Source organism: Spinacia oleracea, chromosome 3 (assembly GCF_020520425.1).
Source record: "Spinacia oleracea cultivar Varoflay chromosome 3, BTI_SOV_V1, whole genome shotgun sequence".
Classification (NCBI taxonomy): Eukaryota; Viridiplantae; Streptophyta; class Magnoliopsida; order Caryophyllales; family Amaranthaceae; genus Spinacia; species Spinacia oleracea.
The window spans coordinates 85,894,090-85,966,178 of NC_079489.1; the positions used below are offsets into that span (position 1 = coordinate 85,894,090).

The 72,089-nt window shown below is 38.5% G+C and overlaps 3 protein-coding genes and 1 non-coding gene across 5 annotated transcripts; 1 reads left to right on the forward strand and 3 right to left on the reverse strand.

The window, feature by feature from the left end:
* Positions 1 to 17,393: 17,393 nt before the first annotated feature.
* Positions 17,394 to 17,496, reverse strand: LOC130471125 (small nucleolar RNA R71). The gene has a single exon (XR_008931794.1). It is a non-coding gene; the product is annotated as a small nucleolar RNA R71 (small nucleolar RNA).
* Positions 17,497 to 18,953: 1,457 nt separating this feature from the next.
* LOC110795595 (uncharacterized) lies at positions 18,954 to 19,998 on the forward strand. Its single transcript, XM_022000614.1, has 2 exons — positions 18,954 to 19,503; positions 19,604 to 19,998. Exons 1-2 carry the CDS (start codon positions 18,954 to 18,956, stop codon positions 19,996 to 19,998), a joined length of 945 nt encoding a protein of 314 aa, XP_021856306.1.
* A 12,075-nt stretch (positions 19,999 to 32,073) lies between these two features.
* On the reverse strand, positions 32,074 to 38,475 carry LOC130470420 (protein FAR-RED IMPAIRED RESPONSE 1-like). 2 transcript variants are annotated; one of them, XR_008930712.1, is made up of 2 exons: positions 38,091 to 38,475; positions 32,074 to 36,454 (listed from the first exon to the last, which is right to left on the reverse strand). XR_008930712.1 is itself a non-coding variant. In XM_056840542.1 (2 exons), the coding sequence occupies exons 1-2, from the start codon at positions 38,095 to 38,097 to the stop codon at positions 32,268 to 32,270; spliced, it is 414 nt and encodes a 137-aa protein (XP_056696520.1). In that variant the 5' UTR covers positions 38,098 to 38,475; the 3' UTR covers positions 32,074 to 32,267. The 2 variants fall into 2 exon arrangements, 1 of the variants encoding a protein (XP_056696520.1); XM_056840542.1 differs by having other exon boundaries at positions 32,074 to 32,674.
* A 9,669-nt stretch (positions 38,476 to 48,144) lies between these two features.
* On the reverse strand, positions 48,145 to 50,250 carry LOC110795591 (protein PIN-LIKES 2). Its single transcript, XM_022000610.2, has 2 exons — positions 50,092 to 50,250; positions 48,145 to 49,752 (listed from the first exon to the last, which is right to left on the reverse strand). Exon 2 carries the CDS (start codon positions 49,706 to 49,708, stop codon positions 48,356 to 48,358), a length of 1,353 nt encoding a protein of 450 aa, XP_021856302.1. The 5' UTR covers positions 49,709 to 49,752; positions 50,092 to 50,250; the 3' UTR covers positions 48,145 to 48,355.
* Between the last annotated feature and the right edge of the window lie 21,839 nt (positions 50,251 to 72,089).

A 72,089-nucleotide genomic window follows, 5' to 3' on the forward strand; every position in this document is an offset into this window, starting at 1 on the left:
TAAGCCGCATTTCCAGCACGATCCTGCGCCAATGTCGGGAAGTGCTCGTACATCCAAATCTTTCAAAAATAAGCAAAGCATCAGTCAAGTTCAAGATACAAGCATACAAGTACAAGATACAAAGTACAAGGAGTCCTATATACCTCCAGCACACTCCACAATGCAGCAATGCCCGGTTCGCCCTCGGGCGCAGTCCGAGAGGCCCACTTAATCTCATACAAGAGGTGGCTGTATGCCATATCACCCCAGTTGACGCTCGAAACAGCCCTCAAATCTTGCAAAGCTGTCAGGAAGCCGATGTGCACCCGGATGTTCCTGCTCGGGGCCATCACTCTGCTCACCAGAGCCAAGAGGAAAAGTCGAACCCTCTGCTCCGCAGATATGCCTACACTGCGGATAGCATCCATGATCACCGTCACAGAAGCATGAGTGTCATCATCCGCCAAATCAACAACAGGGTCGAGCAAGTCCCTGGCAGCACTCGAGAACCACTTCATCCTAGAATCAAAAATCACGGTCCTCTCGGAAAAAGGAAGGCCTGTAATCATGGCGAACTCGTAGGGAGTAATGGTAATCTCCCCACATGCCATATGAAAAGTGTTGGTGGTATCCCACCACCGCTCCAGCAAAGCCTGTAGTCGGGGTTTGATCCCCGTTCTCCTCGGAGTATCTCCCATGGCACGCCAGAAATCAACCAGGCCCGTCTGCAACCAAATTTCCATAGCCTCCTCGTCAGCAAGAATGGCTCGGAAATCCTTCTGAAGCTCCGCCAAGGACCAAAAGGTACGAAACGGCTCTCCATCGGCCTATGGATGAACGAATCAGTTCAAAACCTATACAAGTTCAAAATACAAATTCAAAGCACAGTACAAGACTCACCAAACCAGCGCGAGGCCGCTGAGACAAATGAAAGTCCGGTCGGAACACTAGATCGGAAGGACTCCAACCAGTGCCAACAAAAGCAGGTAGTCTCCGGGGAATCATGCCCCCCTCCGGCACATTTGTGGCAGCCGCTTCATCATCCGAAGCGTCCTCCATAGGCGCTCGAACCACTGAGCGTTTGGCAAGCTTTCCTCGAGTGTGGCGAGGCATAATAAGTCATGCAAAATACAAAACATCAAGATTCTAAACTGGGGGCTATCCTATACTAGCCCGTACAAAAGTCAAAATTCAAAAAATCCCAGCGGCGGTATAGACCCAACCAGGGACCTTTTCACCAACGCCTAGGCTATCCATGCCGAAGCAGGAATACAAGTTCTACACCAACGCCTAGGCTATCCATGCCAAAGTAGGAATACAAGCTCTACACCAACGCCTAGGCTATCCATGCCAAAGCAGATATACAGGTTCTACATCAACGCCTAGGCTACCCACGCCAAAGCAAATATAAGTTCAAGAAAAAGTTTCAAAAATTCAAAAATTCAAGACTACAAGTTCCAATAGTTCAAGTTCGAGTGGCTATCAAACAATTTTCTACAAGATTCAAGAAACCTACTATCATGCAATCATCATTTCAAACCAAAAATCAAAAAAAATCAAAGCTACATGCAATCCTAGAGTTTATTTCATAAGCAAAACATGAAATACTTACATGGACAAGGCAAGAACAAGATCAAGGGGAGACAATTCAACCTTTGAGAGAGAAAAGAAAGCAAGAGAGCAAGAGATGGCTCTTCAAATGGCACGGCAAGGGGCGCTTATATAGCGCAGCCCCGCGTCGCACGCCGAGCCCAGCGCCCAGTGCTGCCTGCTGCATGCGCAGGAATCTTCAGCGCGCGCGGTCTCCCGTGCTGATTGCACGTCCTTTACTGCTACGGTTTTCTACACCAGGCATCAAACATATACCTGTATGTCCAAGTACAAACAGATGAGCATTTCAAGAATACAAAGTCCAAAAAATGCAACAATTTAAGCGTTCGACTCCCAACGGACCCAAGCTCCAGGAAAGTCAGCCGAAATTTCAAAATCTCAAGGGCCAGTAAAAAGCTCTTGTCCCCAGTGAAGCACATCCACAACGGATTAACTCCCGGTATTCAAAAAAATTCAAAGTTCAAAATTCAAGTATTCGAAATTCAAAATTCAAAATTTTCGATGCCAAGCTCCGTCCTAACTCAAAGACGGAAGTGCAGTACAAGTACAAGCCAGAGTCGTCACAGCCGAACCGAGGTAGACTCTGTCCTTTTTTCTAACGCCTGTTTTGTGCAGGTACCGGCGTACAAAGAGTGGTCTTGATTTCAGAACATCTTGATCACTCTCCGTCCCAAGTCGAAAACTTTGACTTACGCTTTCCTAACCAAACGCTCAGTCAAAGTGCGGGCTTCTGTAGACACCTAATTTGTGTCTCCCCATTGGGATGATGACGATACCATTATCCTTGTTAGGTAGTTGGAGCAACTCTGTGCGGGAATTCCAATTGCTAAAAGCATGTCCAAAATCCAAAATCCAATCCCCGAGGCCGTTCCCCTTCCGGAACTCGGTACAAAATACAAATTCCAAGATCAATTTCAAAATCCAAGTACAATCTCACCCAATGGACTATCCCATTGGTTTTACAAGGCCTTTTCCACTCAAAATCATATAAGGCAAGTCAAATTCGGGCGCCGACCCAGAAAACCGAGCAAGCCGAGCCTCGTCCCGTAAAACCGAATTCAAAAACCCGAAACGGCTTGTTTTTATGCGAAAGCTAAGCCTTAATCCCCAAGAAATCACTACGTGCCAAGGTCGTACAAGTCGTACAATGGTACAGCACTACAATCCAAAAGCAAGGGCGGCATCTCTCCGTCCTTTTTGGCAGCATCCACGCCACGTCACCAGCGCTGGGCGCTGCCAGCTGCGCACGGCGATGGCAATGGCTGGCGTTTAGCAGCAAACTCCCCTATAAATACCCTTAATTCTGAGCAATTTAGAGAGACAAAATCGACATACAAAGTCGTAATACGAAAATTGCACCTCAAAATTCAATACAAAAATCAATACAAAATCCCTCAAAAACACCATATAATCTTCAAACTTTAAGCAATTGGGAGTTCTAATCGGAAAGCTTTCCTAAACCTAACTAGGTAATTCCGAATCCCAACCCTAATCTATTCAATGTTGCTTTGATTTTCTATTTCAAAATGATTAGTAAGTTGGCATTTTTACTCTTAAAAATGTCACTTGCAACAATCATACATTTCTTCAAAATCCAAACTTTTCAAAATACAAAAATGCAAACTTTCAAGATTCAAAGATGTTCAAAGTTGTTTGTAATCACTTCTTTGAACTAGAATCATTTTCTAACATGGAGTAATCAAAGATGATGCCTTTCTAACTTTTATAGGTTTATTCTTTGAGATTCAAGACTCCATTTTTCAATATACAAGTTCAAGTTTTCAAATTTCAAGATCCAACAATGTTTAGGGTTGCTCATGACTACTTCCCTAAACTAGGATTCTTTCAAAGTAAGAGCACATCAAAGATCTAACCTTTTCAACATTAAAAGGCCCGATCTTTGATATTCAAGTCTTTTAATTTCAATATTTCAAGTTCAAGTTCAAGATTTCAAGTTCAAGTTCAATATTTCAAGTTCAAGTTCAAGTATTTCAAGTTCAAGTTCTATATGCAAAATCTAGGATACTTTGGGGTGAACAAATTCTCCTAAGTTGAGATTTTTGGCTTTTAATTCGTGTCGAACGCACTTATTTTGAAGTAGTCGTTTGGCGTTTGGATTTCATGTGCCCAAGTTCAAATTTCAATATTGCAATTTCGATTATGCACCTTTCAATTCTGCACCTTTCAATTCCGCACTTTCAATAACGCATTTCAATTCCGCACTTTCAATTATGCAACTTTACTTGCCTAGTCCTTCTAGACAATGTGAGACCTACTCCCTAGTCCATTTCTAGGGGGTCTTGTATTTACTAATTCCGCACTTATTTATCATTGCGATGTTGCTTTATTTTCTTTATTGCTTTCATCCCCGCACATGCTAAATACAACAAAATGCAAGGTTACTTCACGCCTAACAAAGATAATATCTTGGACAAACCGATCTTAGGTTCCCTTAAATTAACTTTAAAGCAAAGTGACCACAATACAAAGTAGGAATTCAATTTGTCCTAAATTCAAACCCACATAATCTAAACTAGGGTATTTTTTCGAAAATGTTGTGCTACGTACTTGAATAATTTCTAAAGCTTGCGGAATAAGCATCTCGTTCCCCTGCCCGGATCTCACCCATCCGTTTCGAAGATTCAAAGCCTTATCCAAATCGAGTCACTCTTGGTCTTTCCAAACGGGAGCCTAAAATAATGTTTGGTGGCGACTCCTTCAAGATCCAAAAATTCAAAGGTTTCTAAAAACTGCCCCTTGTAGGGAAAAAAGCAATTCGAGCACAAAAAAACCCCCTACACAATGGAACTTGAATTGGGAGTTCCGAATATCCTAAATGCTCATGGTTTTACAATGATGATGAGCGACATTTATGATGAGCGACATTTATGTCGCTCTTCGCTTAGGATTTCATGTTAGTTTATTATGCTTTTTAATAGCTTTTATAGCTTTTCGTATGATTTTTATAAGTTTCTTTCCATCTTGTGCTTTATAGGTGATTATGGTGAAAAGTGATGGAAAACAAGTAGAATTGAGCCAAAACAGGGCTTGTGCGACCGAACATAAGTTCGTGCGCCCGAACAGAGGAGAGCTGATGGACACTAAGGAAGATGGAGCTTTGTGCGACCGAACAGCGCTTTTTGTTCGATCGCACAAAAGCCCCTTTGTGCGATGGGGTTCTGTTAAACGGTCGCACAAATTAGATTTTGGAGACGGAATGCCTCAAATTTGGTAAACGACCGCACAAGTTTTTGTTCGACCGCACAAGTTTTTGTTCGACCGCACAAGAATTTGTGCGCCCACACATGTTCAGCTTTTCGACCAAATTAAGAATTCAAAGAAGACATGGCCAAGAAAAGCTCATTCAACCGAACATGATTTTCTGTTCAGTAGCACATGACGAAGGAATTGTTCTTCGCTTCGTTTGCTCGCACAGGACTCAATGGTTGCTCGAATTGGTTTTCTGTGTTCGATAGCACAAAGGGTATGTGCGATCGAACAGTTGAGCGGGCTGCAGAATTTCGAATTTAAGCTTCTATATGGGGAAACTTATAAATAGATTTTTCTTTTTAATTTTAGGATATTCAGTTTTAGATTAACATTTTTAGAATTCCAAAATAGATTTTCAGCATTTCTAGAGAGTGAAACTCTTCTACTTTGAAGCTTCAAGTTGTAATTTCTTCAACTCTTCTTTTAATTTCTTGCAATTTAATTCAATTCCTTAGTTCCTTGTTCTTTCTATTTTGCTTTTGTTCTTTAATTGCTCTTAATTCTTGAATTCCTCTTGCTTTGGTTTTAGTTGAATTATTTCTTAATTCTTTAATTGATTTTGCAAATGAATGCTCTACTCTTTGATTCCTTCTTTCTACTCCTTCAATTTCATGATTGCTTGCTTAGAATCCATGAATTTCCTAGCTTCTAGCATATGTAGTGAGTAGTGAGTAGTCTTAGTTTCGGGAAAGGGGAGAATCTAGGGGTTTAATTAGAGGAAATTGATGATTGAATTGATGATTGATTGTTGTAACTAAATATGATTTGGTGATAGGATATCCATGCCTAATTGAGTGGTAGTTGCAAATGCTATTTGATTGGGATTTGATTGGATTGCATAGGCTAGGTTTGGCAAGACATTTGTAGACACCTACTTTTTTCCCATTCCCGAAAGGAAAGCTTCGATGATGAGAACATGAATCTCCACTTGGCAACGCATCTCCTATAAAATAACGAATCTCAATCACCTTTTCATTTCAGCCAAAGCTACTATTTATAGAAACCTGCTAAGAATAGTAACTGCCGTAAAAGGTAGTTGTTAAAAGTGGCAAAGTCATAAAAGATAGAAACCTGTCAGAATTAGGTGTTGCACTCCAACGTAAATCCTAAAAGAGATAGAATTTGCATTCCTGGTATAATTCGAAAACAAGAGTTACGTATTGATTAAATTCCTAACGAACCTAGAGTTCGTAGCGGGCCCAGACGCATTCCGTCATAAAGTTAATACACACTAAAAGACTCGGATAAGTCTCGAAAGCTCCGTGTTCTAAGAGTCCAAATCTGACAAAGAACTCGGCCCAGATCCCATTTTCAACGCCTAGTTTTGGGTGCCGAAATCTTCGGCGCCCAGCCCTGGGCGCTGAAAATGCCTGGGGCCGTTTTATCTCCGGATTCTTTTTGGATTCGTATCCTAAAATCTATCTTTCCACGCACTCTTTTCCTATAAATACAGCCTAAAATCGACGTGAAAAAGACACAATTCCATAATCAGAGTATTGACTCTAGCCTTAAGCCTAAGCCTCACGCTGCGAAATTGATCCGGCGTTCTGTCGCAATCGACCCAAAAGTCGAACAGAACGTATCCTGCCCCTTGTAGCTGATGAATTAAGCCTAAATACTGGAACACTTCTTAGGAACCCGAGATTCGTTAAATAAAAGGAGAAATAGCAAAGCCAAGTGGTTAGTTTTCTGAGAACCGTAACGCACCTCTCAAGGGTGTGTTGTAATGTGTCCCTCGTATGATTTAATCGCTTTCATCACCCTTTTATAAAATTGTCAAACTATTAACTTGATTGATCTATCACGCCTAATAAGATATAACCCTGGACAATTAAATTATCATGCTAGGTACCTTAAATCAATCTAAATAAGATAATCACAATCGATTTAGTGTTATGTGTTGCATATTGCTAAAATCAATCCAGAATAGTTTAATAGTTTAACGCATGTCCCTTCAATTATTTATGCTGAGCTAGTAAGGATAACCTGCCTCTGGAGTTATCCATGAGCACTCCTCTCGGTAGTTACAGTCCCCCGAACTCTCAATCTCTGCCCTGCGGGTGTACGTTGAGCGATCCCCACACCAGGGATCACAAGGGAACCTATGGCCGTCGTGGTCGAACATAATTGCACTCCCTTTATGTCACGATGACCGGGTTTTGTCAGTTTTTCTCATTGTCGTTAAAAACTGAATGGCGACTCCTATATTACTAGTCGATTGGGTGTAAACTCACAGGAAATCCAACTACACTTGATCTGACGACGTCACGCCCACGAGGGACGAGGTCACGCGTTAGCCTCGTGCTTTTTCGACCCCCTCACAGTGGCGACTCCACTGGGGAAGTTAATGAAATACTCGTGCTCGTAGGTAATCAAAATAGCCGAAGGGTGAAACGATCCTACCCCGCGTTTATTTCCCTATCAAGTTGGGACGACCTGAAAATCAGCATATTAATGTGAACGGACAGAACCGCATAACGAATCTTGGCTCCCTTGGCGTGTTTCATCTCGGGAGTTGGGAATAAGGATACCCATCGCCACTCGGGGGGTGCAAACGCTTCGAATGTTGTCCACTCGGCACTTTCGCTAGTAGTACACCTGTCCCAAACCCAATCGCTCACCCACTAGGTCCCTCTCATTGGTGCATGCCCCCTTGGCTTACATCGTGATTGGCCTCTTGGGACGAAATTCGTCTGTTGAATGCACTACCTCGACCGGGGCATGTGTTGGATCTACGATAGAAGCGGTACCAAGCCGGCGCAAATATTACCCATAGAAGCCTATCATAAACTACGTGACATATTATTTTTGCTTCATGTTGTAATGTTAATTATGTGTAGCAAATTATGTGATTATATTGTGATTGTGTGTGACAAATAATACCAGAAAACCAACGACCCTAAAAATTTCCCAAACATTCATAAACACCGATTGGCCGAAGAGTTATACCAAAATACGTGTTCCGCAGCCCCGGGCGATCGCCACAAAAATAAGCGACGCCTAGGACGGCCTGTAACGGATCCCACAACGCTGCACAACGCGTAAAGGACGCTATTAGGCAAGCACGCAAAATTAAGTCGTACGAAAAAAGGATAGATGAACAGATTATGAGTACCGGTCAGGGACGCATTTTCAACGCCCCTGGCTGGGCGCCAATCATTTCCAACGCCCAGAGCTGGGCGCTGAAGTTGCTGCCTGGCCTTTTGGTCAGGCACAGCAGCCTCGGTACCCACGCATAAAGTATACGTAGCAATAAAAAATTCGTAACAAATTTGCTATGAGGACGTATGAAAAAAGGCACTCGATTCTAAGAACGACTTATAAAATAAACAACTCCTTGTGTCGTCATTAGGCCCCCTATGACGACAATGTTCGGCACCAAAACCGAGCATGCTAATTAAATGACCTTGAATGTCACATGGGCAAAGTATTCAAAAAATGATGTTCAAATAAAGTTTTCAAAGAAAAATAATGTTCGAATAAAAAATAAATAAATCCGAGTCTAGACTAGGCTATGCCAAAGTACAATCTAAATCCTAAGTCTTAGTTGTCTTATACATAGAATCGGTCCTAATGATTGGTGTCGTTCTGCAAGTTAAAAGGTTAAACCATATTGAGTCTCCCTTCCTAACCTTTAAATCAATAAGCACCCATACGTAATTGTCATCCCTTGCTAAGAATCTACGGCCTCAGTACTCTCTCTCACCAATAAAAAGAATATATTATGTAATTCAAGCATTTGCAAAATGGAAACAGTCACATTCTGAAAATCATTCCTTCATAGTCGCACAACCCCCAAAGTGAGCCTAAGGTGTCAATACCATTGGCAAGAAAAAATTAATGGCCTCAAGGCTTATGATCACATTGGGTCACGACTATCATAGTCCGCTCGAGCCACTCGCTCCTTGAAGTACTCCTAAGTACGGACTAAAATATTTTCCATGAATGCAACATGACGAACCATGAAAATACCCAAATCGGCATGCCATAAGGCCACCATCGGGGTAAAGCAATACACACTAAGAGGGAAGCCGCACTAATGATTCTAGTCTTGCAAAAATGAAAATTCAATCTCCCCAACTAATTACCCTGCCAACATTAAGCAAAATGGCGCATAACAAATGAACACCCAAGGGTTAAAATCTAAAGTGTCAACCAACGAAAGTTATGGTCCAATTAGCCTAAGTCTAAAAGTCGCTTGGTCAAGTATTATAGGCTTACACCACGTCATTATTTTGAGTCTAGGCCACCTCCTTGTATTCATACACGGGTTATAATCAGAAAAATTAATGAAAGTTCGAATCTAAATCACAACTTCCAATTAAATCCCGGAAACTGGAATCTGAAAAGAAGCAAAAAAATTATTTTCGATGTAATTCTTTCGTTAAATTTCAATAAAGTAAAAACAACATTTTGAATCTACACTATTTGCACATTTTAAGAAACGACTAAATACGCTTGCAAAATAAGACAATTCAAAGGTCCACCCTAGGCCTACCAAAATTAAAGGTCCACTATAGGCCTACCAAACGAGGCTCACTCAGTCTCGCCTCGTGACTCAAAGACCACAACCATCTACCTTTTAGCCCAAATAAAAAGGGGGAGAAATCCCAAGCAAAAAATAAAAAAGAGAAAGAGAAAAGGGAGAGCGAAAAGAGAGAGCCATAAAATACTTAGCCCGTACCTCCCAAAGTGCGAAATTTACCCAAGTAAACGAAGGAAAAGAATTGAGCCAACCAATCCAAATCATACCACAAAAACTACATAAAGTTCTACGATCTTCTACCCTTTCCAATCCTCATGCTTGACTAATACCTATACAAATTATCCTATCTCATTCAACCCATCTTTCAAGCCATCTTGAGTCACGAATAAAAATAAAAAAAAGACAAATGAAAAGTACGCTCTACGCTTAACGTAAAAAAAATAATAATAAAAAAGAAACTTTGCAAAGCACCTTTAAAGTTCGTCTAAAAAGAAAAAGAAGCATTTAGCGCACAAAAAAAAGATTCGCGAATATTTGGCACAAAACGAAAAGGAGCAGCACAAAAAGGCAGCCCATAACACATTTTCAGCGCCCATACCTGGGCGCCAAAAATAATAACGCTCAGCCCTGGGCGCCGTTCTTGCTTATCACTTTTCAACTCCCAATTCCTAAAAGTGTTCGTATATCTTCCTATATACATGCGGAAGAATAACGAACACTTAGGAGTAGAAGATCATATAAAATACGCAAAATACGCGCGCTCCAAAATTTTCGTACACTTATTTCACCCTATTTCAAACATTACAATTCCACTCGAACGTACTTGTTTAAAATCGGCATTCTAAGAAACCATTTTCTGGCTAAGAACTACGCAAGACCTGATTCCAAATTAAATTTATTTAAGGCGGATACGTAGGCAATCCATGATTCGGTCCAACCAATTTGTAAAAATGTTAAAGCCTATAGAATAACAAGAATAAAAAATAAAGTCCCTTATTGAAATTTAATTACTTGCGATCCAAGTCGAAAGAAAATTTAAGTCAAAGGAAGAATCCAAGTCATCAAGATGCCAAAATGAGCACACATCGAAAAATAATAAGGGCACGTACCCTTGCCAGAAGGAGCATTCACACTCCTAGGGACTTAGCCAAGACTCAAAAGATCGCTTTGCCTCAATTGAATGGGGGCTAGCGCGAGCGTCCATGACCTCTAAAGTACTCGACCTAACCCTCCCTAAAGCAAAGTAACTCACTTAAAGACCTCCTTTCACCACTAGACACAGTCATAATCGCCAACAAGTAGTAAAGGCAGTAAGCTAGCAATAAAGAGGATTGTTCTAAGGCATCGCCCCATCGTTCCTTCGAACTCAGGGCACCAGTTCATGGTAATTCAAATGCTTGCGAATCCCCTTTGAAAAAATCAGACATTGTCAATAGGACTTGGCACTTAACCAAGGCTCACCCAACTCAGACATATGACACGGGCATCTAAAATCGAAATCTGAAAGCATCATTAATGAGAAGACATAATAGCAACTGGGGGCTAAAAATTGAAATGAAAGAGCTAGGGAAAGAACTAAGTATACCTTGACCTTTTGTGCAGACATACACCAAGTAAATCTAAGTCGATTTGAAAGCGGTTTATATTCCTGCCATTCTGAAAAAGATGGCCCTAAAAGCCTAAAGTATGTGCCACACGGGCACAAGTAATATCTTGACGCCTGCACCCTGGCTTCCAGCAAATCCTTAGACAGCATTCCAGTATTTTGATTCACTCATGTAATCCCGTACGAACCCTTCTATAAATCAACTTACTTAGGACACCTCGGATTGTACACAGTAGGACTCGGATTTCAAATAATTTTCAAAGACTTCTTCGAACATAATAAAGTGTCGTTTGTTTAAGCTAAGTATGCATTTATCTCGATGTTGCAAGTGAGTCAAAAAGATTTCTAAATATGATTATGGGTAAAGAAAGGCACCTAGCTTTTGGTCAAGGCACACTTCAACATGTGACTACCTTGACCATGGCAATGTCGCACAATACGACATTTACAAGAGAAGTAGCAAATCACTACTCGAACGTACCTCGCACTAAACGAGTCTGGTTCAAACTATTCATGATCCATGTCACCATGAATGCATAAAAGGGTATTCCAAGCATTATAGCACCAAGCCAATCCCGTAGCTACAGTTGGGGGCTTGAGAAAAACACTCTAAAAATGCTCGAAATGACGATTTTATCGCAAATTCTCGACGCTAATGTTATACACACGTCATAGGGGCACAATCCTAAGGTTTGATCGTGTAAAACGAACCTTAGAATGGCTACAACCCCTCCCAAATTCTAAGCGCTACTTAGAATATATAAAGTCACCCCACTAACAAGGGTAACTGAAAATCGCGAGTCACCAAAACTCCGATCAAACTACTGCACATAACGCTCGCCCTACAAGAGCCCGTTACACAGTCTACGTCGTTCCAAAGCAAAAGCGAAAGAAAAATCAAGGATAAAAAGAAAAAAAGAAAAAAAAAAGAAAGAAACATCTATGAATCCTCGCATCGAACGAAGTAATAAGCCGTGCACACCCACGCAGAAGGTGCTACACTTGTTCGAGCACCTGAACGAGGCGTGATGAAGTACTCCAATGCAAAAAATGATAATGATATCCCAACATCTGGAGGAATGTTCTAAGACACGCTGTTAGGCCACACAAGCCTACGTCGCACCATAAGTTCAACCATCCCACGGTACAAGTCTAAAAAAAAAAAAAGAGTAAGGCATATTGCACTAATGCGGACACGACCAAGAGCATGTGTAAAAGAGGCAAAGACTACTTATCGCCTAAATTCAAAATGCAAGCCACACGACTTCTACATTAAGGATTAAAGGTAGCAAAACATTACCTACCACGGAAGGGATAGCTCGCACCTACACTAGCGGGACCCCAAGGCATTTTTCTCGAAAGAACCTACAAAAATCGTACGCCAAAAGGAAGCATCCCAACATGCATACTTGGGGGCTCCAAGCTACGAAACGACCATAGCAAAATAAAAATAAAAGGTCTCAAAGCAAATGTTTGAACGATCAAAAGGGCACGATGCTTGAGCCCACTTCATGAATGGGCCTAAACCCTATCAAGCTTCTAAGCAAACTATTCAACACCAGTCATTGCTCAAAAAAAAATGATGATTCAAGCGAACTGATTAATGGACCGCACGCAACGGCCATTCTATGAACGCTCGTTCGCACATACGTATCATCCTAAGTATCGAACATTCACGAACGCGTTCAAAAGAAAAAAATATACGAACGATTAAAGTTTTACGCCTCAAGGTATGTTCCTCGGGCCATATAGACTCGCCCACCTTCAGCGGAATCGCCTCAAAGCGACAAACACCGTAGTCCACCAATCGGCTACGGCTTCTCGAGAAATCATCACGATCACTCAAACTCATTGTGATTTCTAATTCTACATTCCAAAAAATAAAGAAAAACAAAAGAGAAGAGAATACGTAGAATTTCCAAGTGAAATAAACGAACGAACAAGAGGTCAACTGTGTCATCAAAAGACCATCCCAAACAACATTTTCAACGCCCCACCTGGGCGTGAATTATTTCTAACGCCCAGGCCTGGGCGCCGAAAATGAGCCCAGGCCCAAAAGAGGCCCTGACTTCTATAGGGTCCTGCCGTATCCATTCGACTCGAAAATTGCCGATTTCTTTACTGAAAGTCGCACCTCACGGCTAAGAGTAGCACACCACTACAAAGATCGCTCGCACTTACGAGCACGATCCCAAACACGATCAAGGACATTAAAAAATGTGTATCCCCAAGGAACCTCTTTGACAAGAAATGATCGTCAAGCACGAGTGCTTGGGGGCTCGAAAGAAAATATATATTTCAAAAGAGAGTATGCAAAGTTAAAACAATATTCCCAGACTTTGCTGTACGAAATCCCGTGATTGGATAGTCTCAAAAGATAAAACCGAATTACGACCTCAAGACAAAGGTCACCGTTAATACTTATACATAGTCCCCTAATCAAGGACCCAGATAGTGGCAAAATTGAGCCGTAAAGACTGGCTCAAAACCATGAAAGATGATGACCACAAGACAATGGTCCGTCTAAAGCACGTTGTCAACCCACATTCAGGTTGCAACTAAATCCGAGCATCCCTCGAAATAATTCGCTCTTACAAGAATGAATAAAAAAGAAATTCTCAAAAGAAATCCCAAGAACAAATGAAATAGGGACTTGCCCACCTCAATCGGGCAAGATCGCGCCACGAACCGCGCGGGTCCCAAATCGAAAAGACGAAAACAGATTAGTCCACTTCTATCTGACGGGGCGTCCACCCTCAGCGGACAGGCTCGCCCACCTACAGCGGGCGGGGTCTGCGTCACTAACCGCGCAGGTCCTCAGTTTTCGAAAATGAAAAGAAAATAAATTCTTCAAAAACAAATAAAAATAGGCTCGCCATCTTCAGCCGGCGGGGTCTACGTCACAAACCGCGTAGGTCCTTATTTTCAATAACATCAAAACAGATTCGTCCACTTCTATCGGACGGGGCGTCCACCCTCAGCGGACAGGCTCGCCCACCTTCAGCGGGCGGGGTCTGCGTCACTAACCACGCAGGTCCTTAGTCGCTGCAGCGATAACTTTTCCTGATTTATCTTTTTCCAAAAATCAAAAGATGGTTTATCTTTTTCCAAAAATCAAAGGATGGTTTCCCTTTTCCAAAAATCAAAAGATGGTTTATCTTTTTCCAAAAATCAAAGGATGGTTTCCCTTTTCCAAAAATCAAAGGATGATTTCCCTTTTCCAAAAATCAAAGGATGGTTTATCTTTTTCCAAAAATCAAAAGATGGTTTCCCTTTTCCAAAAATCAAAGGATGGTTTATCTTTTTTCAAAAATCAAAAGATGGTTTCCCTTTTTCAAAAATCAAAGGATGGTTTCTCTTTTCCAAAAATCAAAGGATAGTTTCCCTTTTCCAAAAATCAAAAGGATTGGTTTTCCGTTTTTTCCAAAAAAAAAAGCGATGTGCTGGATTTTCCTTCGTTTTACGTCCTATAAAAACAAGGGCGTTTTCTCGTTTAGCTAACCCTGAAAATGAGAATCTTTAAAACATTTTACCTCGTGATTGGGCTTGGCCAGGCCTAGTTACACTTTATAGCTTTGATTTCGAAAACATCTTAGATACTTCCAATGACAAAGTGAGGGAGTTTCTATACTATCAGTTAAAAAATTCCAATGACACGTGAGGAATGTGTTAACACTTCAAGTGATGACCCTTAAGCCAAATGTTATCACTCGGGGGCTCGCGAGACCCTCGCAAAACAGGTCACATACACCATGGCTTGTATGACGCACTCCGTCTAGTACTTTGACCATCGTCTCATCTCGAGACTCAGTCAAAGTGGGGGATAACTATAGACACCTACTTTTGTCCCCATTCCCGAAAGAGAAGGTTCGATGATGAGAACATGAATCTCCACTTGGCAACGCATCTCCTATAAAATAATGAATCTCAATCACCCTTTCATTTCAGCCAAAACTACTATTTATAGAAACTTGCTAAGAATAGTAACTACCGTAAAAGGTAGTTGTTAAAAGTGGCAAAGTCATAAAAGATAGAAACCTGTCAGAATTAGGTGTTGCACTCCAACGTAAATCCTAAAAGAGATAGAATTTGCATTCCTGGTATAATTCGAAAATAAGAGTTATGTATTGATTAAAGTCCTAACGAACCTAGAGTTCGTAACGGGCCCAGACGCAGTCCGTCATAAAGTTAATACGCACTAAAAGACTCGGATAAGTCTCGAAAGCTCCGTGTTCTAAGAGTCCAAATCTGACAAAGAACTCGGCCCAGATCCCATTTTCAACGCCTGGTTCTGGAGCCGAAATCTTCGGCGCCCAGCCCTTGGCGCTGAAAATGCCTGGGGCCGTTTTATCTCCGGATTCTTTTTGGATTCGTATCCTAAAATCTATCTTTCCACGCACTCTTTTCATATAAATACAACTTAAAATCGACGTGAAAATGACACAATTCCATAATCTGAGTATTGACTCTAGCCTTAAGCCTAAGCCTCACGCTGCGAAATTGATCCGGCGTTCTGTTGCAATCGACCCAAAAGTCGAACAGAACGCATCCTGCCCCTTGTAGCTGATGAATTAAGCCTAAATACTGGAACACTGCTTAGGAACCCGAGATTCGTTAAATAAAAGGAGAAATAGCAAAGCCAAGTGGTTAGTTTTCTGAGAACCGTAACGCACCTCTCAAGGGTGCGTTGTAATGTGTCCCTCGTTTGATTTAATCGCTTTCATCACTCTTTTATAAAATTGTCAACCTATTAACTTGATTGATCTATCACGCCTAATAAGATAATACCCTGGACAATTGAATTATCATGCTAGGTACCTTAAATCAATCTAAATAAGATAATCACGATCGATTTAGTGTTATGTGTTGCATATTGCTAAAATCAATCCAGAATAGTTTAATAGTTTAACGCATGTCCCTTCAATTATTTATGCTGAGCTAGTAAGGATAACCTGCCTCTCGAGTTATCGATGAGCACTCCTCTCGGTAGTAACAGTCCCCTGAACTCTCAATCTCTGCCCTGCGGGTGTACGTTGAGCGATCCCCACACCAGGGATCACAAGGGAACCTATGGCCGTCGTGGTCGAACATAATTGCACTCCCTTTATGTCACGATAACCGGGTTTTGTCAGTTTTTCTCATTGTAGTGAAAAACTGAATGGCGACTCCTATATTACTAGTCGATTGGGTGTAAACTCACAGGAAATCCAACTACACTTGATCTGACGACGTCACGCCCACGAGGGACGAGGTCACGCATTAGCCTCGTGCTTTTTCGACCCCCTCACAACATTGTGAGCCTAACTTGTGTAAGTGAATAGTGGTGCCTATTTTATGCAGGTTTGTTTAGTCTAGGATTAGGCGAAAGCTCTTCCGTAGATTAGGCGCTTCGCGTTCCCCATCCGAGAGGTGGCAGGTTCGTCATTCGATTCTATTTTCCTATACACCAAGTCGTTGCATGATCATGATTGCTTAATTGTTTAGTTCGTTTCCCCCGATTTCCCTAGGCTATCCCCGACTCCCTAGCATTTCCCTTTATTGATTCAATTCGTATAATTGTTATCTTTAGCTTTCTAGAATACAATTCAAACAAACTCTTGTTCAAACTATCTTAATACCTAAACTCTGTGACCACCGTTTCTATGGGACGATCCCTATACTTGCCGCTATAGCAATATAGCCGGTTAGATAGTGGTTTATAAATTTTGTTTGGTCGGGTTGTTTTCTTTTCAATGACGGAAAATAGCCTTATCAAAATGGCGCCGTTGCCGGGGAACGGTCGTTGTTATTGAGTTTTGTCGAGACTAGTTTACCATTAGAAAATAAAAAAACATTGCATTCTTGTTTTGCTTTCTTATTTCCTTTGCAATACTCACGTGTTCTTTGAGTTTGTATGCTTGATAGGGGTCGTGCACGTCAAAGGTCTCTCCACCCTCTTGACCTTGAATTAGAGAGGACACTAAGGAGATTGAGGCGCGTTCAAACTCGCTCATCAAGCCACAACTGGTTTGAATCCTTAAGTGTAGGCGTGGAACAAGAAGAAAGTGAGCAAGCTTTTGAAACCATGGCTCTCCCGGTTAAGAATTTAGGTATACCAGGAGCATTTGAAGCAACATGTGGTATCCAAGCTCCCACAATTAATGCCAATAACTTTGAGATTAAGCCCGCCCTGATCAACTTGGTTCAAAGCCATCTCTTTTTGTGGGAAGAGCAACGAGTCACTACATGAGCACCTAAAGCAATTCGAACATTATTGTGATACAATCAAACACAATGGTGTGACTTCGGATTATGTTCGGTTGACTCTATTTCTTTTCTCTCTCCTTGGGCGAGCTAGTGATTGGCTTGACAAGGAGGTAAAGCCAAACTCACTTCGCACTTGGAACGAGGTGACTAGTGCGTTTTTTAGAAAGTTTTACTCACATAGGAAGACGGCGGAATATCGCCATAAAATCCAATCTTTTGAGAAAAAGCGAGACGAGTCACTTTTCGAAGCTTGGGATCGTTTTAAAGAGTACCAAAGGGAGTGCCCTCACCATGGGATCCCTAAGTGGTTGCTACTCCAAACCTTCTACTTGGGATTGAGCCCAAACTCAAAGACATGTATTGATGCGGGCGCGGGAGGTCCCATCATGAACAAGACCGAAGATCAAATTGAAGAGATAATTGAGGACGTGGTCCAAAATTTTCAAGCTTGGCACGTTGGTGCAAGGGACTATGATGGCAAGGGTAGGAATGATGATGGTAAAGGGTCGATATATGCTATGGAGCAAGCTAGGATCATTGAGAAGCTTAGCTAGAGATTGGAAAAGCTAGAGAGCACGCCAAGTCAACCACCATCACCATCAACAATTCCACCGCCTTCGTCTACTCTTCTCACTAAGGGGAAGAGCAAGGTGAGTTCCTATGACCCTATGCCTCCGGGCACTTCTTTTTGTGATAATTGTCAAGATTTTGGTCATTTCCCTAATGCTTGTCCTTTGGTGCATAATGTGTCTTATGTGGATTATGGCCCTTCTTGTGAAGGTGATTTTGATATGGAATATGCCCATTCCTTGAATGAGAGGTCTAGAAATGATAACCCCAATAATCAAAACTTTGCTAGGCAAGCACCTAGAGGGCCCCCTATGTATGGATCCTACCAAGGCTATGGCCAAGGAGGTGGGTATGATAGTCAAGGCCGAGGTGGCTATAGAGCGCAAGGCTATCAAGGCTAAGCACCCTATGGTCAATCTCATGGTCTTGGAAATCAAGCCCAATACAATCAAGGTAGTTATAATCCCAACCATCAAGGTGGAGGGGGTTACACCTACTCTTATGGGCAATTTAGGGGTGCCTCTAGTGGGGGTTATCCGTTGAACCCAGGAGGTCCATATGGTGTGTCTCAATAATCCACCTCCCGGATTCAATGGACTGAGGACCTATGGAAACCAATTCCAACAAAACCTTAGTGGTTATGGCAATGCACCTCCACCACTCCCGCCTCTCAAGTATAATCTTGAGGCTCTCATGGAGTCGTTTGTGGGGGCGCAAGCCAATAAGAATGTTGAGTTCGAGGATGGATTCAAGCAATCCAACACTCACTTGAAAATGATTGAAACCCAATTAGCTCAACTTGCTAATACCATAAAGGAACATCATGCGCATAGTAGTCTCCCACCCCAAAGTCAAGTCCCAAGGCAAATGAATGCCATAGTGACAAGGAGTGGGAGGATTTTAGATGATGTTCCTAGAGCTAATAAGGTTTCTAAGTCCAATGGGAAGGATCAAGAGGGAGTCGTTGAGTCTAGAGACAATGATCTGGTAGAAGAGGAGCCTCCTATCGATGATGTGGGTGACACTCCTATACCAAAATAGGCAACTCTTCTACCTCTCCCCACTCCTAAACTTCCCTATCCCCAAAGATTCATAAGGCACAAGTTAGATGTGCAATTCTCAAAATTCCTTGATGTTCTTCGAAAATTGCATATCACTATCCCCTTTACGGATGCGTTGAAACAAATGCCAACCTACTCAAGATTTCTTAAGGAAATCTTGAGTAGGAAGCGAGATTGCGACGTAAAGGAGACGGTGAACCTCACCGAAAATTGTAGTGCTATTATTCTTAACCAAATTCCACCCAAGCTCAAAGACCCGGGTAGTTTTTTTATCCCTTGTGCTATTAAGAAGCTTGAAATAAGCAATGCCTTGTGTGACTTGGGTGCTAGTGTTAGTCTAATGCCTTATTCGGTGTTTACCAAGCTTGAGATTGGTGATCTTGTCCCAACCAACATTACATTGCAACTTGCCGACCGTTCGGTCAAATACCCTACTGCCAAGATTGAGGATGTACCCTTGAGAGTTGGTGGATTTGTGATCCCCGTCAATTTTGTGGTCCTAGACATAGATGAGGACGTGCATGTCCCTATTATTCTTGTTCGCCCATTTTTGGCCACGGCGGGGGCCATTATTGATGTCAAGCAAGGGAAAATTACTTTGAAGGTTGGGAAGGATAGTTTGTTTTTTGACTTGAATAAGGCCATGAGTTATCCTAGTTCTACTAATGAGAAATGTTTCTTGGTCGACTCTCTTGATCCCTTAGTATATGACATGCATGAGCACTTTCTCACTACTAACGATACACTTGAGTTTTGCTCTTTTGAATAGAGAAGGCTTAGTTGACATAGGGGTTGAAGAGGCCAACTACAAGGAACTATTGGATTCTACCTCACCTTGCGCTCAATCGGAGCAATGCTTGATTGTGCTTGATCAAAATGAAGCTTCGAATAATCATGAATGGCGAATAGGTAAGGAAGATCCTAAGGTAGAGCTAAAATCTCTACCTTCGAGCTTAAGGTACGTCTTTCTCGGTCCAAATTCTTCTTACCCCGTTATTATCAACTCTTCTTTGGACGACGAGCAAGTGCTCAAGCTCACTAATGTTTTGAAACGTCATCAAAGAGCTTTGGGCTACACCATTGGTGATTTAAAAGGTGTTATCCCAACACTTTGCATGCGTCATATCGAGCTTGAGAACAATGCCGTCCCACATCGTGAAAGGCAATGAAAACTTAATCCACCTATGGGAGAGGTGGTTAAGAAGAAAATCATGAAACTTTTGGCGGCCGAGATTATCTATCCTATTTCAAATAGGTGATGGGTATCCCCGATCCATGTTGTCCCCAAGAAGGGTGGGATGACGGTAGTTAAGAATGCACATGGAGAGCTCATTTCCACCCGGACGGTAACCGGGTGGCGCATGTGTATCGACTACCGCCAACTCAATCTTTCTACTAAAAAAGACCACTTCCCTTTACCATTTATTGATCAAATGCTTGAACGGCTAACCAAACACAAGTATTTTAGCTTTCTTGATGGGTATTCCGGGTTTTTCCAAATTCCCATAAACCAGGAAGACCCAGAGAAAACTACATTTACTTGCCCTTATAGGACATTTATTTTTCCTATAGGAGGATGCCTTTCGGGCTTTGCAATGCCCCCGGGACGTTCCAAAGGTGCATGATGAGTATTTTTGGTGACATGCTCGAGGAAGAAATGGAAGTTTTCATGGACGGCTTCTCGGTGGGGGGTGCTTGTTATGATGAGTGCCTCATCAATCTCGAAAAGTGTCTTGAGAGGTGTGAAAAGGTTAACTTGGTTCTCAATTGGGAAAAATGCCACTTAATGGTGGAGGAAGGAATGTTCTCGGGCACAAGGTCTCTCACCGTGGTATTGAGGTAGATAGAGCGAAAATCGAGGTCATAGAGAAGCTACCTCCCCCGGTCAATGTTAAGGGGATTTGGTCCTTTCTTGGGCATGCCGGATTCTATAGGCGGTTCATTAAAGATTTTTCATTGATTGCTCGGCCTCTCACCAACCTCCTCCAAAAGGAATGTCACTTTCACTTTGATGCCGCGTGTCTCAAGGCCTTAAACACAATCAAGAGTGCCCTTATTTCTACTCCTATAGTTCAAGCTCCGGATTGGTCTCTTCCTTTCGAGTTGATGTGTGACGCAAGTGATTTCTCGGTTGGGAGATTCCTTGGTCAAGGAAAGGACAAAAAGCTTCATGTGATCTACTATATTTCTAAGACTCTTAATCAAGCACAAGCCAACTACACCACGACCGAGAAGGAATTTCTCGCCATTGTGCATGCCTTTGAAAAGTTTAGGACTTATTTGGTGGGGTCAAAGACTATTGTGTACACGGATCATGCGGTAATTCGATATCTTATGGAAAAGAAAGAGGCCAAACCTAGACTCATTCGTTGGGTGCTCCTCCTCCAAGAATTCGACATCGAAAATCGTGATAAAAAAGGAGCCAAAAATGTGGTGGCCGACCACCTATCTAGGCTAGAACTTGTGGGTGAGGCTACGGATGAGGTGCCAATCAAAGATGCTTTGCGAGATGATACCTTGTACATGATTGGGAGTTCATCTCTTCCTTGGTTTGTTGACATAGTGAACTATTTGGCTTGTGGGGCGGTCCCCGAAGATTTCACAACTCAAGAGCCCCGCAAGTTGAAGTATGATGCTAGGCGCTATATTTGGGATAAGCCCACCTTGTTGAGGCGGTGCCCGGATGGCCTTTTAAGGAGGTGTGTTCCGGATGAGGAGTTCACTAGTGTTCTTCGTATGTGCCACTCTTCCCCTTGTGGTGGGCATATGGGAGGTGATAGAACCGCTTCCAAGATCCTTCAAAGTATGTTGTGGTGGCCCACCCTTTTTCGGGATGCTTGGGCATTTTTCAAGTCTTATGATAGTTGTCAAAGAACGGGAAATATTTCCAAGAGACATGAGATGCCACAAAATCCTATCTTTGAGTCGGAGGTGTTCGATGTGTGGGGTATCGACTTCATGGGTCCTTTCCCCTCTTCTTATGGCAATCTCTATATTCTTGTGGCGGTTGATTATGTTTCAAAGTGGGCGGAAGCCATTGCCTCTCCCACCAATGATCACAAAGTGGTTATCAATCTCTTCAAGAAGATCATCTTTCCGCGTTTTGGGGTTCCTAGGGCCTTGATTAGTGATGGAGGATCCCACTTTGCCCATGGGAAGTTCAAGACCCTCTTGCGGAAGTATGGTGTTCATCACAAAGTGGGCGTAGGTTACCATCCTCAAACTAGCGGCCAAGTGGAAGTTACCAATCGGGAAATCAAGTCTATTCTTGAAAAGTCGGTTGCCAAGAACCGCAAGGATTGGTCCATCAAGCTTGATGACGCCTTATGGGCGTATAGAACGGCTTTCAAAATGCCGATAGGGATGACTCCTTACAAGCTTGTTTATGGCAAGAATTGCCACTAGCCGGTAGAGCTTGAGCACAAAGCCATGTGGGCCATCAAAACTCTGAATTTTGAACTAACTAGTGCGGGTGAGCGGCGCTTGCTTGACCTCCATGAGCTAGAGGAGCTCCGCATGAATGCTTATGACTCGGCGAGCATCTACAAAGCCCGGTCTAAACAATATCATGACGCTAGGATTGAAAAGAGAGAGTTCAAGGAGGGGGAGAAAGTCCTCATTTATTACTCCCGGTTGAAGTTGTTCCCGGGAAAACTTAAGTCCCGGTGGAGCGGCCCATTCGATGTTGTTCGGGTCTCCCCGCATGGTGCAATCGAGATTCGGAATGATGATTCTGGTTCCTTCAAAGTGAATGGTCATCGCCTAAAAAACTATTACATGGGTGATCCTATTGGCCCCTTTGCTTCCTTGAACCTCAAAGACCCCCCATGAATTTGGGGGGATTCGTCAAGCTAATGACGTTAAACGAACGCTACCGGGAGGCACCCCGCGGCCTTTATACATATTCTTGGTTTGGTTTCATTGCGGTGGGTTCATGCTTTCCACCAATGCCTTGTTCGTCGATTTTTCGGTGAGTTTGTTCGGTTTTTACCGGTTCTTTGAGGGACTTGCTCCCACGGAATATCCGGTAATATCCTTCTATCTCACATGCATTCTTTGGGACGGGCATATTGCATATGGGGCATTTGGTTGGATGGGTAGTTGTGCCCCTCCTATTTTGGTTTTAGGCCTTGAGGACATGGCCTAATTCAAGCTTGGGGGGAGTTTTGTTGTGTAGTTGCCTATTTGTGATGCTCATGTCTTGGAAATCATACCTTATGTGCACTTGTATATATTAGTTTCTTTGTTTTTAATTTGTTTTTAGTTTGATTTTAGTTTCTTTTAGTTTCTTTTTGTTTTCTTTTGTTTCTTTTTGTTTTCCTTTTGTGTGATTTATTCTTTTCTTCCTTTTTCTTTGTTTTCCTTTCCTTTTGTCAAGGCAAGTTTTTCTAGGTTTTCTTAGGCATTATTCTTGACTTGGGCAAATAAAATTGGAACTTGTAGGCTAGAATGCTTTTATTCCTAATTGGTAGATGTTTGCACGGTTTTCAATGTCTTGGGTCAAATCTCGGATTTAGGTGTCAAGAAAGTCGGTTAGAACTTTGGGTAGCATGAGTCTTGAACCCTTGGTTTGTGGTAAGACGGTGTCGATCTCTCTAGTGACTTGAAACCGGAGAGAGTGGTATTTGCTCCCATTGGTGAGGATCATGTTCATTCAGCCCAAACACATTGTTTACATATATTGAGTGGCATGGATCCTTGGCATTGACTTTCTTATCTCCAGAGTTTGACTATTTCCAACCTGAGACCGCGACCGAACTACTTTAGGGGACGATAGAGGCATTTCTTTCGGTGACTATTTTTCTTTTTAGTTTAGGACTTTATTTTCTATTTTTCATTGATATTTTTTTTTGCATTTGCCCCTTTGCTAGCCATTTGAGCCTTGCCCCTTCATTTCTTGTAAGCTCATTACAAGCCTAATAGCCTTTGTTTTATTTTCACCCTTAGAAGTGATAGTGAAGCTTTGAGTTATGATGCTTGATGGTTTTGAATGATTATGCAAAGTTGAGGAATGATTGAAATTGGTATGAATGGCAAAGTTTGGGAATTATGTTGTATATAGTGAATAAATTATGCATATGCAAAAAGAGAAAGGAAAGTTGTGAAAAAGCCAAAAATAGAGAAAAACAAGGCATTAAGAAAAGTTTCATTTAAAACACAAAAAAAGAGAAAATCAAATCAAGAAAAGTGCAAAAAGAGTTTTAGTTTAGAATTGTTGTTGAATAAGCTTGGGGGTACCCCAAATAAGTGGTATGAGTTTGTTTTGGTTCGATGTGCTTGAGTTGAGTTCTTTCATTGCGCTTCACTTTAGGTATGAGCACCAATTACCAAATTTGTTCCACACCTTACCCATAGCCTACGTTACACCCTAAAAAGTCCTCTTGACCCTTTTGAGTTGAGTCTATGTCGGTGGAGTGAGGATTTGGTCAAGTTTATGGAATGGGATTGTCATGCTAAGATGTCGGGTAACCTTCTCTTCTCCCTTGCAATTCTTGATTTTCGGCGCCTTCGCGGCGTCTTGAGAAACTATTCTTAAGGGTGGATTGGATCTAGAGATTTGACGTGGTATGCTTGGTTGAAGGGGAATTGATAAGTGCTTGCCCTTAGTTCTCTTTGCTTGGCATTTGAATCTTTCATTCGACTTAGGACATTGGTTAGCGTGCATTCATCTATTTAGTTAGTAATATTAGCATTCTTTTGTGCTCGTTCCATAATAAAGGCCCATTTCTTGAGTTTTGTAGTTTCATTTTTCGTTTTTCTTTCTTTTCCTTTCTTTTCTCTTTCTTTTCTTTTCTTTTCTTTTCTTTGTTTGTTTTTTTCATTTTAGGTCTTGCCTTGATTCAAATTTTTTGGAAGAGTTATGGGTGATTCTCTTTGGAATCCCTTGCGAGATCCCACTCGCCCTCATGAGCGATTGTGGGGTTTAAAGAGCTTGTTGCATGCGCTTAAATGCAACCGTGATTCCTACGAAAGTGAGTTAGGATGTATATTCTTGTAGTTCTTGTTTTTGTAGTTTTTAGAAGTTGAATAATTGCTCATTCTTCCATATTTGGTGCTTGGTTTGCTAGAGACTAGCAAACGCCTAGCTTGGGGGAGTTTGATGAGCGACATAGCTTAGGATTTCATGTTAGTTTATTATGCTTTTTCATAGTTTGTATAGCTTTTCGTATGATATTTATAAGTTTCTTTCCATCTTGTGCTTTATAGGTGATTATGGTGAAGGTGATGGAAAACAAATAGAATTGAGCCAAAACAGGGCTTGTGCGACCGAACATAAGTTCGTGCGCCCGAACAAAGGAGAGCTGATGAACACTAAGGAAGATGGAGCTTTGTGCGACCGAACAACGCTTTTTGTTCGATCGCACAAAAGCCCCTTTGTGCGATGGGGTTCTGTTAAACGGTCGCACAAATTAGATTTTGGAGACAGAATGCCTCGAATTTGGTAAACGACCGCACAAGTTTCTGTTCGACCGCACAAGAATTTGTGCGCCCACACATGTCCAGTTGTTCGACCAAATTAAGAATTCAAGGAAGACATGGCCAAGAAAAGCTCATTCGACCGAACATGATTTTCTGTTCGGTCGCACATGAAGAAGGAATTGGTCTTCGCTTCGTTTGCTCGCACAGGACTTAATGGTTGCTCGAATTGGTTTTCTGTGTTCGATCGCACAAAGGGTATGTGCGACCGAACAGTTGCGCGGGCTGCAGAATTTCGAATTTAAGCTTCTATTTGGGGAAACTTATAATTAGATTTTTCATTTTAATTTTAGGATATTCAGTTTTAGATTAACATTTTTAGAATTCCAAAATAGATTTTCAGCATTTCTAGAGAGAGAAACTCTTCTACTTTGAAGCTTCAAGTTGTAATTTCTTCAACTCTTCTTTTAATTTCTTGCAATTCAATTCAATTCCTTAGTTCCTTATTCTTTCTATTTTGCTTGTATTCTTTAATTTCTCTTAATTCTTGAATTCCTCTTGCTTTGGTTTTAGTTGAATTGTTTCTTAATTCTTTAATTGATTTTGCAATTGAATTCTCTACTCTTTGATTCCTTCTTTCTACTCCTTCAATTTCATGATTGCTTGATTAGAATCCATGAATTTCCTAGCTTCTAACATGCGTAGTGAGTAGTCTTAGGTTAGGGAAAGGGGAGAATCTAGGGGTTTAATTAGGGGAAATTGATGATTGAATTGATGATTGATTGTTGTAATTAAATATGATTTGGTGATAGGATATCCATGCCTAATTGAGTGGTAGTTGCAAATGCTATTTTATTGGGATTTGATTGGATTGCATAGGCTAGGTTTGGCAAGACATTGTGAGCCTAACTTGTGTAAGTGAATAGTGGTGCCTATTATATGCAAGTTTGTTTAGTCTAGGATTAGGCGAAAGCTCTTCCGTAGATTAGGCGCTTTGCGTTCCCCATCCGAGAGGTGGCGGGTTCGTCATTCGATTCTATTTGCCTATACACCAAGTCGTTGCATGATCATGATTGCTTAATTGTTTAGTTCGTTTCCCCCGATTTCCCTAGGCTATCCCCGACTCCCTAGCATTTCCCTTTATTGATTCAATTCGTATAATTGTTAGCTTTAGCTTTCTAGAATACAATTCAAACAAACTCTTGTTCAAACTAGCTTAATACCTAAACTCAATGACCAGCGTTTCTATGGGACGATCCCTATACTTGCCGCTATAGCAATATAGCCGGTTAGATAGTGGTTTATAAATTTTGTTTGGTCGGGTTGTTTTCTTTGCAACGATGGAAAATAGCCTTATCAAATGACTAATTAATGAATGCAATGACTAATTTGTGGCTTCGACGAGCCACGCTCAACCAATCCTAATCTAGCTCTCTCTACAATCAAGACTCGAGGAGGAAATTATGATGGAAAAATCAAGCCAAAGTAATGCAAGCAACGAATCACTCTCTCGCGCCAATCCGAAGCCAAACACTCCAATATTCTAGCAATTTAGGTTACCTAATCCTAAACTAACTAGAGATGGAATCAAACATCAATTAATCCATTTAATCACAAAATCAATCACAAAATTATCTCCAAAATCCCTAATTCTAATCCAAGGCTTCAACCAAAATCTCTAGACTATGAACTATTCAATGGGCATGATTATGGCTAAGATTAAACTAAAACTAATCCTAATCATGAAACTAATTGAATTAATGAAACTAATTGAATTCACAAAAATCAGAAAATTAAAATATCAAAATTGGGGGGAAAATCAATAAAATTCAAAATATGAAACTAATTCTAAGATTCAACAATGAAATCAAAGCTTGAACGAAATTAATGAAGCATGTAAAGAATGAAAGAACAAATTAAAGAGAAGAGTAAGAATTATACCTTGAATTGTTGAAATTGCACCAAAATTGTAGAACTAAGCTCAAATTAAAGAGAAGGAAATCTGAAATTTAGTGTTTGAATCAACTAAGAATTGAAAATCAAAGCTAAGAATCTTAGTTCTAACCTCTAATCTGAGCTCTAATCTACTTCTCTCTCTAAGCCTAAACTAATTTGGGAAGAACTAATTCTAATTATCAAAACTATGTTTCGAACAAATGCTGCGATTCCGGATTTAAACATCACTTCCGCGTAGCCGTGCGTACGCACAGTGGGTCTGTGCGTTCACACAAGAAAGCGGGGAGTTCCTGCAAGCTTTTAGCTGTTTTGTGTGGTCGAGCAACTCCATGTGGTCGCACAGCAAGGCCGTGCGAACGCACAGCAATCTGTGCGAACGCACAGCCCTGCAGACTGCAGTTTTGCGTGTTTGCTTGCTCTCACTTCTGCTTGGAGTTTAGCTGCTGTAATGGCGTGAAATACTTCAGTGTTGTGGTTGTGGTTGCTTGTTCTTGTGCAGCTGCTATCAAGGGATGCAAGGGTCAAGTTGGAGGGCTCACGAGGCTGCTACAAAGGCGTGTTTAGCTGTTGTTTATGCTCATGTACAGCAGGTATGGTTGTTGTTTGTGCTCGTGTACAGCAGCTACTGTGGCTGCACTTGCAAGGCTGATGTTGTTCGTGTGTGTTGCTGCAAGACTGATGTTGGTATGCACACACAAGGCTTTGTCGCTGCACATGCAAAGAATCGTATAGCAAGTTAGCAAATCGCAAAGCACGTTATTAAAAATCGAAAATCGTATTATTAATTCGTCTAACATTTTTACAAATCGTAAAACATATTAATATATCTTCGACAAGCATAATGAAACATTACTTAAAACTTTAATACTCAAAAAGAACCTTACGCAATGAGAATGCGCACAAAAGGCACGTTTAGAGCAAAAACGACTAAAATATACGCAAGACGAGAAAATGTTACGATAAATGTAAAAATGCGATAAACGAACTAAAAACGATAAAACTAAGAAAAAATAATAATAAAATGATAATAAAATGAACTAAAATCCTAAGCTAAGAGCAACATAAATGTCACTCATCAGAAATACCTAATGCAATGTTGTGAAAAATAAAATTGGAGAAATTTTAGGCGTACCCGAATGTATTTTGGGTATTACCATACTATATATTATTTGTTACCCTCCATGTTTTTAGGCGTTTCACTTTAACGTGCACATTTGCTAAAGTCACCTGACACCTTTTTTCTTTTTGTTAATCAAATTAATCCATTGATAAAAAGTCATACGACATCTACATAAAGATTTGAATTTAACAAATACATAACGTCGAATCAAATAAAATTTCCTTTCACCATAGCTACGATCATAGTATATCAAACATTTTGTATACCCTCTTTTATATCGCTGTGATTTATAGCCTTCTTCGGCGATAGGGTCTATAGATCTTTTGTAGCCGTGACAAATATAATTTTCGTCTGATTGTAGTCGAAAGATTGACCTCCTCTTCGATCCCGCATAAATCTTTACCAAAGAAACAACCTGAACTAAACTAAACACACAAAACATAACTCGAATCAAACCCATCATAGGGGTACTTACTACACTACAACTATATAGTTTTATTGAAATCTAACGCAAATATAGAAGAATTGAAGAGAACCGGTTGGAAACAACCAAATTTCCGAAGAAATTTGGCTATTTCCGCTCTACCAACCCTAATTTTTGAAAACCCTGAAAAGGAGGAGAGAGAGGGGGGGGGGGGAGATTTTACTCTTGTTTGTCTTAGTCACCTGACACCTTTTATTACCCCATACACTTATTTTGGAATACCTAATGTCCCAATATTATGAGAAATAAAGTTGGAGAAATTTTGGGCAACCTAAAATAGAATTTGGGCATTACCCAATGTTATAGGATATTCTGTTATTTCACTTTAGACTGCATGTTTTCCAAAGTCAATTAACACCGTTTGGTCTCCACTACACGTACTTTGGGAATATCCAATGCTATATAATGTTGTGAAAAATAAATTTGGAAAAAAAGTGGACATATCCAAATATCTTTTGGGGATTACCCAATGTTATAGGTTATGTGTTACTCCAAATTCTCCATGTTTTTAGGTGTTTCATTTTAACATGCACATATGTTAGAGTCAATTGACGCAATTTAATTCCCCTACACGTATTTTGGGAATACCTAACTAGTGTGTGGCCCGGGTGATGCTCCGATCGCTACATTAAATAGTTAAAATTTTAGATTTTTCTTGACCTTAATATTTGACCAAAATACATATATTCCATAAAGTGAAAACATCCATTAAGTTCGTCAACTACACAGACACACTATGTCATTTATCATGCGAAATAATTTTTCAATTAGGTCATCCTACAATTTGTATAATTTATTTTCTAGTGTAACTAAGTGTTTCAAATTAATAAATACCAAATTAGATATATATGCAGCTATGCATGGCGTTTATATAGTTAATGTTTATGAGACTTATGACATCGTATTTCTTCATGGTTGTTCTAATGCTTTGATTATTATTATTTTTCCAAAATAGTCCATAGAAAATAAAATGTCACATCAAATTTAGTTGTTTTAGATTTCATGTTAACATTTATTTATAAATTAATTTGAAGAGACAAATCACAATTGATGGTTGGTTAAGATGGTAATGAGAGCTATCATCCACACCTAAGGTCTGGTGTTCGAACCTCATTCTATTGACTTTTGGCTATCATCCAATACTCCCTCCGTCCCTAACTGCCCGTTTGGTAGCCGATAATAAAAGATGAATACATAATCAATACAGTGTTTGATTATTTTATTGATTGATTTGATAATTAATATTGGATGCCAAAATATATATATTTTTTATAGGAATATTACAAAAATAAATAGAATGTTTGATTATTCTATTGATTTGATAATTAATAGTTATTGAGTTTAACTTTTATTTTAGATTTATTCTTTAATTCTACAGTTTTTTTATTTTGGATTATATTTTATTTTAGATTCATTTTTTAATTATTATAGTGTTTGGTTTTGAACGGAAGACTCTTGTGCGTAGAGTTTTATTATTTTTTTAGATTTATTATTTAATTATTAGAGTTGCATTAGTAATTAAATTAATTAAACTATCTATGTGGCACCTAAATTATTTATCTATGTGGCACAATTAATTTTAAAATAAATTAGAAATTTTATTTCTCATTGGACAAAACCTAATGATTTCCTATGTGGCGCTATAATTATTTTTATGCTATAGTTTCAGATTCTATTAAATTGATAAGTTAAAATAAAACTCCTATTACAATGTTATATTTTATACTTCATCCGTTCCGGAAATATTGCACCATGGTTTACTTTTACTCATATAACTATTACTTTGACTCTTGATATCTCAAATCGTGTGCAAGTAAAAATTATTAAAAAAAAATTTACATAATATATATCGATACCGATCTAACATGACCTCACATGACTAAACTTTTCTTACGTACGAATCACAAAAAATGACCAAAGTCGTAGTGTGACTAGTTTAAATTGGATTACTGTTTGATTTTGGATAAAAAAATTTATTTTAGATTAGTGTTTGATTTTGGATTGAATTTTTTTTAGAATTTGTTTTGTAATTATTAGAGTACTTGATTTTGGATGGAGCTGTGTATATTATTAATTAATTAATTAATTAAAATATCTACATGACACCTAATTATTTATCTACGTCACACTCGGATTTTTTAATTCAAAAATAAAGTATATATATATATTAAAATATTTTTGTGTTTAATTTGTTTTTATTTTTCTAATTTTAGTAAAAGGTAAAATAGACAACCACTATTTATGTACGCCACCTCAGGTGTTCCCTTATATAATAGATATATAAAAGTCAAATCACTATTTATAGTACTCCTCAAATGTATCTTGGGCAGCATACTCAACTATATAAATATTAAATTGACGATTTTTATTAGTTCCCAAATACACTTTGGACATATTAAAAGAGTTTAATGAAAAAGAAAGACCAAGAACTTTAATTAAGAATTTAAGATGCATTATTCAACCGAAAATTGCATACTCAACCAGGGGCGGACCCAGGAATTAATTAATGGGGGTCCTAAATTTTTTTACAGCTTCATTGCACAAAAAATTTAAAAGTTACCAATACATTTGAAAAATCACGTTCATAAGATACAATCAAACTAATGAAAATATATTTTTTAAAAAGTTACAATTGTTCATGACGATTTTGCATTCCTTGAAATCGCTTCATAATATCATCACTAACATGGATAAAAATGTCGTGTTCTATAAAAGTCGAGTATTCTAGCAAATAAGATCAATACATACATCTTACACATCAAATTCGGGGAAAATAGTCATAAACAAGAAATCTTACACATAAACAAATTACAAAAATTCAACCACTCAAGTACTCAATACACAAACACTAAATTAAATTAAATTTCATATTTATATTAACTAATTAAGATAATCGAGACAATCTAAACACTAATCAAATATTCAATAACCCAATTCTATGATCAATCACCCAAATTTTTATTTACAAAAAACAACATTGAACAATTGATTTCATCATTAATTTTAATTTACTGAAAATGCATAGAGTAGGAGGAGATTGGCTCTGAGATTTAGGAAATGGGAGGTGAAAAGTCGTTTGTTTTGTAGTATTGGGAGAGATAAATTTGGGGTTTTGATAATTATATTCAATGTTTTTAATTTTCATTCAATAAAATTAATTGAAATTGTTGCCTTGTTGGGAATGAAAGTCAGCTCCTTCATGTGACATTTGAGAAGTGGGGTTGTTTTCCACTTTTCTACTTTCCAACAATCTACTTTGTTTGTCTTTATGTCTTATTCTTTATTGCTTTTAGTATGGGGACCACAAATATAATTTTTTAAAATTCAAATTACATAAACTTTTTGATTTTTTTCCAAAAATAATTGGGGTCCCTATGGACCCTATGGGGTCACTATAGGTCCGCCCATGTACTCAACTACACTTATGTCAATTGACAAAGTTTAGTACTTTCTAAATGTATTTAGGTATGCCCAACTATATAAAAAGGAAATAAAAAATTTCTATGCCTTCCTACGCGTATTTTAGGAATATCATTATCTGATAGGTTGTACCGCTTCATAACAGTTGCCCAATTCATTTCGAATTCATCACCATCGTCTTCCTTCAAATCTAGGTACTCTTCATTCTTTCTGAACTTTCTGCAAAACTTTTGAGTAATGTGCCATAGGCACCACCTATGACATGATTCACTCATGGTTGACTTTAAAGCCTTCTTCATTGTAGCATCCAGATCAATCAATATCCCTACAAGGGCTTTACCTCCCATACATTCCAACCAATTACTAAATATCCACTCAAAGGTGTCGGCATTCTCACGTGAAACCAACGCACATCCAAGTAATATGCTTTGACCATGATGATTTACACCTGCAAAATTCGCAAATGGCATTTTATATTGATTGGTCAAGTAGGTAGTGTCAAAACATACAACATTGCCAAAATCCTCATACGCCGCTCTACTACGAGCATCAACCCAAAGAACATCCAGCAAAAGACCATCTTCCCCTTGTCTAAACACGCGGAAAAATCAAAATTATCTGCTTTCATCTTCTCATAGTAGGAAAACATCGCCCTAGCACCGGATTTCGTCTTTTCCTTTCTGAATTTAGCAATATAATCATGAAGATCTTTCTGTGAAAACGACATTTTACCATTCCTTCGCATTGACATCAAATTATACACTTGATTAGTCTGCATACCAATTTCCTACAAACCACCAATTCCCTCCCTACATGAGGATTCTCTTCAATAAGCCGCTTCCGGAATGAAGCAATTTTTCTAGACTTACCGGGGTTAGGTGGTGATTTGCATGTCCCATGACTGATCTCCGTATAACCCACTTCCCTAACTCATTTACACTAGCAAATACATGTACGTACAGGACATTCATTTAGAAATGCGTACACCACTGTTGTAACACCCTAATAATTACTTGCTTTTTATAAAATATTTTCCAACTTAAAACAAAGGAATTACCAAGATATTACCGCCACCGTGATAACGGCTAAGGCTATTTACCAGAATTACGCAGCGAAATTTAACTAACTTTGAAATATAATAAATAGTTAATGGTCATCGTACAACTTGGAACCATTAAGGCCCAAACCAAAACATTAAATAGTTGAAAATCCATTAATTAAAGTTTAAGAAAATACTGAAGTCGTGACTTAGAAATTAAATATAGAGTTTATAAATACGGAAGAGAAAATAATCTCTCAACTCAATCCCATGATAACTTCACCCGCAAGTTATCTCTAAAAACCTTTTATTTAAAATCTACTCCCCAACAACGCAAATGCAATGATGTATCATCATAGGGTCATTAAGGAAAAAACCATGACCGAAAGACATGAAGCACAAGATCAGCTATTGCTAAGTACGAACAAGCTAGAATGAAATCCTAGTCTAACATGCTTCACTCGACAATATAATAATCCACATACAAAAGCCATTTAATAACAAGTAACCATGGAGACAAGACTCGACACTTGACACGGCTCTTGACTCAAAAATTAATAAGCATTAGTTTTGAACGGGTAAAAGAAAATATCCATAAAAGGAAAAAAAAATGTGTGGGAAGCCAACCACACACCAAAGTAATAAATATCGAACCATACCGACGGAATTCCCGCGCTTAAAAGAAAGAATGAAACAACGTATCATTTAAGGAGTACAAGTTTTCCGGCAAGACTCCCCCAATTGTTCATACTCAAGGTATATACGTTCCAAGAGTTTTAAAGCTCATTCGGGTTGCACTTTACATTAATTAATATTTTATGCACAAGGTGAACTCAAGACACAACAACAAGACATAAAATACAAGCAACCAAACATTGACACTTCATTTTAATCCTTTAGGACATGTGATCAAACATAGGACTCAAGTGATATTACTCTCATTGTTCCTTCTCAATATACTATTGAGATAACCCGACATTGCCAGTTAACAAGCGGGGTGTACACAAGGCACGAATAGTCCTTAGTTCTATTCACATAAACTTCCCAAACATATTCTACTCGGCGGTAGAATAAATATTGCATTGCGGCACAACTATTTGGCTTAAAGTATGCTAGACATCTCGTACAATAGCATAAACATAATCCTTGCATGTGAAACACTCATACATGCATATAAATTTGAACAACATGCTTGACATAATTCAGCGATTATAAATTATCACAACATGACTGTTCACATAGGCTTCATAATTCAACAATAAACCATAACATGCTTGTTCACCACATCAAACCTGAATTCAATAATACTTCAATCACATGATTCACAAATAATAATCGTCACATAATCCTCATTTAAACGGTGGTCACCCTAGGCAAATATGTACCTCGAGTATTTGAGTACGGGGGCCACTTTGCAAATCACAGTCAATGCTAGAAATCACTTCCTATAATTAAAATAATAAAACTTAGTTATTATCCATGCTTACTAAATTTCCAGCAACTTTTAAGAGTTTTAAAACCTTTGGTTTAATTAGAAATTAGTTGCTCATGATTAAAATAATAGTCTCAATTGAACGATTAAAGTCATAGTACGAAAATATTAATACTTTGCCTTTAAAACCATTAAATTCAACACTTTAAAACCTTGGATTAAATCTGAAAATTACATTTGATTTCCCTAATTTAAATCACCATTAAATTATGTAAATCAATCACTTATTAAATTGGGATTAAAACCCTAGTATAAAATAATCATAAAAATCACTTCAGAACATCAAAAATCCACACTTTATTAATTTATTAAATCTAAAAATAATAGTTCCTTTTATAAAAATCATCCTTATGAATTCAAACACGTAAACAAACACAATACGGTGTTCATAACCGTTCACAACAGTTTAATTAATCAAAAACAATAATAATAATAATAATAATATAATTTTAAAATACGGAATTGAAATAGAATAGGCAAGGAAGAAGATAATTATACCAGCCCAGCCTATAGGACGGTACAATCACGAATTGAATGTGATTGGGCGCAAAAAGGGCTAAAATACACGGAGTATACGGAACAACACACAACACATGAGTAGTGTGTATTGTGCGCGCACGGGCAGTGAAGGCAGCAAGCAGCAACATTAGGGGCGGGGGCTTCGGTGCTTGGCAGGCACGAGAGAAAGAGGGTGAGAGTGTGTGCGTGTGAGGGGCAACAACCACGACACACAACAACAAGCAGCAGCGCAGCAACGCACAACAGCGCACAAAGCGTGGATGTGTGTGAGGGGGAGAGGGAGCGAAGAGAGTGTGGGTTGTGGCCGGGCGACGTGCGTGTGCACGAGGGCACAAGGGAAGACGCACGAAGAGAGGCGAGCGCTTGCAGACGAGCAAAGGTGCTCATTGTGTGCGGGCTAGGAGACGAGCTAAGAGAGAGAGTCGGACGAAAGAGAGAGCAAAAGAGGATAGAGAAAATTTAATGAAATTGTGAGGGGATCATCAATGCAAAGGGCTATATTTATAGGTTTCTAATCCCTAGTGGGCTTAGGGTTAGGGTTTAGCATTGGGCTTTATAATTGGGTTTAAATTAGAATTAAAAGCTTTGAGGCTTTGTTGGGTTCACCAACTAAATAGAATTGGGCTCAGACATTTAAAACACGGCCAAATAAATTCCCGAATAAAATAAAATAATTAATTTATTTAAGAAATTCAGATTTAATAAATAAAATAAAATTATATTATTTAAAATAAAAATACATTTAAATTATTATTAAATGTAATTAAATTCGTGAAATTCATAAAAATACTTTATAAATACATTAAAATATATTTATAAATTCAGAAAAATACGAGGTATTACAACTGCCAACATGAACCTGCGAATCAGAAGCAACACTATCACCATTGCCCTTACGCTTCCTATCAGGCAGAGCATTGTCCACATAAACTTACGCTTCTGTTTAACTACTTTTCCGATTTCAAAACCATCCTGTGTCTGGCTATTACTAGTACATTTCTTGAATGAACCACAACGACGCACAATACAAAACCCCTTTTGCCTCCCGTAAGCCTTCAATTGAACATCAATTCCCTCATAATCAGGGAATACCATACCCACCTTCACTTTAGGAACTTCGTCTTCCTCCCCATACGCAGTCAATACCAATTTCTTGAAAGGGGTTTTGAAACCATCTCCTACATTTCCCACATCGTTAATTATTAACAATAAATATTATCGCTAACAATCTTTTATATTCAATAATACCTATTGCATATTATCTTTATTTTCCATTTTTTTTCAATCCCTATTCATAACCACATATCTAATCGTCTCTACCATACATCTATAAATTAATAAGGAGAATAATTAAATAAAATTGTATAATATAATGTCAACAACAATACAAGGAACACTTAATGTGGTCTAAATCATTCCACTACAACAATCAAAATAAACTAAAAAATCCTAACTACTACTCCCTTCGTTTCTTTTTATTTGTTACGTTTGAACTTTTGCACGTTTATTAACGTATAATAAAGATTTTTTTTTCTTTTTTATTTTAAATGCTTTATATCCCATCATTTATATTAAAAAAATAAATCCAAATAAAACCTCAATACACTAATCATTACAACAACCAATAAGATTGTTTTATTTCAAAATGAACCAATAATGGAAAAGCACACATATTGTTAACTTAACATACTTTGGAAATTGTAAAGAAATTTAATGAGTTGAAAAAATTAGACCAATTAAAATTAAAAGCTGGCACAAAAAATGAGAGTATAATAAGTTTATAAAAGGAAAGATTCTTCAACATAACAAACATTATGAAACACCCTAAAAGAAATACGTAACAAACAAAAAGAAACGGAGGGAGTAATAACTAACAATTATTCATTATTAATACATAAATGTCGGACCAATCACAAAGTAACAATTAATCATGAAATTTCGTTAAATAGACATTAATATTCAATAAAGATTCATAGATTCCATACAAATCATAAATTCTTATCCCAAAAATAATCATAACTAAATATTAAGGGAGTTGATACACTTACCCTGGGGGTAAATCCAGATAACTTACCCTGTTTCTTGAATGGTGCCAACACATCAGTAAATATTTCATTTTGGGGGGAAAGCTAAGGAAAGATGGGGGGAACTTTTTGGTGAAATGGCGCCATTTAGCTTGCAATAGCGGGATTTTTAGAGCCCAAATTAAGTGAAAAAAGCCCAGCGAATTTTTTTCATTTCCACGAAATATATTAATCACAAAATCAATAGTCCAATCTAATTTATCAGTACTTCTCATCTGCTCCCTATACGTTCCATATTCAACCTCTTTCTCTCTCATCTCCTCCATGACTGTTGCCACCCCTCTCTATATATTTTCACATATAACAAATCCCCACTCTTTCACCATCAAAAAAAAAAATATTCCAGAAAGATTGATTGATTTAATTGGGAAATTTAGAGGGTTTGGAATTTTTCTGGAAAAATGATTAATTGGGAAATTTAGAGGGCTTGATATTTTTCTGGAAAAATGAATTGAATTTGAAGGTGGGAAGAAATTTACAAAAGTCATTTAGGGGATTTTGATGGTGAAATTCTGGGAAGATAAAAAGGGTGTGTGATTACCACTGTTAATCGCGATCCAGAATTGTCAAAACGATCCGGATCGTGGTCGAAGTCGCAATTGGGTTAGGATCGTTGTAGGATCGCGATTCCAAACCCGATTCTAACGATTCAATATTTTACTCGTTCATGCCCAAGAATCAAAGTAAAAAACTAAAATTTAAAAAATATTTCTTGACATTAACATCTTACCGGGCATAAGAGTCCTAATTCGACTTGAATCCCCCAATTAATTGCATTGAATTACTTCAATTCAGACCCAAAATAAAAAGGCCCAAATTCGGAGAAAACCCTAAATTTTGAATGAGTTAAAATTGGAGGTCCATGATCACATGAGTAGTGACAGAGATTGCCGGTGAAGGATAAGTACTCTCTGTCACTGATCATATTATCATAATACCTTCGAATGCCGTCGCCGATCATCTTTTTAGGTCGCCAGTTCTCTTCTTCTTTATTGCTTCCTCTCTCGCCCTTTCTTAATTTTTGCTGGAGCAAAGAATTGTTGTTTTTGTTGTTGTAACTGGTAATGGCCTATCCATAAAGTTTCTAATACTAAGTTACTAAAAGCTGCCCACCATTTGGCTTTACTTAATTTGCCAAGTGTTCACTAATTGACTTAATCTTTTTTAAACTAAATACATAAATAAATAAATACTAGTGATAATGTTACATAATCTTGGTTTTTTTTTTTTTTTTTTGCTGCAACCAAGATAAAAATTTACTTGTTTTAGTTATTTTTGACGAGATTGTTAAGAATATTTCCAAATCTATGCATTTTAGTTTTCTTTTTACTTGAAAATAAGTGTAATTAGTCATGTTACATCAGTTTAGCTACTCCTTTTCTTAATTACATTGAATATATTTTCATAAAATACTAAACTAATTAAAAATAATTTTTTTTTTTTTGTTCAAATGAGCTGCAATCTATATAATATACTAAAAGAGAGGAAATCAATGTGGTGATGACAAATGTCACTCATTGATTGGCCTCATTTTAATATTAATTAATTAAACTTAAAAAGTTGAAACAAAATAATATCTTGACTTTATTACAAAGTTTACGAATTACATACTCATTAAAATTTAGCAAAAAAATATTGTAAGAATTATTTCCATATTGAAATATTCTACGTGTTCTAACACTAATATGTACGGAGTAACACAATACTATGCCTAATACAGTAATACTTAACGCATAATATCTCATGTCAATATTTCAAGCCTAACATCTTAGACTGTCTAACATAATTTCATCTTAGTATATCTTATTTATATGATATAGTGTCGTAATTTGTATTCAAACGAGAAGACAAAATATTTTATGTACAATTAATTTATTAAGTTTATAACATTTACTCTCTCAGTCTCTTTTTGTTCTTTACGTATTCCGTTTAGGGTGTCTCATTATGTTCTTTACACTGAGAATCTTCCCTTTTATATCATCACATAAATGTCTTAATATTCTGTCAAAAATTATGCCTAAGCGGCTAAGCCTAACCATCTTACACTGTCTAACATAATTTCATCTTAGTGTATTTTATTTATATGATATAGCGCCGGGATTTTTATATTAAACGAGAAGACAAAATATTTTATGTACTTAATTTATTAAATTTATAATCTATATAATATACTAAAAGAGAGGAAATCAATGTGGTGATGACAAATGTCATTCATTGATTGACCTCATTTTAATATTAATTAATTAAACTTAAAAAGTTGAAACAAAATAATATCTTGACTTTATTACAAAGTTTACGAATTACATACTCATTAAAATTTAGCAAAAAAATTTTGTAAGAATTATTTCCATATTGAAATATTCTACGTGTTCTAACACTAATATGTACGGAGTAACACAATACTATGCCTAATACAGTAATACTTAACGCATAATATCTCATGTCAATATTTCAAGCCTAATATCTTAGACTGTCTAACATAATTTCATCTTAGTATATCTTATTTATATGATATAATGTCGTAATTTGTATTCAAACGAGAAGACAAAATATTTTATGTACAATTAATTTATTAAATTTATAACATTTACTCTCTCAGTCTCTTTTTGTTCTTTACGTATTCCGTTTAGGGTGTCTCATTATGTTCTTTACACTGAGAATCTTCCCTTTTATATCATCACATAAATGTCTTAATATTCTGTCAAAAATTATGCCTAAGCGGCTAAGCCTAACCATCTTACACTGTCTAACATAATTTCATCTTAGTGTATTTTATTTATATGATATAGCGCCGGGATTTTTATATTAAACGAGAAGACAAAATATTTTATGTACTTAATTTATTAAATTTATAAGTGTTATACTAAAAGAGAGGAAATCAATATGGTGATGAGAAATGTCACTCATTGATTGGCCTCTCTTTTAATATTAATTAATTAAACTTAAAAATTGAAACAAAATAATATTTTTGACTTTATTACTAAGTTTACGAATTACATACTCATTAAAATTTAGCAAAAAAAATATTGTAAGAATTATTTCCATATTGAAATATTCTACGTGTTCTAACACTAATATGTACGGAGTAACACAATACTATGCCTAATACAGTAATACTTAACGCATAATATCTCATGTCCAATATTTCAAGCCTAATATCTTAGACTGCCTAACATAATTTCATCTTAGTATATCTTATTTATATGATATAATGTCGGAATTTGTATTGTAACGAGAAGACAAAATATTTTATGTACAATTAATTTATTAAATTTATAACAGTGTACTCTCTCCCTCTCTTTTTGTTCTTTACGTATTTCGTTTAGGGTGTCTCATTTTGTTCTTTACACTGAGAATCATCCCTTCATATTTTCTATTATTGATATACCGATTTGACTAAAATATTTCCAAAATAATTTTGAAAATAATATTTCGTTTAGGGGTGTCTCATTTTGTTCTCTACACTGAGAATCATCCCTTAATATTTTCTATTATTGATATACCGATTTGACTAAAATATTTCCAAAATAATTTAGAACAAATTATTATTATTTTGTGATATCTATTATTGTCCTATTATGTAATCCAATAGTTTCTCCCTTTAAAAACCATTTATTCAAAATGATAGAAAAATAAAATAAATAAATTATATATATTTTAGGGAAAAGGGTTTTTTTGCGGGGATGGGTGTTATACTAAAACAACTAAATTGTCGAAGACGCCAAAACATAGTTTTGCAACTTAAAACTCTTTTACAAACAAAAAGTTGAATCCAGGAGTGACTTTACAAAGGTGGGTGATGGAGCGTGGATAAATTTATTTTGTACACGACCTCTCGAGACGGGGATTGGAAGGGGTGGGTAGGCGTAAGTTGATCAAATAATGAGGTAAATAAGGCGAGTATTAAGTGGGTATGACTACCGAAAGAAAGGTGGATGAGATAACTTTGTCTGACAGGGGGGTGATGAATGGGGATGAAAAAATTTGTCCATGTACCATTATTGGTTTACTATTTTTAATAAATAAGATACGGAAATGGGCAATAACAAATTTATCCTTCATTGTTTTAATTAGGAGAATATCTGGTGAGTGAGAGAGCGAGGGTGTATTTTATTTTTTACCCCTCCAAACGGGGATAGAGGAGTGGGTACCATTTCTATCGTGAATTGTGAGGATGGGGATGAGAATATTTAGGCTGATACGGGAGTGGAGGTCCCACCCCGCCTCAAAGTCGTCTCTACCTAAATAAAGTAAATGAATGCGTAGATGTTAAGTGATCGGGTAATGAAGTAGATGGGTTACGTGAGTATGAAGTGAGTATGACTATCAAAGTGAAAGGGCGGATGGCGTACAACTACTTAATGCTTGACAGAGATGATAAAAGAAGATGGAAATAATTTTGATTATGTACCCTTATTTGTTTTTAAAATTTTAATAAATAAATACGAATGGAAAAATAACAAATTTATCAATTCAATTTTAATTAGGAGAATATTTATAAGTTCTATTTCGATGATAAATGCCTGCCATTATAGTTTAGATTTCATATGATTTTATTTAGATTATAAACCGTGCATCGCACGGGTATTATACTAGTATAAATTACTAATGGAAAAGGAAGAATTCGAACTTCTGATTTATCGTAAGAGGCCCTCAATCTTAACCAATTGGCCCAGATGTCATCATTAAAACAATATAAATTGGTTGGAGATCGATATACTGGATTAAATTTTTTAGGAAAGTTATGAACCTGAAACGCCTAATGCGGAGTACTCCGTATGTAGTTTTAAGTTATTTAATATGGACGAACACAAAGAATCTATTAAAAAACGTTTGTAAGAAAGTCTACCATGTCATGTGGCGCTCTCCTTCTTCAATTCAACCACATGACATTCTATGTTATCAACATATATTCCAAAATCTCAAAATTAGAAACATGTGTATAATTTAGTCGAACACCATAATTGAAGATATTAATATTTGAAGCCGTGCATTGGCAAACGTGCCTAAAAAATGTGTCATCTAAAAAAAGAACGGATGAAATATTATTGATGAATTTATTAATTCCTCTCATGCCTTTATATTTTGCTTGTTTTTCTTCAAATAGTATTGATGGATTTATTTATTCCTCCCTTGCATCTTTCACATACAATTTTATTCTTTTAAAGAAAGATAATACTAAAACATACTGACGAAACAATGATTTTCATACTAAAATAAATATTATACAATTACTAAACTAATTCAAAATAATTAGAAAATAAAAATGAGTTAAGTTGCTAAGTCTAAGGCTATATTCTGTTCACCTTATTTCCACTTATTTCAGGAAAAATAAGTTCAGTTAAGTTCAAATAAGATAAGTTCGGGAAAAATAAGAGTTGACCAAATATAATTTATAACTAAGTTAAGTTTTGATAAGTTCTAATAATTCAAATAAGATAGTTCAAGAAAAATAAGTAAAAATCAGGTGAATTGAACGCACCTTAAATGTGTTATTGAGATGGTTCAATACGATAAGGATAACTTTATACGTATTTTTCAAAATTTCCTAACATAATATTTCATATACAATTATATGGATTATTCATTAAGGGGTTTAATTAAGTTCTGTTTAGTTCACCTTATTCCAGGACATTACTCCCTCCGTCCCTTAATACTCGCACCGCTTTCCTTTTCGGGCCGTTTCTTAATACTTGCACCGCTTCTATAAATGGAAATTTTTATTAATATTATATTATTTCTCACACTTACGTACTACCCCTTTGCAAAAAAAAAATTTAAAATTCATATCCTCCACTCACCACTACCCACCTCTTACACATTTCCCACTAACAATATTTAAAAAATACTACACTATCAACTAACACTATTAAATTAATAAGTCAATTCAAATGTCTTAAACTCCGCACCAGTCAAACCGGTGCGAGTATTAAGGGACAGAGGGAGTATTACTTACTCCGTATTTCATATCAGATAAGATCATAACCTATTTGGGCATGGAGCCTACTTTCAATCTTGATGAACTTCTCGGGGGTATGGACACCAACCTAGACAACGCAACTTCGACTATATTGAGCCTACTTTTACTTTTGAGGAACTTCTGGGTGATACAAACTTCAACCTCGACACCACAAATTTGGCCAACGTTATGATAGACCCTACTTTCACGGTTGAAGAACTACTTGGTGGTGCAGATGTCACACTTGATAAATTTCTTGATTTTTGATGTTGGGAAACCAATATATATATATTTGTTGAACGGAAGTAGTTTAAACGGATTTTTCATGAAATACCCCCGAATTATGGCGTAATTCACCAAATGCCCCTCGACTTTCAGAAATTCACCAAATGCCCCTCACAAATGACTTAATACCCAAAATACCCTTACTAATGACGCGCCGTTAGTCCTCCGTTAGCCTAATTTTTAAATTCACCAAATACCCCTATTTTATTACTTATTTCATATAATACCCCTATTCTGAAACTTAATTCACCAAATACACATAACTTAAAATTACCCATTTTGATGCTCAGCGGCTAGTTTTTATGTTTGAAAATTAGCCGTTGCTTATTGTTTTCTTATAAAAACCCCTTTTCTGAATATTTATTGTAGTTTTTCTATTGTTTTGTTAATTTCATATCATTTTTGTCATGAGTTTTCTTTCAAAATCATCATCCACACCCATGAATCCACATATGTAAGAGTCCCAAACAATTTCTAATATTATGGGAGGAAATTTCCATCTGAGGCTCCGATACAACACTCAGTAAATTTCAATTATGATCCAATAAGTTCAGGCCTCATCCAGTAAAGACAATGCACTTTAGCTGAGCAAAAGGCCAAAAAACCCCATTTTCAAAGGGATCTTATGTAAGTGAAGCTGAAGTAATTCAATCTAAAGCTAACACCTTAATTTTCTTATTGTCCGAATGGTAAAGAAACTAAGAAATCAAGTTCAATAACACATATATTTTTATCACAACCTCGATTTCAACTTGGATTCATGATGTGAAAATCTTGAGTTTGGAGGCAAATCTTTGTGCCAAGATTCATGTTTTTTCACTGGTTCATGAGCTTTGGAACATACCTTAGTTTCATTTTTTTTTCTTGTTCCCTCAAATCCAAAAATAGACATTTGTCCATAAATCTGACCATGTCAATAGGACCTAGCTCAAAAGAAAAGTGGGAAAACCTTTATGCCTCGACTGTAAGGTTGAGAGAAAGTTAGGAGATTGAAGAAAGATGTTTGGAGGCAGTAGAGACAGGAGACAAAAGGGAGTTAACGTTAAATATGTGGCATGGAAGCAATAGAAGTCGAGGTAGCTGGAACATATGCGTTAGAATAAAATTAATAAGAGCTTTATTTTTAATCTGTTTGCATATGTTAAAGATGTTTCCCATATTGAAAAAGGAATACCTTCCGATTGCGTGGTAAATATAATTAATTGGTCACATAAAGAATAAGGTACAAAAGAAGTAGCTATTTTCTTGAAGAGTTGCGACGTTTTGAGGTGTTTTTAGGAGTGTTTTCTGTTTTAGTGTTGTACCGGAGCTTCAGATTGAGTGTTGTATCAGATATTCGGATGTCAAATTTTCTCCCATGATAACAAAATTTATTTGGGACTCTTACATATGTGGACTCATTGGGTGTGGATGATGATTTTGAAAGAAAACTCATGACAAAAATGATATGAAATTAACAAAATAATAGGAAAACTACAATAAACCGTTAGAAAAAGAGTATTTATAAGCAAACAATAAGCAACGGCTAATTTTCAAACACAAAAACTAGCCGTTGAGCATCAAAATGAGTAATTTTAAGTTATTGGTATTTGGTGAATTAAGTTTCTGAATAAGGGTATTTGGTGAAATAAGTATTAAAATAGGGGTATTTGGTGAATTTGAAAATTAGGTTAACGGAGGACTAACGGCGCATCATTAGTAAGGGTATTTTGGGTATTAAGTCATTTGTGAGGGGCATTTGGTGAATTTCTGAAAGTCGAGGGGCATTTGGTGAATTACGCCAAAATTCGGGGGTATTTCATGAAAAATCCGTAGTTTAAATGAAACTTTTGTATGCTATGTCTACTGGTACAAAATTAAATACTAATTGTACGCACCCTAATTGTATTTTGGAGTTACACCTTAGTACATAATAACCCGTAATGACAATATTTTCAAAGGGGATCAAATTTATTAAAATTCCGTATTAAAATAAATTATAATACAGTGTTATTTATATTTCTTTTATTGTTAGCTGTATGTGCAATTCTTAATAAATAAATGGAATTGTATTACGACATTAAACGACAGACTTTACGGGTCAAATACAATTCTTAAAACAAACTATCAATAGCCTCCGTCTCACGTCATACTGGGTACACTCTGAACATAGGCCGAGCATTGCAGTCACGCTGATCATGGGTTCGACTCTTGTAGTGAGCAAAATGTTACGAGCAAAACACATTAGCTAACCCAACCCCCTCTGTTCAAGAACACCATTGGACTTTTACATTTTCATCCAAAATAGTTCGTCATCACACAAAAATGTCTGATTTTTTTTTTTAAATAAAATGAATAGAATCATCGTTCTACATGGGGGTATCTTTTTGCAAAAAAAAATATAAAATAAACCTCTGTTGAAGAACACCATTGGGATTTTACATTTCCATCCAAAACAATTTGTCATCTTCAACACAAAAATGTCTGGTTTTTGATTTTTTTAACATGATAAAAATCATCGTTCTACATGAGGGGTACCTGTAAGCAAAAACAATGGATTACAATTTTTAACAAAAAATCTCGGTAACATCGAAAAACATCTGAGTTTGATTGAGCTTAGTAATCATCGAAACTGAGAAGAACTGGTATCATCTGCAGCATAAAAAATATGGAATCGCGCTTTAACTACGGAAATAAATATCAGGTACATCAACATTCAATCACAAATTACAGTGGAATGAAGTGAACAGATTTTGTCAAAAAATTGGTTTCATCGTTTTCATCGAAATTAATTACGAAAAATAAAAGGAAAAAAAACAGTGTTTTTTGAATTTCAAATTCAAAATTGCCATGAAAAATTTTCGTGCTGACTGGACATGACTAGGATCTGAGTTGGATTAAATAACCCAACTGAAGGCCAGGATACACTGACTCAGCTTACCCCCAGGGTAAGTGTGGGTTTTGCGAAATATTAAACACATAATTTGAAGACCCTAATTTCCATGTACAAGGAACAATAAACACAAATCTTCATTTACCTTGTTCAGATCTACAATTGGACCTTCATCATCAGAAGTTTGAGGTTCCCACCTCCATTCGAACGCCCCATCATCCTTTATTAATCGCCCACTATCCTGGTCTATTTCTCTTGAATTCGTGAAGGGAACTGCTTCTCTCGAATCCATTCTCGCGACAACATTAATCCATCTAGAAATACAAAGTTTTTTGTCTTCCATGTGATCGAGGTGGTGGTTGCTCGATTCATGGAAGAACCAGAGGAGTGGAGATGAGAGAACTAGGGAAGAAGATGACGAATTGGGGTCACGACATTGTCATTCCATGTGTATTCTACTGTTCATTCCCCCCCCCCCCCCCCCCAAAAAAATAAATTCATTTACGTTTTAGGTTTAATAATTGGAGTGATATGCATGGGGTTTTACATATCAGATATGTAAAAGTACTTCCACCACCACCACAACTTCTCACCCCAATACCACCTCACCACCCACCTTACAACCACCTCAATTCACCTTTATTAAGGTGGTTTGACTTTTATAGCCCCATAATCCAACCCAATCCAAGCATGTCTTAAAGAACACGTTGTAACCCTCCATATTTGGAGCTTTAATAGTAACTAGGATCGATCCGTTCTGAAAAAGTGCATCAGTAATCACCTTTGAAAGTAAAGTCCGCCCTTGAATATGCGGCAAATCTCCCCTTAAATCTCTCAACTCCCTAAGTTGTATTCTTGTAACTCTTTAAGTTGTATTCTTGTGATTCTGGTCAGATTTACAAGTTATAGAGTTACAGTTCTTTCAACTTGTACCGTATAGGAAGTATTTAAAAGGCAATCAGATCAGGGTGTTTTCAGCATTAACTTAATTCAGAAAAGCTCTCATGACCAACAAGCACATTTAAGATCCTAAAAGGAAAGGAGTAATGAACTGTAAGATGACAATGATCTGAAAATCCTTTCTCTATTACACTTTCACATTGCTATGCTGAAGCATCCATTCAACATTAGCTATGAATCTGTTGAAAACTGAGACGTACCAGGAGTTTGATCGTATTATCAACTTATGATAAACTTGCTGCAACTGAAATCCAGCCAAGCCACACACACCACAACTGATCTAGACTCCTCGAACGAGTCTAAATTGACAGGCGTCACCAATACTGATCTGACAATCCCAGTAGTTTCATCAACAGAAGTTCAAGTGAGACATGTAATCTGAGCCGCAACAACTGATTTTTACAGAAGCAATGTTACTGTATTACTTAGTAAGTTAGTATCAGTTTTGGTCTTTTACATTGTACCATCTTTCCAGTAACATATTGGAAAGCAGAGTATACATCAAGCAAAACAAGTTTTTGTGTGTTTCACCATGTCAGTATTCTGAGATTTCATCAAATGTAAACAACCAAATAAACGAAGAAACTAGCAGGTCATATCATATATAGGTAGATCAGAAAAATTAACCGTATACTAAGTATTGGACAAGCAAATACTAATTCTATGAGAGTTATCAACTACCCACCACTGTTTGTTCAACATTAAATAAGGCACGAAAATGAACATACAATTAGAAAAGAAAAGGTGGCATTGGTACAACATTCTCAACATACATTAAGATTATGAGCTATGAAGTATGAAGTCTGAACCAGGGGGAGTATCTTGTTTACCAACAGACATGTACCAGGAGCAATGGAAACACTTGCACGCAATTCTTAAAATCAACTCTTGAGGCAGGTAAAGGCACAAAATAGTAATCCTAAATGAATGACATCAGTTTAAAGTAAATTACAAGATAGAGAGAAAGGGATGCAAGAGCCAAAATGTGCTGCCAAAACAGAAGTGATGAAGCCTCTCTAACGCCATAGCCCCTCAAGCTAGCAATTGCCCCTAGTAGGATGGCGCTTGGAGTAGTATATTGCAAGAAAAGCACAAACATATACATTTGATCACCTGCAACTAATATGTTGAGTTTATCAGCCAATGATATTACACCAATTCCAACCAAAGGAAGAACCAATAACCGTGCCACTATGATACCAATTGTTGTACGAAGTCCAAGCATAGACTCATTTGGCCCTTCAGCAAGCATACCTCCAAGAATAAGCATCACAGCTGGGATAGTAGCACCCGCCACAATTTGTAGACTGTCAGTCACAAAAGACAGTGGGACATCATCTCCAAATATTAAGTCTTTCAGATGAGGTACTATTCCGATAAGTATAGCTAACAATGAAGCAATGGTGGGTGGTTGTAGTATGTGCTGGATCGGAGTCTGCTCAGCAACAACTCTGATTTTTCTAGCAACTTTATTAGGAGCAGCAAAACATGTGACAGACATAGGAGTATCACCTCTTGTGATTGCTCCATCTCTGGGATCAATATCAGGCAAACTCGATAGACTCGAGATGCTAGCAAAAACCCTTGCTATAAAAGGGGTCTTGGAATGTTCAGTTTCTTTGTCTTCAATCCCAGGCCACTCAGCTTCCACAAGAAGTGGTGCACTGACATCATCAGTTTCCTGTTCCTGAATCTCTGTACCTTCTTGGACAATCTCATAATACTCCATAGGAGGCTCCATCATATGATAAACAAGGGTGTACACTAAAATCACAGCAACCCATTGTGCAAAAGAGACATAAGCTACCCCTTTCCGATGACAATCCGGCCCAAACAGATTATCCGAACTATGACAAACTGAACTCACAATTGCAAGAGGAAGGTTGCCTGTATTCCCAAACCCAGTCATAATTATTGTAAATCTGTTAAATTCCGGTGGTGGACGACATACAAGTACCACCAAGTATCCTAAAAAACACCCAATAAGGGTACTAACCACCACATTCACCGGTATAAACCACCATTGGATGAAATTTTCAAGTGTAATCGATTCACCCAAATGTGTAAAAATCAAGCAGGGCAAGAACAGGGCAAATACAAGCTTGCTAAGTAGCTTAAATGTGGCTCTTGGAATCATTTCGAAGCGCGAAAGCACTAATCCTATCATTGTCAGACTTAATAGCTTCAACAAAGGAACAATTGCACTCAACACATCTTCACGTTGAGATTTCATACCACTTTCAAACAACAATCTAGCAAACTGGTGAGCCATTATTTCTCTTAGATTTTGGGTTTCACTCAAACCAGAAAATGTTTCTGCAACATCAATAAACAAATCTGAACATTAATTATATGAATTCTGAATTACTTTAATCAAACAGATCATGCATAATTCAAATACCCAGGAAAAAAAATCATTCAACAAACAAACACAAATTAAGTATGCATAAAGATGAATAATTGGATGATTCATTATGCAAAAGAAAGACCCCAGAAAGGGAATTTGATTAAATAATTAAAAGCAATGATTAAAAGGGTAGTACTGTTATTGCATTAGACAATCACAAACTAACTGATTTTTTAAAACAAACAATAATTTGCATAAGTTGAAAAGGACAGGAGTACGACTAGGAGGAGAGAGAAAGGGAGATTTACATGGAAGAGAGTAGAAGCGCGGAATCAGGACTTTGAAGAAAGCTTAGAGAAAACCAGATATGGTGCGCATTCGCGACGGTAACGGGAGATTCCACGGTGACGGGAGCGAAGATTCGCAGGAATCAGTACGTGTTTTTTTAAAATAAAAATAAATTATAAGGGAGTTTTTAGTTCTTAAATACGAAGTTATATCCCATAATTGGTTTAAGGGTACAATTCAAGCGACTACGTCATGGGCCATGGCCCATAGTCCATAGTCCACTTACCAAGTTTACCTAAAATATCTCCAGTAGTTTCTAGGTGCATTTGGTGTACGGGATAACTTTTATTCAATGTTATGTAACTTCACAAATTTTGATAACTTTTACAACAATATGAACTGTTTATAAATAAACCTTTTAAGGGTTTTTTTTTTTTTTATATAATCAATTAATTCATTGAAAAAAAAGTCATACGATATCTACATAAAGATTTAAATCTAACGAATACATAACAACGAATTAAATAAAAACTTTCTTTCACTATAGCTACGATCGTAGTATATCAAACATTTTGTATACCCTATTTTATATCGATGTGATTTACAGCATTCCTCGGCGAGGGGATCTATAGATATGTTGTAGTCGTGGAAAATATGATTTCCGTCAGATTCGTCTGATTGTACTCGAAAGATGACCTCCTCTGCGATCCCGGACAAATCTTTACCAAATAAACAACCTGAACAAAAATAAACACGCAAAACTTAACTAGAATCAAACCCACCATAGGGGTACTTACTACACTGAAACTATGTAGTTTTATTGAGATCTAACGCAAAAAAAAAAACATAATTGAAGAGAGGGGCGGAAATAACCAAATTTCCGAAGAAAATTGGCTATTTCCACCCTAGAAAACCCTAATTTTTGTAAATCCTAAAAAGAGAGAGAGAAGAGGGAGAGAGATGCAAAGCTAATTATTAAACCTTTGATTTTAAAAGGATGTTTTTTATTAAAAGGAAAAAAAATTATCACAAAAAATAAATAATTTTATATTATATTGGTGTAATTTTTGAGTAATTTTCTGTAATTTTATGTCCGCCTTATAATTTAAGTTGTTCGCGGGTACAAATAAGTGTTTGTTTGAAATAACTTAAATTAGATTTAAACACGTGCGATACACAGTTTTTTTTAATATAATTAGTTAATCGTTCTTAAAATTATAGTCACTTACTATTATGATCAAGAATTGCGTTAATTAATCATTTATTTTATTTTTAATTGTGAGATCCAACTTTTACTTTTTTTAAAAAAAAAAAAAACTCTTGTAATTATTACTATGGAAAATTAACAAACGAAAACAATTACTCCCTTCATTATTGACGTTACAATTTAGAATTTTAACAGTATTCAGAGTTGAAGAAAATCTTCTAAATTCTTTTCATTAAATAAGAAAAAACATATTCATGTGCGTCTTGTTTGATTCCTTTCGATGAGTACATTAAGAATATCAACATGTTATAATTTTATCTAATGTATTGTTAGAGATAAAAATGATACAAATGCGCAATGGCAAAGGTGAAATTAAAAAATGAAACTTTTCTTTTTTGGGAACGGAAGAAGTACATCGGAAGTGTTTTGATTATGTGTTAAAAAGAAATCTAAAGAATTAACTAATCATTTATCTTAAAAAACAATCCCACTTGTATGGACCAGGGTGTTTTAGTAAATTAGCGTGAATCGGGTAATAGAGTCATCCCCAAATCGATCGCCATTCTCGGGAATCCTCCTCCACTCAATTCTCCGGCTCCCTCAAACCCAGAAGTGGGCCTCGCAAGATCTCCTCTAATGACGACGGATCTGGCGGTGCTAGAAAAGGCGACCAGAAGAAGAATCAACAGCAATGGAAGGAGTGTGATGTTATGGAAGAAGAAGGGTTAATTGATGACGAGGAGAAATAGAAGCCGATATCGTGGTCGTGCATCCAACTCCAGCAGAATGATGATAACAAGTCCGAAAGTTCACCGGAGTCATCATCATCATCACCGCAGGTGGAGGATTTCGAAGAGAGAGAAAGCGATCGAGTTTATTCGAGATCTGAAGCGGGACCTTCAAGAAGATCCTAGGCTATTGCGTGAGATATGGAAGCCTATGCCTCGCCGGCGTCGCCACTGTTATGTGTTGGCTTTCATTTTGGGTTTCTTTGTTTTGTTTGCTTTCTTTTTTATTGTTATGTGTTGGCTTTCATTCTTGGTTTATTTGTTTTGTTTTTTTTTTATCATATTTTAAAAATATTTCTATCGTATAGTAATAGTTATTCTTATACATCATATAGTAACTTTTTTATTCTATAGTTACTATTATAATCATATAATTAATGTTATCAAAATTAAAAGAGTAACTATTTCATATATATATATATATATATATATATATATATATATATATATATATATATATATATATATATATTCATTCTTGTAGACAAAAAGAGTAAATTATAGAAACTATATGTTCTGTAAAGTAACTATATCTTCATAATAGTAACTATATAAAAAAAAATAGTCATTTCGGTAAAAAAAAACTATTATATCCAAGAGTAAATATATGTTCGGTAAAGTAACTATATTTTCATAATAGTAACTATGAATAAATAATAATATAGTCATTTCGATAAGAATAACTATTCAGTTCCAAAGAGTAACTATATCATATAGAAAAGTAATTTTAATTGTAGAACAATTTATACGCAATATAATATAAAATAAATAATATAATATAAAAAATTAGAAACTATATGTTCTGTAAAGTAACTATCTGCATAATAGTAACTATGAAAAAAAAAATATATAGTCATTTCGACAAGAATAACTATTTTATCCAAATAGTAACTATATCTTCAGTAAAGTAACTATATCTTCATAATAGTAACTATGAATAAATAATAATATAGTCATTTCAATAAGAATAATTATTCTTTCCAAAGAGTAATTATATCATATAGAAATGTAATTTTAACTGTAGAACAATTATTACGAAGTATATTTTAAAATAAACAATATAATATAAATGCTTTAGAGGTCATATAGTAACTTTTTCGATTATAGTCACTATTATTTCATATAATTACTTAAATAAAAAAAGAGTAACTATATCAAAAGTAAGAGTAATTATAAGTCTTGAACAATAATTAAGAAAACATTAACTACATGATTAGTTGTTTTTAGCTACGACATTCTAATTATTTACATCTATTCAATAAGCCACATTAAACTCAAATGTTTTTGAACTAAAAAGTACTAATCGCCACGTCCACGTCCCTTCTTTACACCAACACGTCCTCTCCTTCGATGTCCGCGTCCTCTCTTTTCTCTACCACGTCCTTGGTTTTCATTGTTGCCAAAATTTTCTTCTTATTCCCTGCTTTTGTTTTCTTTGCAGAAGTTATTCTTGAAGGAAATAATGCCCTTGGTCCAAGTATGCATTCTATGTTAAGTCTAATAAATGCGGTTCAGTATTAATTAACAAGTTAATAATTCAGTGAGATCAAGTGAGCTGAATGCCTAGCTAGAGGCCGCTTCAGTTCAAGTGGAATTAATGATATTAATCCACAGCTTACTCTTGACTGAACCCGTAGGGTCACACAAATAGTACGTAAACGGATCAAGTATTTAATGGCATTAAATACTCCATCTATGAATATTCGGAACCGACGGATCTTGGTTTCAGTGGGAGCTAAGATCGTCACAGGCAAGAAATGAATACTCCGGAAACGATGATATTGCCGGAAACGGAAATATGGATCGTATCGGAAATATGAATATTATCCAAGTCGTAGATGTTGCCGGAAACGGAAACATGGTACGTATCGGAAAATATTGTTGGAAATGGAAATATTACCAGAATCGGAAATATTGCCGGAAACGGAAATATTGTCAGAATCGGAAATATTACCGGAATCGGAAAATAATTCCGGAAACGGAAATATTAAATATTTGTTCGAAACGGAAATTAATTCCGGAATCGGAAATATTGAATATTGTTCGTATCGGAAATAGATTCCGGAAATGGAAATTTAATCGGAAGCGTATCGTACGAATTAGCATCGGACGAGGCCTGCCGGACGAAGGCCCAGCACGAAGCCAGGCCGTCGCCCAGCAAGCACGCACGCCACAGCCCAGCGCGCACAAGGCCACGCATGCGTGGGCCGCGCTGCGTGGGCTGCTGCTCGCATGCGTGGGCAGCCCTTGTGGCTGCCGTGTGTGTGTGAGTTTGAGCTCATGCGAGATTCCTGAATCTGCAAGAGTCAGTGTATGATTAAATGTCTATTCCTATTGGATAAATTGATTAAGTAGAATTCATGTAGAATTCTAATTCCAATTAATTCGCATCCTACTAGGATTACGATTCCTTTTCCATAACTCTATAAATAAAGGCCTAGGGGTCATAATTTATACACAAGTTTCAAAGTATTCAAAAGTGAGTTTTTTGAGAGAAAATTCAAACACCCATCTTGCCCCAAAAGTGCCGAATTTTCTGAGTACCTTAAGGGCGATTCTAGTTGGTCAATCTTAAGGCGGATCCGGACGTGCTGTGGACTTTCTACGGAGGGACGACACTTGGAGTCCTAAAAGACTTGTTCTTGTTCGGTTCGGGCGCAGCTAGGGAAGGCACGCAACAAAGAGTATGCATCTAAACTATGCTAAATGATTATGTGTAAATAATATGTTTCCTGGGTTAATGGTTGTTTCCGCATGATCTATGTAATGTCATATGTATCATAACCTAACAGTGGTATCACGAGCCCCTTATTATTTTCATAATCTAAATTGCATGAACATGGTTAAATATTACAAATTTGCAAGAATTAAAAGGGGTGATTAATTTTCGTAATTGTTAATTAGTTGCAAATTGCGTTTATTTAATTATACGTACGCAGTTTTTCGGCAGTTTCTTCATTACTCATCCGAATTGAGTGATTTTTGTGTCAATTCCGCATGTAAAAGGCATTCTAAAATTTTGACAAAAATAGTATTTTTCTGCCGAACCCAGAATTCTCAAATTCGAAGCCTAGCTATGACTTTTCGAAGGTTTTAGTTTTTCGAATGCAAAATTTCGTAAATTTAAGATGTTAAATTAAATATTTGCGATTCCTGTTGATAAATCTTGAATTTTTGATTGACCTACTGCATATGTTTAACAAGTTTGAATGCCTAGTCTTGTTAATTATGCAATCTAATTTGTAATTATGATTAATTTGTTGAAAATTAGAATAATTTAGAATTAATTTGATTTTCATAATTAATTGTAATTTAATTAGAAACCTATGATTAAAAACCACCATAAAAATTGTAAATTTACGATAAATTTTAAATTTTTATGACCTAGCCTTGAATCCATATCAATCGGAAATCAATTGGATAATAAATTTTCGATTTTTCGCCCTAAAATTATGAAATTAATAATATTTATTAATTTGTCATTAATTTTAAATATAAATTTTAAATTTTTATGCGATTCGTTCAAATAACTTGCACGCACGAAGCAATGGACGCTTCGTGTTACCCTTAAGGGGTGTTGTATAATGCGGGCATGCGACGACGAGCAAGGGAGCTCGTCGCCCGTGCGGCACGAATGCAATGAGCAAGGCCGTAGTGCACGAGCACAAGGCAGCAGCCCTGCCTTGTGTCGTGTGCCACGAGCAATGAACGTATGGGCATGGGCGAGGGGCGAGCCAAGGCAGTCGCATGTGGGCAGCAAGCGAGCTGCGCCACAGCGCGCGCTGCCTCGCACAACAGCGCGCAGCCTCGTGCGCAGCGAGCGCAAGCTCGCGTGCCACGAGCGCTGCGCCCAGCATCACTCGCGCGCACCAGCGAGCGATCTCGCGCGCCAGCGCGCGATCTCGCGCGCCAGCGAGCGATGCAGCGCCCCAGCGAGCGATGGCTCGCGCGCACCAGCGAGCGATCTCGCGCACCAGCGAGCGCGGTAACGCGCGCGCGCTGCGAGCGATAGCTCGCGTGCGGTGGGCGCTGTGCGGAGGCTTGCGTATGGGACAGCAGCAGCTATGCAACGAGCGCATGGGCTGCGCGCACATGGCCAGCAATGGCTGTGTGCGTACAGCCCATGGGCGTGCAACGCGTAGGTGTTTGCGTTACGATTAGATCGTTTTGAATGTTTAATTTGAAAATTTCAGTTCACGTAATTTTTAATTGATTTTAAAATTAATAATTTGAATTAATTTCTTGGATTTTAATTTTGAATATTATAATTATAATAAATGGCATTTATTCTAATTATTTTACTAAAATTAAAATCATAAATTAATTTAAATGTGACTGAAATTAAAATTAAATTTTTGGATTCAATTATAAATTTATATGAGCTTTAAATTTTAATTAAATTTGTATGTTTCCGGTTAGACTAGAAATACAATTTTATGTTTAAAATTAGTAAAGCATATGAATTTATTGGTTTGAGTGGGAGTGCTTTTAGTCATAAACTCTTGATTAGGTCTACAAATCCTTAAGGTTAAAACAACTCGATTAGAATTAATAAGGACTGAATAATTGGTAGATTATTGGTGCCCTTGATTAATTGCTGCAAATGTTTACGTGATGCATAATGTGTTTAACTAACCAGCTATGTGGGCCATTCATGATAATGAATGGGTGAATGGTATATATTGTATATGTACTGTTTTGCAGGTTATGAAGTGACTAGTATGACCCAAATAGGATAGAAAATATGGTCTGCGTACCATTAATTTGAATGTAATTGGTCTAAAGTACCAAAGTTGTTTTTCAATTCAAATATGGTCTGCGTACCATCAAATAGTTGTAATTAGTTATAACTTATCCTATTTGAAGAAAATGGTGCCTCCCACGGAGATTTTCAAGACGGACTTTGAAGTCAAAGCTTCAAGATGAAGTCGGGCCATACTAGATCACAAATATCTTATGCATGTTTTAAGTTATTTATTGCTTTAAATATGTCTTAAAATGCATGAGATCAAAAGCTTGATTATGTTGCATGATTAAGGATTTTAGTTCACTTAAAATCTAACCAACATAGTAAGAGCCTTAAGTTCCAAACTTAAAAATTGAGTTAAAAGGTGCCATGCCAAAATATACACTTGCTTGGATATCCTTTACATCAATCTAGTAATAGTTTTCGCTCAGCGAGGTGTTACTTATTGGTCCTAAAGGGGCAAGGTACACAAATAATTGTGAGTACATGTTAGTTTTGGTGAAACTCAACGATATAAGTAAGGAGTCCTTTTATGTCGTGGCAAATTCGATAGGTTTACCTAATAAGTTCTTAGACGTACCTATCAACCAAGAATAGTTTCTAGACTATTAGCAAAAGGCTTTTGCTTACCTAAGATGTTCTAGGATTAAGTCGACAAACTGTGCTTAGTTCTTCAATGATTTTAGGATCTTGGAATCATTTTATTCACACCTGCCGGAACACATAACTTGAATAAAATGCTTAATAAACATTGAATTATGCATGTATGCTAGAATTTAAGTTTATTAAGAGAAACTGTGAATGGTTATTTATTTGTTTATTCTTTTCAATTGTAGTTTTTAATATGGCAAACAACAATTCATTCAACATTCGATCAATTCTCGAAAAGGAGAAGTTGAACGGGAAAAACTTCCTTGACTGGCAAAGGAACTTGCAAATAGTTCTTATGCAGGAAGAAAAGGAGTATGTCCTAGATGAGGCGATGCCCGAAGCTCCAGGCGACGGGATCACTCAGGCAGCCCTCAATCGTTGGATTGATGCCAACAAGGATGTGAAATGTCTAATGCTCGCCACCATGAGTGCGGATCTGCAGAAAACGTTCATCAACTCAGATGCTTTCACAATCATCAGTGAGTTGAAGAACATGTTCCAAGATCTGGCTCGAGTCGAAAGATTCGAGACTCATAGGCAAATTCTTGAGACCAAGCTTAAGAAAGGCGAGCCCGTAAGTCCACATGTTCTCAAAATGATTGGACTCATTGAGAATATGAGTCGGCTGGATCAGCAATTTTCTCAGGAAATGGCTATAGACACCATCCTCCATTCTCTTCATAGCGGGTATGATCAGTTCAAACTGAACTACAGTATGAATAGTCTGGACAAAACGCTCACTGAGCTTCACGGTATGCTGAAGACCGCTGAAAAGACGCTCAAAAGTGATAAGCAGGATGTGCTTATGGTGCGTGGGGGCAAGTTCAAGAAATCTGGAAAGAAGAGGAATGCTAAGAAAGGTGGCAACAAGGCCAGCCCAACTAAGCAAACTGGCGCCAAATCTGCAAAGAGGAAGGTCAGTCAACCCACTTCTGAATCCGAATGCTTCTACTGCAAGAAGAAGGGGCATTGGAAGAGAGATTGCTTGAAGCTAAAGGAAGATCAGAAGAACGGAACAGTCGTTCCATCTTCAGGTATTTTCGTTATAGACTGTATACTTGCTAATTCAACTTCTTGGGTATTAGATACAGGTTGTGGCTCACACTTATGTTCCAATCCACAGGGACTAAGAAGAAGTAGAAAGTTAAGCAAGGGTGAAGTCGACCTACGAGTGGGAAATGGAGCACGGATTGCTGCATTAGCTGTAGGAACATACTATTTGTCGTTGCCCTCCGGGCTAGTTTTGGAACTGGAAGAATGTTTCCATGTTCCAAGTCTTACTAAAAACATCATTTCAGTTTCTTGCTTAGATGCTAAGGGATTTTCCTTTATAATAAAAGACAATAGTTGTTCGTTTTATTTTAAAGAGATGTTTTATGGATCTGCTAGATTAGTCAATGGACTTTATTTATTAGATCACGACAAACAAGTATATAACATAAATACCAAAAAGGCCAAAAAGGATGATTCAGATCTCACCTATCTGTGGCATTGTCGATTAGGCCATATAAACTTGAAACGCTTAGAAAGACTTCAAAGGGAAGGAATTCTAGAACCATTTGACTTAGAGGATTATGGTAAATGCGAATCATGTTTACTTGGCAAAATGACAAAGCAACCTTTCTCTAAAGTTGGAGAAAGAGCAAATGAACTATTGGGTTTAATCCATACAGATGTATGTGGACCAATGAGTACAAATGCTAGAGGTGGTTTCAGCTACTTTATCACTTTCACTGATGACTTCAGTAGGTATGGTTATGTCTACCTAATGAAGCATAAGTCTGAATCCTTTGACAAATTCAAGGAATTTCAGAGTGAAGTAGAGAATCAATTAGGCAAGAAGATCAAGGCACTGCGGTCTGATAGAGGCGGTGAATATCTGAGCTATGAATTTGATGACCATCTGAAAGAATGTGGAATTCTATCAGAATTGACTCCTCCTGGAACACCACAATGGAACGGTGTGTCAGAACGGAGGAACAGAACCTTGCTAGACATGGTCAGGTTAATGATGGGTCAGGCCGAACTTCCATTAGAATTTTGGGGACATGCACTAAATACAGCTGCACTCACTATAAATAGAGCTCCGTCTAAAGCTGTCGAAAAGACTCCATACGAATTATGGTTTGGAAAGCCTCCAAATGTGTCTTTTCTTAAGATTTGGGGATGTGAAGTTTACGTCAAACGATTAATTTCAGACAAACTTCATCCAAAATCTGACAAATGTATCCTTGTGGGCTATCCAAAGGAAACAAAGGGGTATTACTTCTACAATACATCTGAGAACAAAGTGTTTGTTGCTCGAGATGGTGTCTTTTTGGAGAAGGATCACATTTCCAAAATGACAAGTGGGAGAAAAGTAGACCTCGAAGAAATTCGAGTCGAACAACAAACTCTAGAGAATGCTCAAGATGACATTCAGGATGAAACTCAGAGACCTTTAGAAGAATCTGGTGAGAATCATGGTCAATCTAGAAATGTTACCCCGCGTAGATCGCAAAGATATAGATCTCAACCAGAAAGGTACTTAGGTATTTTGACGAACGAGAGCTATGACGTTCTATTACTTGAAAGTGATGAACCTGCGACCTACAAGCAAGCTATGACGAGCCCTAGCTCCAAGCAATGGCAAGAAGCCATGCAATCTGAATTAGACTCCATGTCTGAAAACCAAGTATGGGATTTGGTCGATTTGCCAGATGGCTACCAAGCCATTGGAAGCAAATGGGTTTTCAAACTGAAAAAGGACAAGGATGGGAAACTTGAAGTTTTCAAAGCTAGATTGGTTGCGAAAGGTTACAGGCAAGTCCACGGTGTGGATTACGATGAAACCTTTTCACCAGTTGCAATGCTAAAGTCTATTCGAATAATGTTAGCAATCGCTGCATATTACGATTACGAAATAAGGCAGATGGATGTCAAAACTGCTTTCTTAAACGGCGTTTTAACAGAAACTGTGTTTATGACACAGCCTGAAGGTTTTGAGGATCCAAAGAATGCTAAAAAGGTATGCAAGCTAAAGAAGTCAATCTACGGATTGAAGCAGGCATCCAGGAGCTGGAATATACGTTTTGATGAAGCAGTCAGTGACTTTGGTTTCATCAAGAACGCGGACGAATCTTGTGTATACAAGAAGGTCAGTGGGAGCAAAATTGCTTTCCTAGTATTATATGTCGACGACATATTGCTTATCGGAAATGACATTCCTATGTTGAACTCTGTCAAGATTTGGCTTGGGAAATGTTTTTCGATGAAGGATCTAGGAGAAGCACAGTACATATTGGGCATCAAGATTTACAGAGATAGATCTAAAAGGATGATTGGACTTAGTCAAAGCACTTATATCAATAAGGTGCTTGATAGGTTCAAGATGGCGGACTCCAAGCGAGGCTACCTACCCATGTCTCATGGAATGACTCTAAGCAAGACTCAGTGCCCAAAAACACTTGATGCATCATTGATTGGTTCAATAATGTATGCTATGATATGTACACGCCCGGATGTTGCGTACGCACTCAGTGCTACGAGCAGATACCAGTCAGACCCAGGAGAGGCGCATTGGACTGCTGCCAAGAATATTCTGAAGTACCTGAAAAGGCACAAAGATGACTTCCTGGTCTATGGTGGAGATGATGAATTAATTGTTAAAGGCTATACGGACGCAAGTTTCCAAACCGACAAAGATGATTTCAGATCACAGTCTGGGTTTGTCTTCTGCCTCAACGGAGGAGCAGTAAGCTGGAAAAGTGCTAAGCAAAGCACCATTGCGGATTCTACAACTGAAGCGGAGTACATTGCTGCACATGAAGCAGCAAAGGAAGCTATATGGCTAAGGAAGTTCATAGGAGAACTTGGTGTAGTCCCCTCCATTAAAGGACCAATAGCCCTGTATTGTGATAATAACGGAGCTATTGCACAGGCAAAAGAGCCTAGACACCACCAGAGAGTCAAGCATGTACTTCGTAGATTTCACCTTCTACGAGAGTTCGTTGAAAGAAAAGAAGTCGAGATAAGCAAAATTGGAACTGATGACAACATATCAGATCCATTAACTAAACCTCTGCCGCAAGCGAAGCACAACTCGCACACTGCAGCTATGGGAATCAAGCATATTGGAGAATGGCTTTGATGTCTCTGTTTAATGTTTTAAAGTTTTAGAGTTTAAATCTTTGTAAAACATTATTGGTTAATCATTCACAATAAATGAAAGAAATTCATTTTTCCATTTAATTTGTGGTTTATTAAATGATGAGTCCCTTCAACTTGACGATATATTCAAGATAGACTGTCAGGACCAGTCCTGTGACTAAGAAATGTCTATCAAGTGAACTTGAATGTCAAAGGTTGAAAATGGTCCCTAGTCGGAGTTTTCTATAAAATTGGACGCATAGAAAACGTTAGACGATTAGAATGCAAGATGACTAGTAGTTCTGTTTCTTGAACTATGTGGACATGGCAATGTCATAATCATTTGCATAGATACTTACTTTGGGAAGACTAGTATCGGACAAGACCTATGAAACTTTACTGTAAGAGATGAAAGTCTGTCATAAGTAAATTTCATTAAATTATTAGACACTAAATCCTCAATACCTGAGTGATTTGAGATTACTTGTTTGAGAACTGGTTGCTTTGACGTTGACCAACCGTCGCACCGTAAAAGGAGGCTATAAAGGCAACGCTCAGGTAATCACCTATCAAACGAAGTCTAATCTCAAGATCGCAAGATTGGGATTGTCCTCCCATAAATCGGGATGAGATGCTTAAAAGTTGTACAAGGCCACTCGGAGAGCTAGAAACTGTGAAATGCATGGCCGTGCTCGGATGAATCATAGGCTATGATTATCTGTTTATTTGATCAGTTGAACTCTGAAACCGAGGAACACCTCTGGACATAATAAGGATGACAACTCTTACCTTATGTTCAAGAGCAAGCATCGAGCGACAAAGGAATTAGGAAATGCACACTTGTCCCTAAGGACAAGTGGGAGACTGAAGGAAATAATGCCCTTGGTCCAAGTATGCATTCTATGTTAAGTCTAATAAATGCGGTTCAGTATTAATTAACAAGTTAATAATTCAGTGAGATCAAGTGAGCTGAATGCCTAGCTAGAGGCCGCTTCAGTTCAAGTGGAATTAATGATATTAATCCACAGCTTACTCTTGACTGAACCCGTAGGGTCACACAAATAGTACGTAAACGGATCAAGTATTTAATGGCATTAAATACTCCATCTATGAATATTCGGAACCGACGGATCTTGGTTTCAGTGGGAGCTAAGATCGTCACAGGCAAGAAATGAATACTCCGGAAACGATGATATTGCCGGAAACGGAAATATGGATCGTATCGGAAATATGAATATTATCCAAGTCGTAGATGTTGCCGGAAACGGAAACATGGTACGTATCGGAAAATATTGTTGGAAATGGAAATATTACCAGAATCGGAAATATTGCCGGAAACGGAAATATTGTCAGAATCGGAAATATTACCGGAATCGGAAAATAATTCCGGAAACGGAAATATTAAATATTTGTTCGAAACGGAAATTAATTCCGGAATCGGAAATATTGAATATTGTTCGTATCGGAAATAGATTCCGGAAATGGAAATTTAATCGGAAGCGTATCGTACGAATTAGCATCGGACGAGGCCTGCCGGACGAAGGCCCAGCACGAAGCCAGGCCGTCGCCCAGCAAGCACGCACGCCACAGCCCAGCGCGCACAAGGCCACGCATGCGTGGGCCGCGCTGCGTGGGCTGCTGCTCGCATGCGTGGGCAGCCCTTGTGGCTGCCGTGTGTGTGTGAGTTTGAGCTCATGCGAGATTCCTGAATCTGCAAGAGTCAGTGTATGATTAAATGTCTATTCCTATTGGATAAATTGATTAAGTAGAATTCATGTAGAATTCTAATTCCAATTAATTCGCATCCTACTAGGATTACGATTCCTTTTCCATAACTCTATAAATAAAGGCCTAGGGGTCATAATTTATACACAAGTTTCAAAGTATTCAAAAGTGAGTTTTTTGAGAGAAAATTCAAACACCCATCTTGCCCCAAAAGTGCCGAATTTTCTGAGTACCTTAAGGGCGATTCTAGTTGGTCAATCTTAAGGCGGATCCGGACGTGCTGTGGACTTTCTACGGAGGGACGACACTTGGAGTCCTAAAAGACTTGTTCTTGTTCGGTTCGGGCGCAGCTAGGGAAGGCACGCAACAAAGAGTATGCATCTAAACTATGCTAAATGATTATGTGTAAATAATATGTTTCCTGGGTTAATGGTTGTTTCCGCATGATCTATGTAATGTCATATGTATCATAACCTAACAATTCTTCGCACGATTTCAATTCGTAGATAAATCATCTTTGTATTTCTGAATTAATAATATATAAAGTAAGTTAATAATTTAACATTTAAATGTGAAAAAATAACATAGTAACTATGTAAAACATATAGTTTCTATTATGCATCATACAATAACTCTTAGAATTAATGATGGTAAGATATTCGTAGAATTGCAGATATAGTTATTGTTATAGTCATATAGTTACTGTCATAATAATATAATCACTCTTATTACTAATAACATAGAGAAAAAAAAGAACATAAAAAGAACAAAATGATAACATAGTAACTATTAAAAACATATAGTTACTATTATACATGATATAATATATTTTAATATTAATGATAGTCATATATTAGCAAAATTACATATATAGTTATTGTTATGATCGTATAGTTAATGTGATCATAACATAATAACTATACCAAACATATAGATACTATTATACAAGATATATAGTACCTATAAATATTATTGATGATCATTTTGTCACAGAGTTGCAGACACAGTTGTTGTGATATAGTAACTTTATCCATAATATAGTAACTCGATCTATCACTAAAAATATAGAATATCATCAAAAACATGCACAGAACATAATAAACTAACATAGTAACTATTTCAAATATATAGTAACTATTTCAAACAGATAGTAATTTAGCAACCGAGGAACTGTAGGCCCAATCCTTTTTCCAAATTCTTTCATCGATTTGTAGAAGAGCACAAACCTTTTGGATTATAGTCACATAATCATGAAATTTATAGTCAAATATAGTCGATCATTATAACATACGATAAGAAAATGTTATAGTTAACATCGCATAGAAACTCTAAAAATTACACAGTACCTCTTTAAACCGTATAGTTACTGTATTACTCATATAGTTACTATTTAAAATCGTAAAGTCACTGATCGAATTCGCGAAGTGAAAACAATATTTCGGCAAAACACAAACGTTAATTTCTCCAAAACAACAAATATTTTCAATTTTAAATAAAAATAGACTTAAAATTCTTTAAAACACAACAAACCGAGATGTGATCTTTCAAAATTCTTGCGAAGATTTGTAGACGAGCGCAAATTCTTCGATTTGGTTTCGGCAACGACGAACCTCCTTCTTGATCTACCACTTCCTCCAATTTTTCTTCATCTAATAGATCCAATTGTGAGAATTATAAGATAATTACGAAGAAAATCGAACAATACCTAGAAATTTGGGCTAAATTTTGAAAAGCATAGAGAGAAATGAAGAGAGAGAAATGAAAGTGAAATAAACAGAATGCAGATCTGAAATTTTGAAAAATAAAAAAGTTTAAAACGTATATAAATTGGGCTAGACACAAATCGCATTGAAATTCTACAAAACACATATTAACTCTTTAGAACATATAGTTACCGTAATACGCATATAGTTACTGTTTGGGCTCCCAATTGATTCTCTATTGGGCCACTAAGTCCAAAGCCCAATGGCTCTAAACAAACAGTATCAAACCCACCAATGGCTAGTCAGCCATCCATCAAGGCCCAAGGCCCAATAGCAATAAATGACCTATGGGCATTTATTGTGCAAACACTATAAATAGGCCGCCAAGGCTCACACCTCAAGGTACGTCGAATTTACCGCCTTAAGACTACTCTTCTAGAGAACTTCTCTCTAGAATCCGAGCATCATTCTTACTTAGGCATCGGAGGGGCTTTCCTCGGAAACACCCCCGAGGTTAGTAACTTTGCTATTGTGCAGGTGAATTCGGACTCCACTCATTCAAACAAGCAAGATCTTCAACACATACAAAAGGGCCTTCATTCGAAGCCCATTGTTTCCATCTTTACAACACCGGAACAATTTGGCGCCGTCTGTGGGGAAGAACACTTCAAAGCCTTTGAAAGACATCAATCACCTCTTTCCGCGAAAATGGTGAACGATGTTGTTAACAACAATGACGACGATATGATGGTGCGGTCAGATTCAGAATCTGACCAAGAGGGGCACCCTCAATCGATGGCGAGGTCACAGCCAAGCAGAGCTACGACCGCCACAAATGCAGGACCTCCGATTCCAACTAGGGAAGAGCTCACTGCGGCCATGACCATCATGCAAAACTTCCTCTTCAATGAGAAGCAGCAAGGGCTGGAAAATGACCGCAGAGAAGAGAGGAGGACCAGGCGAAGGCTGAACGAGCCACCCAGTGTGGAAGTGTCCAGACCCGAACGAGAACTCCTTCCCTTGACAGGTACACACTTGACGTCGAGGTGGATGGAAAGCACGTGGGACACCCAAAAAAGGGCACAACGGCAACCAGATTGGTTTGCGAGACCATCGCCTACTCCAACAGCTCTCCAAAGCGAATCAACTACTCGTAACACTCGGATCCGAAGCTCGGTGCTCAGCAGGTTGAGACCCTCGGTCCATTCAAGGTTAAGACCTTCGATCCATACGAGACTCGGGGTAGGTGAGTCGAGCAGGTCTGGCGAACGACCCGAGGTCAGTAGCCGAGAAAGAAGAAGAGACAGGAGGCATGATCGAACCCCTAGCCCCCATCGTACGCCCGAGCGTTCTAATCACAGAACCTCGGCAAACGAAGGCATCAGGGCTAGACTCGGGAAAAGAATCATGACTCCTACGTCATCCCCTTTCTCGGACGAGTTGATCATGGAAGAAATACCGAAAGTAAGACTGCCAGCGCACCTAACCTACAGCGGAATCACAGATCCGAGGGATCATGTCATCTCATACGAACAGCAAATGTTCTTGAGTCCCTACTCCGAAGCATGTTGGTGTAAATACTTCCCAACCACGCTAACCGGAGTGGCGGGAGAGTGGTTTAGATCGCTGCCGAAGGGATCGATCAAGAGCTGGAAAAAGCTGAAAAAGAGATTCTGCACACAGTTCGTGAGCAACAATCGCCCCGAGCGAACCACAGCAGAACTGACCTCAATCCAACAAGAAAAAGACGAAAGTCTGAGAGAATTCATGGCCAGATTCATGAAAGAATCAACAAACATACCAAACTTGCAGCCAGACGTGGCCATCTTCGCCTTGAAGCACGCGCTCCAGGAAGGGAAGTTCCGTGACGAACTCTCAATGAAGAACCCCTCCAAAATAGCTGACGTGCTCCAAATGGCCGATGCGTTCATCAGAACCGAAGAGTTCAACAAGGCCGCTGCAAAATTGAAGGGATCGTCAGATCCGAGGGACACAAAGAATAACCAGAGCAGGCCCGAGGGCGGCTCAAGGAAAGGGAAAGAGAAAGTAGGAGCTAGAGAGATGAGCCCGAAGAAAGACGGGAGAAGGGGTGAACTTCAACCCAAATACACCAACTACACTCCACTAGCTCTGCCCCGAAAAGAGATATTTAGCCTCAACAGAAATGATGAAAAGTGGAAACTACCGGGGAAGCTCAAGTCCAACCCAGCTCGGAGAAACAAGAACAAGTGGTGCGAGTTCCATGATGACTTCGGTCACCATACCGAAGAGTGCAACTCGCTGAAAGACAACATTGAGGACCTCGTTCGCCGAGGCTACCTGAAACAGTACTTGTTAGACCGAAGGGAGGAAAAAGAAAAGGCCGCAAGCGGCAAACAACACGAGCAACCCCAGAAAAGGGTCTACGAAGCAACAGGGCACAAGAAAAATGACATCATAGTGGTGTTCGGGGGACAGAAGTCTGGCCAGGCCAGCAAAAAACACCTAAGAGCCCTCTCCCATCGGGTCAACTTCAGCGCGGTTGGAGACAACCAACCACACCCCCCGAACATGACCTTCACTGCTGATGATTGCTTCGGAGTCCAGTACAAACATGACGATCCTCTGGTCATTTCCATGGACCTCAACAACCACAACGTACATCGAGTGTTAGTCGACGGAGGAAGTGCCGTCAACATCATCTTCAGAAACTGCTTCGAGCAGCTGATCCTCGAAGAACCAGAGGAAGCACTGACGAAAGTCAGTTATCCTCTGATCGGATTCAACGGATCCGCAGCTATCCCTCGAGGAAAGATCACCCTGCCAGTCACAGTGGGCGAAGGCCAGGCAGCAAAAACCCTTCGGGACGAATTCTTGGTGATGGACTGCGACTCCGTATACAACGTAATCATGGGGAGAACCATGATTCACAAGATGCAAGCAGTCCCCTCCACATACCACCAGCTGATGATATACGTCTCGGATGCAGGATTCGCCGAACGAATCAGAGGTGATCAAGAAGTGGCGAGAAGAACCTGCCACACTGCTGTCCGAAAGCCCAAACTAGGGGACGGCCCCGAGGAGGAAAAAGGAGCTACGGGAGAGGAAAGCGAGGCAAAAAGGAGAAGAGCAAGCACGAGCAGCTTGTCTCCCGCGGAAGTTGATGCTCGCCCCGAAACCCTATCCCCCGAACCGGATCAAGAAATGGAGGATATCTTCCTCGAAGATGATTCAGACAGGAGCGTCCGAATAGGCAAGGGCCTAAGCTCGGGGCTCCGAATCGATTTGATCCGATTACTCAGGGATCATAAAGACATCTTTGCATGGTCAGCAGCAGATATGCCAGGGATAAATCCGAAGCTGATTTGTCACAAGCTGGATGTCAACGCTGAAGCTCGGCCAATCAAGCAAAAAAAGAGAAATTACTCCTCGGAGAAAAACAAAGCCATCGCCGAGGAGGTTAAAAAGTTGCAAGAGGCCGGATTCATCGAACCATGCATGTATCCGAAGTGGCTGGCCAACGTGGTGATGGTCAAGAAAGCGAACGGCTCATGGCGAATGTGCGTAGATTTCACAGATCTGAACCGAGCCTGCCCCAAAGACTGCTATCCCCTGCCAAGGATAGATCAACTGGTTGACTCCACCAGCGGCCATGCACTGCTCAGTATTCATGCACCCCGATGACAGGGCAAAGACAGCGTTCATCACAAGCGCAGGAGTGTTCAACTACAAAATGATGCCTTTCGGCTTGAAAAATGCCGGAGCCACCTACCAGAGGTTAGTTGACCACGTCTTCGCCGACCAGAAAGGGAGGAATGTGGAGGTCTACGTGGATGACTCCATCGTAAAAAGCATCAAGGAGGAAGACCATGTCAAAGACTTGGCAGAGACCTTCGGAAATCTGAGAAAATACAGCATGAAGCTGAACCCAAAAAAATGCGTCTTCGGGGTGAAGTCAGGGAAGTTCCTCGGATTCATGGTGAGCGAAAGAGGAATTGATGCGAACCCAGACAAAGTCCAAGCGGCATTGGATTTACCCGAGCCGAAGACCAAGAGAGATGTGCAGAGGCTAACCGGCAGGTTAGCCGCACTAACAAGGTTCATATCAAAAGCCTCGGACAAGGGAGCTCCCTTCTTCAAGGCACTGAAACCAAAGAACCTCCCCGGAGGAGAAGCAGAACCAGTCAAGAAAAAGGGGGTCCCGAGGAAAGTGGATCCCGAACTAATATGGGAACAGGAGCAAAAAGAAGCTTTCCAGCAACTCAGAGCCCACCTAGCTCAACTGCCGACACTGGCCAGACCAAAGGAGGGGGAAACCCTGTACCTATATGTCGCAGTTAGCCCTGGAACCGTCAGCGCAGTGCTTCTTCGGGAAGAAGAAAGGAAGCAACAGCCAATCTACTTCACCAGCCGAACACTCACAGGGGCCGAAACCCGGTACCCACTCATCGAGAAAGTCGCATATGCAGTAGTGGTAGCTGCCCGAAAACTGAGGCCATACTTCGACTCCCACCAGATCACAGTGCTAACTGACCAACCGCTCGAAAGAGTACTCGACAAAATAGAGAGGTCAGGAAGATTGGCTGCCTGGGCCTTCGAACTATCAGAGTTCGGCATCAAATATCAGCCGAGGACAGCAATCAAAGCACAAGCATTGGCAGACTTCTTGGCCGAGTGCTCATACCAGGAAATGTTGGATGATACGAAAAGCACTTGGGAGGTCTTCACTGACGGATCTTCCACAATAAACGGCTCAGGGGCAGGAGTTGTACTGATCCCCCCGACGGGGAAAAGCATAGAGTATGCATTGAAGTTCGGCTTCAAAGCAACCAACAACGAGGCCGAATACGAGGCCGCAATCGCAGGGATAGAGCTTTGTTTATCCCTGGAGGCCGAACATGTTCGCCTCAAAACTGATTCCCAGCTTGTAGCCAACCAGATCCGAGGGGAGTATGAGGCCAAATGGCCCAGCATGACAGCCTATTTAGCAAAAATTAAATCCTTAACGTCAAAGTTAAGATCCTTTGAAGTCATCCTCATTCCCCGAGGACAGAACACGCAAGCAGACGCGCTGTCAAAACTCGCAAGCTCAACACTCATCGACCTAAACAGGTCGGTCCACGTGGAAGTTCACCAAGAGAGAAGCATCGACTTGCTACCCACCACAGTATGCAGCTTACGTACCGAACCTAGCTGGATGGACGCAGTAGTTGCATACAAAGAAAGGGGAGAACTCCCCGAAGATAAGCTGCAAGCGAGAAAACTGAAAAGATTCAACAGATGGTTCATCATCAGCGCCGAAGGAGAGCTCATGAGGAAATCATTCTCTGCTCCGCTGCTAAAATGTGTGGGTCCAACAGACGCTGACTACATCCTAAGGGAAATCCACCTCGGGATATGCGGAAACCACATTGGAGGTAGGACATTAGCACATAAAGCCCTTCGGGCTGGGTACTGGTGGCCCACTATGGTTTCCGAGGCAAAGCAGATGGCAAGGAAATGCGAGAAGTGCCAAAAGTTCGCACCAGCCATCCATCAACCAGCTCAAACCCTACAATCAACACTGTATCCCTTACCATTCGCACAGTGGGGGTTAGACATCATTGGTCCCTTCCCCTCAGCGACGAACCAGAAGAAGTGGTTGATTGTAGGAGTCGACTATTTTAGCAAATGGATCGAAGCCGAAGCTGTCTCCTCCATCACCGAACCTCAGGTCCGCAAGTTCATATGGCAGAACATCATCACAAGGTTCGGCATACCAAGACTGATGGTCTTCGACCACGGGAAACAGTTCGACAACACCCCGTTGCAAAAGTGGTGCAAACAGTTCGGCATACACCTAGCATACTCGGCAGTCTGTCACCCACAAAGCAACGGGCAAGCCGAAGCTGCTAACAAACTCATCCTCAACGCACTCAAGAAAAGAGTCGAGGATGACAAAAATAAATGGTTAGAAGAGCTACCCGGAACGCTATGGTCCCTTCGGACCACTGAAAAAGAAGCTACCGGACAAACACCGTTCCACCTTGTATACGGATCCGAAGCTGTAATTCCTGTGGAAATCGGAACAGAAAGCCTGAGGATCCAGGCATACAACAGGTATGATGGGCTACAAGGAGAAAGCAACAATCAACTTCTATCCGAAGCTCTAGATCTACTGGACGAAGCTCGGAACGATGCAAGGACACTCAACGCAGCCTATTTGCAGAGGGTCAACAAGCATTACAACCGAAGAGTCAACGCCAGACCCCTAAAAGTCGGTGATCTAGTACTCAGAAACGCCGCCTCGGTTCAGAAAGGACGGATCCATGGCAAACTCTCAGCCACTTGGGAAGGACCATACATCATCCATTCCGAAAAAAGGCCAGGCACGTATATGCTGAAACAGTTAGATGGAACAATTCTGAAGAACCATTGGAATACCGATGTTCTCAAGAAATATTTTGTATGATCTCTGTCTGTAAACCAAGTAAGTTGTTTAATGAGAAGAGGAAAGCCATTTGGCACCATGTGTTTCATTGAACTCATCTCTATATTTATTGTCCCCTTATATATATATGCAGCCTCGGATCTGATCAATCCGAGACTAAAAACAGGTTGACTTTGTCCATTCCTTGATAAAATGCAAGAAATGACCAAATCATACACTTCAGGGAACCGTCCAGAATCCTCGGATTCGCGGTACCCTAATAAAATTTGTTCGCAACAAACAGTCGCTCGAATCAAGTTATAAAACTCCGGCTCAGATCCACGGATCGCCGAAGGCATAACTAAAGAGGCAGACTAGCGATCTCTTGCCCAGGTTTCCGAACCACAAGAGATCGGAAGAACAATCCAAACCTCTGAGCAGATCGACGGATTTGAAGAGTCTGGAAACTAAAGAGTCTCTTAGCAGATCTACGGATTTGAAGAACTCGCAAAACTAAAGAGTCTCTTAGCAGATCTTCGGATTTGAAGAACTCGCAAAACTAAAGAGTCTCTTAGCAGATCTACGGATTTGAAGAACTCGCAAAACTAAAGAGTCTCTTAGCAGATCTACGGATTTGAAGAACTCGCAAAGTCAAAGAGCCTCTTAGCAGATCTACGGATT

Coding starts and splice junctions, on each gene's coding strand:
- LOC110795595 (XM_022000614.1), top strand. CDS start 18,954: ATGCCAACCTACTCAAGATTTCTTAAGGAAATCTTGAGTAGGAAGCGA. Junction 19,504..19,603: donor TAGTTCTACTAATGAGAAAT/GTTTCTTGGTCG, acceptor TGAATAGAGAAG/GCTTAGTTGACATAGGGGTT.
- LOC110795591 (XM_022000610.2), bottom strand. CDS start 49,708: ATGGCTCACCAGTTTGCTAGATTGTTGTTTGAAAGTGGTATGAAATCT.